The 60,948-nt window shown below is 41.7% G+C and overlaps 1 protein-coding gene across 2 annotated transcripts; it reads left to right on the top strand.

Annotated features, from left to right (window-relative positions):
* Window positions 1-20,114: 20,114 nt before the first annotated feature.
* Window positions 20,115-52,696, top strand: LOC121553381 (gamma-adducin-like). Of its 2 annotated transcripts, none has more exons than XM_041866445.2 (15): window positions 20,115-20,283; window positions 33,107-33,384; window positions 36,559-36,703; window positions 37,635-37,786; window positions 38,110-38,190; window positions 38,786-38,935; window positions 39,506-39,649; window positions 39,945-40,043; window positions 42,296-42,469; window positions 45,302-45,562; window positions 45,884-46,000; window positions 46,398-46,487; window positions 50,730-50,853; window positions 51,060-51,152; window positions 51,407-52,696. In XM_041866445.2, exons 2-15 carry the CDS (start codon window positions 33,184-33,186, stop codon window positions 51,634-51,636), a joined length of 2,061 nt encoding a protein of 686 aa, XP_041722379.1. In that variant the 5' UTR covers window positions 20,115-20,283; window positions 33,107-33,183; the 3' UTR covers window positions 51,637-52,696. The 2 variants fall into 2 exon arrangements, with proteins under 2 accessions (XP_041722379.1, XP_041722378.1); XM_041866444.1 differs by lacking the exon at window positions 20,115-20,283 and adding an exon at window positions 31,653-31,900.
* Window positions 52,697-60,948: the final 8,252 nt, after the last annotated feature.

Raw genomic sequence — 60,948 nt, 5'->3', positions numbered from 1 at the left:
CCCTCTGGCTCACACTGTGTGTTGTGCGTGTTTGTCCATGTTTTGGTTGTCGTATGTGAGTGGGTTTGTTCCTCCCTGCGTGGAGGTATGTTCATTGACATACCTACAAGTAAAGTACGTTTTTCGATCAGCTCTGTGTCCTGCGCCTGACTTCGTCCTTGACACTGTCTGCAGCCTCAGCAGCATGTTGTCCAGTCTCTCCAGCCCCTGTCTGTCCTTGACACCGTCGGGACAACTTTTATTGACTGCCTGGTGCACAGGTGACATTTCTACAGTGTTGTCCTCCTGAGTCCAGCAGTGTCCTACAGGCAGAGAGAGAACATAGACCTAATATACAGTACACAGGCCTAATAGTACACAGCAATAATACATAATTGACAGTTACCAGCTAGACCAGGATGATTTAGGGTAGTTAACAAGCTGACTACCAGCCTGGGCTTTCAAAAGTCATGCTATTAGCTAGCTATCACCATAAGGGTTAGGCTTCAGGCTTAGGCTACATTCAGTCTTGCAATCAACAGTCAGCAGGCTTACTATTTTTAGGAATCATAGATAAACAGATACCTAATGAGATATTGAGCTATGTAGCTAGTTATCTAGCTAGCTAACTAATCATTATATGGGTATCGTATATTTTACTGGTAAAATAGCAATCCTGCAGCAGCCCTCTCTTGTTGTGGCTGGCAAGCTAGCTAATATAGAATCAGACACTAGCCAGTAGAATCAGACACTAACCAGTTCATGAAAAAGACAAGAGAAGAGCTAAATCACTAGCTAACGAGCACCCTTGCCTTGTTTTGGCGGACTGTCTACTCGGCTTGTTATGAGAAGTTAATTTCACAGACTCATCTTATCAATCTGAAAAAATACTATAATTATCAACATAAAAAATAATTGTATACAGTTTCTTACCTTAATATCGTTGTCCTGATCTCAATGACAAAGCTGTCAAAGTTGTGAGAACCCTTTAAGGTCCAGTAGAGGCAAGGCACCTCCCGGTGGCAGCATTCACTTTCAGTCGCCTGGCAAAACTCACAATTTGCTCAATCATGCCAATGATGCATTAGCGTCAGTCGTTACTATGGCAATTCAAGATGGCGCTACCCATACCTCTAATAAACATTGTTCGATATCAAAATCCCCAAAATACAGATGTTTCTATATGTTAAATGTGCATGTTTAGTATTCGTCAATGGAATACATATTTTTGCTTAGCTTAACTTCCTAGAGTGTTTCCATTCGCCTTTAATTCAACAGTAGTTTTGCTTCAACATGAAATGCTTTGTGGGATTCATTCTACATGACACCCTTGAACAGCATACCCTATCAGTGGCATGGTGGCAGAGCTTCCGTCAGTGTCGGCATCGATGTGTGAATGCGCAAGTGTCTGTGTGATGAACAATGGCACATTACAGATAACATCAAATGGAGGGTACACAAAACTCTCTTCTCTGTGACCCTGTCACTAAATGCTGTACAGAGCTGAACACTTCTGTCTCATCTTTCCTATTTGTACTGTGCCATGAATAGCCTCATAAACTGGACACTGAAGACTGCATCAAGGTTAACTTCAAGATCATGTGTAAAGTAAAGCAGAAAACTGCAGATACTGTAACACAGTGTGTGTGTGTGTGCGTGCGTGTGCGTGCGTGTTTCCATGTGGTTGCATATCCTTGGGTTACCATAAAAGCAAGATAGCATGTATCTTAGCATTGGATACATGGTTAAACCTCTTGTGCTGACCACTTTCAATCTAGAGAGGGATTAGTAGAAGAATAGACTAGCAAAACCTTATATCGAAGGAAAGCTGGAGAGCTGTAGAATACAATGGATTTCATTCCTCAATGGCAATTACAGCTTCACTGAATTGTCCGTTGTGGCTGTGTCCTAAATCGTTCAAGATCGGTTAGCAGGTCTGCTGCTATATAAGTCATGCATTCCCAAACAAATTCCCAAACGGACAGCTGTTTAGCCAAGCAGAAATACTAACAATGTAAACCATGTACCCCAATGACCAATAAAATGAATTCCTTTTCTATTTATTAAAATAATTAGCTCTTAAATAGCTATGTAATCAAATAAATAGCTCAGGTGGTCAGGGCGGGTGCCAGGTGTACATCACAATTAGGCTGCCCCACGATGGCATGTGTTTTTTTGGCTAGTGAGGCATGTGGCTGTTCTGCTTGAAAGTTTTGAATGTCCTGGCAAACCTGCATTTCCATCAAGCTACTAGCTCGGTGAGGAGGGGGCACCAGTGGTTGGTCGATAACAAGTTGTCATTTCTGAGGTTGACGTAACACTCATCTCAGTTAGGCACTCCCATCACGTTTGCTGTAGCTGCTGCTATTGCTGCTGGGTTCAGCATAGTAAACAAAGCACATTCTCTTTGTACAAACTCGGTGACTCACTCGGTGACACTCTTCTTGATGCACCAATCTGAGAGAATGCTATACACATTGGCGCTCAATACACACCGGTGTAGGCCTTCACTGACTGTCGCTCAAACATGCTTTTATGTCTCAGAGCAGAGGTCCCCTCAGTCCCACAGTTCTCGTCCAAATGCCCTCAACAGCCATGCTCATGGCCCTATAAAAATGGGAACTTCTCTAGTGAACTCGTTGCCAATAACACAGCTATAATCTGTCGTAAACTCATCCCACTAAGTATGGACCGACACCGATGTCTTTTGGACGTCTTTCTCTTATTTTTTTGTTCGGTCCGGATCGGCCTTGATTTTAACTTACATGGATGTTTAATTTTGGTCTGGTCCGGACCAAACCTGAACCAATCATAGACGTTTTTGTTTTGTTCAGATTTGGTCCTGACCGGCCTCTTTTTCAACATCCACAGATGTCCGGACCGGCCTATATTTGGCCCAAACATAGATGCCTATAATTGGTTCAGATTTGGTCCGGTCCAGACCGGCCTTGATTTGGCCCAAAACATAGACATCTATGATTGGTTCAGATTTGAACCAATCATAGAAATCTATATTTCACAAGTTTGGACAACACAGTACAGCACAGTACAGTACAGTACAGTAGAGCACAGCAGAGTACAGCACATTACAGGACAGTACAGTGCAGGAAAGAAAAGTAGAGTAGAGTAGAGTACAATACAGTAGAGTACAGAACAGTAAAGTTTAGTTCAGTACATCGAGTATAGTACAGCACAGTAGAGTATAGTACAGTATAATGTGCTGTACTTTACTCTAATGTACTATACTATACTGTACTGTACTCTACTGTACTCTACTCTACTGAATATAACTACTCTACTTTACTCTACTTTGCTCTACTGTACTGAAATGTGCCGTACTGTGCTGTTCAAACATGTAAAACATAGCCCAGACGTCCATGATTTGTTCAGATTTGGTCTGGTCTGGTCCGGACCGACCAAATTTGTACTTGTTTGGGGTAGAACTCATTAGCTCAACATGCTTTGCAAGTGTTTGTTTTTAAATTAACATTTTGGTCATTCAGAAGACGCTCTTATCCAGAGCGACTTACAGTCAGTGCATTCAACTAAGGTAGACAAACAACAACATATCACAGTCATAGCAAGAAAAAAATATTTCTGTAACCGTTACTGAGAATGTTATTGTAGTTGAAGTGGCCTGTTGGTTTATTCTGTAGGTTGGGCTATTTTGAACATCATCGCTGTCAGCTTTAAAGCTTTTGAAAAAGCTAACATAAGTGTATGTGACAGCAATACTAAATATTCTATGTTGCAATCTTCAGTTGGCTCTTCTTTCCTATTCAGTGGTTTAAAAAATAATTGTTGTGATATAATGCTTACTTAATTGAGAATGTACAGTATGTGCAGTTGAAATTTGGTCATAGAAGCAATTACCAAAAAATACATATGTTCAGCATCTGTAAATTACATATTTTCAACTTTAATTCAGAACCGAAAAATAACCTGATTTCAACGTCCGGAAAATACGTATTTTCAACGTCCGGAAAATTCGTATTTTCAAGACATATGGGGGTGTATTGAGATACCCAATGGGCTGGACAATTCTCTTAACACTCATCTTGAAAAAACATATACTAAAAACTTGGAAATCAATCCGCCATCATTAACACAATGGAAAAATCTAATGATTTATTATTCAGAACCTAAAATGAACCTAACTTCAACGTCTGGAAAATACGTATTTTAGACCTTTTGTTTACTGGGTTATGTCTCTGAGGTGCCCATGCAGGTGGCTCTCACGTAACATGTCTGAACTTATTTATTATTAAAAGATTGCTGAATTTTGGCCTGTATCCAGTCTTACTCTAAACTTAACTCTAAACCAAACACTTGGCAGAAGTTGCAATTGCATCCTTCGGAAAGTTTGAGGTTTGACTGCCTGTGATATCCATGAAGTTCTCATCTGTTCATAGAGTAATTAAGGTATTGAGTCACCTCAGGAGAAATCAGTTCGTCTGAACTAGCTTTGGCAATCTGTGAAACAGGGAGGGAACTATAGGCTCTCCTGTCGACATGAGAGGTTCTAGTAAAGAGCCCTTGATGTGGTGAATTATGAAATGAGGAGCTTTTACAGAGTTCAAAGACTGGCTAGGCTGGAGTGTGTAGAAGTGTCTTATGTCTTCTTGAGTGAGCATGTCTGGGCTAATTCATATTGTTTGGAATGACGTCTTCGTAAGTGTCTGAAATGTCAGCCTATTTCTGTCAAGGTCATAGTGCTGTGGAACAAATACACCAGATCCCCAGTGGTTATATGGCTAGGTCATCTCAGGACCTCATTTAATTTAAGGCCGGGCACCACAGGCTGAAATGACATTTTTGCATCTACCTATTAATTTTGAGATTTGTTGGTATTTTGGTCCATTAATATTAGTATTTACAAAAAAGTTAACATAAAAATGTCAAAAACGTCATTAAAATGTGTATTTTTTTTGGTTTACCATACTACCGTCATTAACATTTTAATGACTTATAACCACTTTAAAATGGACATACACTACTGGTCAATGGTCAAAAGTTTTAGAACATCTACTCATTCTAGGGTTTTTCTTTATTTTTTACTGTTTTCTACATTGTAGAATAATAGTGAAGACATCAAAACTATGAAATAACACATATGGAATCATGTAGTAACCAAAAAAGTGTTAAACAAATCAAACTATATTTTATATTTGAGGTTCTTCAAATAGCCAACCTTTGCCTTGATGACAGCTTTGCAGACTTTTGGCATTCTCTCAACCAGCCTCACCTGGAATGCTTTTCCAACAGTCTTGAAGGAGTTCCCACATATGCTGAGCACTTGTTGGCTGCTTTTCCTTCACTCTGCGGTCCGACTCAACCCAAACCATCTCAATTTGGTTGAGGTCGGGGGATTGTGGAGGCCAGGTCATCTGATGCAGCACTCCATCACTCTCCTTCTTGGTAAAATAGCTCTTACACAGCCTGGAGGTGTGTTGGGTCATTGTCCTGTTGAAAAACAAATGATAGTCCCACTAAGCCCAAACCAGATGGGATGGCGTATTGCTGCAGAATACTGTGGTAGCCATGCTGGTTAAGTGTGCCTTGAATTCAAAATAAATCACAGACAGTGTCACCAGCAAAGCACCCCCACACCATAACACCTCTTCCTCCATGCTTTACAGTGGGAAATAAATAAATAATTAAATAAATACAATTTATAAATAAATAATAAATGTATTTATACATTTTATTTAAATAGATTAAACTGGCTCTCATGAGGACCACGACAGGAATGGAAGACCAAGAGTTACCTCTGCTGCAGAGGATAAGTTCATTAGAGTTATCAGCCTCAGAAATAGCAGCCCAAATAAATGCTTCACAGAGTTCAAGTAACAGACACATCTCAACATCAACTGTTCAGAGGGGACTGTGTAAATCAGGCCTTCATGGTCGAATTGCTGCAAAGAAACCACTACTAAAGGACACCAATAAGAAAAGGAGACCGGCTTGGGCCAAGAAACTTGGAGATTAGAGATTTTTGGTTCCAATCGCTGTCTTTGTGAGACGCGGTGTGGGTGAACGGATGATCTCCGCATGTGTATTTCCCACCGTAAAGCATGGAGGAGGAGGTGTTATGGTGTGGGGGTGCTTTGCTGCTGACACTGTCTGAGATTTATTTACAATTCAAGGCACACTTAACCAGCATGGCTACCACAGCATTCTACAGCGTTACACCATCCCATCTGGTTTGGGCTTAGTTTGACTACCATTTGTTTTTCAACAGGACAATGACCCAACACACCTCCAGGCTGTGTAAGAGCTATTTTACCAAGAAGGAGAGTGATGGAGTGCTGCATCAGATGACCTGGCCTCCACAATCCCCCGACCTCAACCCAATTGAGATGGTTTGGAATGAGTCGGATGGCAGAGTGAAGGAAAAGCAGCCAACAAGTGCTCAGCATATATGGGAACTCCTTCAAGACTGTTGGAAAAGCATTCCAGGTGAAGCTGGTTGAGAGAATGCCAAGAGTGTGCATAGCTGTCATCAAGGCAAAGGGTGGCTATTTGAAGATTCTCAAATATAAAATATATTTTGATTTGTTTAACACTTTTGTTTTACTACATGATTCCATATGTGTTATTTCTTAGTTTTTATGTCTTCACTATTAAAAAATAGTAAAAAATAGTAAAAAATTAAGAAAAACCCTTGAATGAGTAAGTGTGTCCAAACTTTTCACTGGTAGTGTATGTTATTTATCTTTGTGCAGCAGAAGATTAATCAACCAATCAATGCACATGTAAAAACCAAGATATTGAAACAAACAATTCTGAAAATCAACCTGCAATAGAGCATGCTGGAAAATATGATAATGAGTTTTGAGTGTTTTACTCTACACAGAGTAAAAATGACACAATCACACTCAACTCTGGTTATTAATACACCAACACTGGGGTTCTTGTACACCAATGAGTGTTAATTTTCAGGACTTCGTTGAAGACAAAATTAGTTTAACACCCCTGCTAAACCATTCCTGTTCAAGAGAGTGTCAAAATGATTAAAGCATGAATATGGTTGTTTCTTATCTTTTAGTTTCAAAGCCAAGCAAAACACTTGGCATAAGTTGTAATTGCCTCCTTTGGAAAGTCTAAGGGAATGCAGTGAGACTCCTGAGGTGATATCCATGAAGTTCTCATCTGTTCAAAGGGTAATTAAGGTATCGAGTCACCTCAGGAGAAATCGGTTCATCTGAACTAGCTTTGGCAATCTGTGAAACAGGGAGGGAACTATAGGCTCTCCTGTCGACATGAGAGGTTCTAGTAAAGTGCTCTGGAGGTGGTGAATGATGGAATGAGGAGCTTTTACAGAGTTCAAAGACAGGCTGGAGTGTGTAGAAGTGTCTTATGTCTTCTTGAGTGAGCTTGTCTGGGCTAATTCATATTGTTTGGAATGACGTCTTCGTAAGTGTCTGAAAATGTCTGCCTATTTCTGTCTAGGTCATCGTGCTGTGGAACAAATACACCAGATCCCAAGTGGTTATATGGCTAGGTCATCTCAGGATTATCCATATTGAAACACATCATAAACTGACAACCAATATACAGTATTTGAGGATTTTTAAATCATATTGCAGCAGGAGTAGAAAAAACAACTTTAAAGCACTGTGAGAATCAAATGTGTCTCAAACTTAAGGAGCACAATTGTCAGGAGTTTAAGCCCAGCCTATAAAAGGCAGCAACCAGGTAATGTCTGTGTGCAGGTTCCTATAGGGACATGGAGGAAGTCTCCTGGCTGTATATTGTCCCCTTTACTGAGTGCCTGACCCATAGTCCCATTAGATGAACACAGGATGCAGTAAAAGCTTTTGCAGAGAGAGAGAGAAAAAGAGAGAGCGAGACGGATAGAGAGAGGGAGGGAGAGAGAAGGGGGAGCAGAGAGAGTTTTAAGCTCTAAAAATATGTATTTCAATAGCTGTATTTACCTTAGCTTGCCCTGAATGATATTGACTTTGAATCTTTCATTGTCACAAACTCCCTGATTTGAGCATATATTGATTAATCTTATAGGCCTATTGATCTTGAAGTACACAGAGTTCTTTGATTGATTTAATTGTTGGCTTCTATAGGTCTTTTCCAGGCTGAATAGAAATGGTCTTGGCATTGACCAGTCTCAAATAGCCAATTTTACTCTGGCCCATCTACAAATGTGTTCATCCTATGGAATGTTTGATCCATCATCTTTTTTTCCAAGAGCTCTAATAATAAAAATGCTAAATATATGATGGGTTTTATATACATTCATTTTATATGTCTTTCTTTTTTGTAATAATTGTAGAAAAAAAGGAGAGAGGTAAAACTGAAAAATTTACATATTATTAGGTCTATAGCCCTTTCACTATTGTATATTTTTTTCACTAGATGGCAGTGTAAGCAAGCATTGGAGTTGTTACAGATATTTCCAATTATGGTAATAGACCTACACTAAATCCAAAACGTTATGAGTGTTGTATTATTTAGTTTTTAGACTCCTCCGATGAGCAAGTGTTGCTTACATTTCCATGCATGTATTGCAGAGATCTTAGCCGTTGACATGGGCTTGTGTGGTTTACTGATTGGAAAATGTTCAGGAAATTAACGTTTTATCAGCCTATTAAAAACAACAACAACATGGTGGGTGGGAGAAGCTGCAGCCAATCTAAATAAGGGTGGATTTACATTAGTAAAATATATCTAGTGAGATCTATCTCCCTTCAACATCCGATTTACAACTTTTCTGTTTACACTAGCCTTGGATGTGGTGCAGCCAAAGCCACATTCCTGCTTCATGTGTGAGTACAGCTATTAGTATACCACACAGGAGCTTCTCATCTAAACCATATTGCACATGGTGTTGCACACTTGATTAATGCAATGATTCACAAATGTGTGGATATGTTAAAAGCATTTACTTTTCTATTCGGCTAACAGAGCAAAAATGCTGTCTACTGTTAAGGTAATTAAGGTAATTATTGCAGGGACATGTGGTATCGGAGAAAAGTGGTTCCCACCAAATGCGTACTACGTCACATACAGTGCCTTCAGAAAATATTCATACCCCTTTGACTTATTCCACATTTTGTTGTGTTACAGCCTACATTTAAAATGAATTAAATATTAATTTTGTTCACCCATCTACACAAAATACCCCATAATGACAAAGTGAAAACATGTTTTTAGAAATGTTTGCAAATGTATTGAAAATGAAATACAGAAATATCTCATTTACATAAGTATTCACACCCCTGAGCAATACATGTTAGAATCACCTTTGGCAGAGATTACAGCTGTGAGTCTTTCTGGGTAAGTCTCCAAGAGCTTTGCACACTTGGATTGTACAATATTTGCACATTATTCTTTTAAATAAATGTCAAGCTCTGTGAAGTTCATTGTTGATCATTGCTAGACAGACATTGTCAAGTCTTGCCATAGATTTGCAAGCCGATTTAAGTCAAAACTGTAACTAGGCAACTCAGGAACATTCAAGGTTGTCTTGGTAAGCAACTCTAGTTCATATTTGGCCTTGTGTTTTAGGTTATTGTCCTGCTGAAAGGCGAATTTGTCTCCCAGTGTCTGTTGGAAAGCAGACTGAACCAGGTTTTCCTCTAGGATTTTGCCTGTGCTTATTTTTTTCCAAAAAGCTGCATAGTCCTTGTCAATGAAAAGCATACCCATAACAGCCACCACCATGCTTGAACATGTGAAGAGTGGTACTCAGTGATGTGTTGTGTTGGATTTGCACCAAATATAACGCTTTTTGTTCAGGACATAAAGTTAATTTTTTTGACACATTTTTTTCAGTTTTACTTGAGTGCCTTATTGCAAACAGGATGCATGTTTTGGAATGTTTTTATTCTGTACAGGCTTCCTTATTTTCTCTTTGTAATTTAGGTTAGTATTGTGGAGTAACAAGAATGTTGTTGATTGATCCTCATTTTTCTCCTATTATAGCCATTCAACTCTGTAACTGTTTTAAAGTCACAATTGGCCTCATGGTGAAATCCCTGAGCGGTTTTCTTCCTCTCCGGCTACTGAGTTAGGAAGGACGCCTGTATCTTTGTAGTGACTGGGTGTATTGATGCACCATTCAAAGTCCAATTAAGGGATGCCCAAAGGGATATTCAATGTCTGCTTTTTTTGTATTCTTACCCATCTACCAATAGGTGTACTTCTTTACGATGCGTTGGAAAACCTCCCTGGTCTTTGTGATTGAATCTGTGTTTAGAATTCACTGCTTGACTGAGGGAACTTTCAGATCATTTTATGTGTGGGGTACAGAGATGAGGTAGTCATTTAAAAATCATGTTAAACACTATTATTGCACACAGAGTGAGTCCATGCAACCTAATATGTGACTTGTTAAGCAAATGTTGTATCCTTAATTTATTTAGGCTTACCATAATAAGACATTTCAGATTTTCATTTTTTATTAATTTGTTTAAAAAAATCTCTAAAATCATAATTCTACTTTGACATTATGGGGTATTGTATGTAGGCCAGTGAAACAAAATCTCAATTTAATTCATTTTAAATTCAGGCTGTAACACAACAAAATATGGAAAAAATGAAGGGGTGTGAATACTTTCTGAAGGCACTGTATGTGCAAGATATGTGCACCACGTCATTGCTCTCTCTCTTTTTCTGCTGTGTGTGCGTCTTACTAGCCTTCACTCAAAAGGCAAGGGGCTGAAACTCATTGGCTAAAACTCGAATTGTGCAGATTGACATAAAGTGTAGTCAACATTGTTCTAAGTGCAGAAATAATTGGATTGGTTTAGGGCAGAACAAATCCGATTGGTGTCTAAAAGGTCAATGGGCGGAGTTTACAAGATTCACAACTTTTGAAAACATGGTGGAGGTTTGAACCAATTATTTGTATATGCACTAGATGACTGATAGGGGTACTGTGTTGAAGCCACCGTGCCTCTATCTTGGCACTCACCCACCATTTTCTAAAATATTTTTGCAAGCTATATAAATGCATTTATTGATGTGTACCTTTGTTTTTAGAGATTACTAATCTTACTGTCCCCACTACAGCAAAACAATACTTAAATACATATAATTTTGTCCTTGAAACATTTAATTGAAATACTGTAAAATTACATTCATTCCTATGGAGGACTGCTCCTACTGGGGAGTGCCAATATGGCCGACTGGTGGCTTCAAAGCCTCTCAATGGCCAATACATAGCATCATTGGCAATCCAGGGTTTGTATACACCATTGGTTTGAACTGAGAATCTTGTAAATAAAACATTGAGTTAAAAGTTGTAGCTAAAATTTTGAAATCATTATTGTGTTACAGTAGTCAGACAAATGTGAGTCAGTGAAGGGAAAGGGTGTACCTAGTCATTTGCACAACTGAATGCATTCAACTGGAATGTGTCTTCTACATTTAACCCAACCCCTCTGATTTAGAGAGGTGCAGGGGCTGCCTTAATCGATGTCCACGTCATCAGTGCCTGGGGAGCAGTTGTTGTTGGGTGTTAACTGCCTTGCTCAAGGCCAGAACAGCAGATTTTTCCACCTTGCCGGCTCGGGAAGCTCTTAACCGCTAGGCAAACTGCTGCCCCGGCAGGTAGCTTTTGCTTCAAGACTCCTGATTTGAAGCAAAGAGTAAAATGTAGCAAGATAGCAGCAACATGCTAAGTTAATCAGAGTTGCTAGCTAGCTAAGCATTTAGCAACCTCTTAGCTACTCATCTTGAATTAATAATACAAGTAAGTCAGCAAACATTTGCTTTATTGAAATGTTAATCAGAATAAGCTATATGAACTTTTAAAAAAACAGGAATGGACAGTTATGCTGCCCCAGGTGCAGCAATGTAAAATGCTAAGCTGACCAGAGCTAGTTGGCTAGCAGATAGCTATCTCTTTCTAATGTTGAATCATAGAACATAGGTAGCTAGCTAGGTCTCAAATATACCAGTACGTCATCTCCCACTTACTTTATAAAAATATGTTGAATAAGCTGTATAAACTTAATAATTGGAATAGAATGGTATACTTCAATGGGGGCAGAAACGTAACATGCTAAGCTAAATGTAGCTTAGCTGAGCAGAGCGCTACCTCCTACTAATGTTGAATTATAAAATAGAATAGCTAGCAAGCTAGGTCTCAAATCTGCCAGTAGGTCAGTTAACATTTGTTTAATAAAAAGTTTAGTTGAATAAGCGATTGTTAGGCCTACTGCTGCTAGGTAGCTCTCTCTCTGCTCTCCCCCTCCCCTCTGTCTGTCCTTGATTGCAGGAGTGAAGTCTGGTGTGCGGGAGTCAGGGTTCCAGCTGCAGCTCATTCACCATAATCACCTCAGCCTTTAAGACCCGGTCAAACTTTCCACTCATCGTCAGATCATAGTCAAGACAACCATATATTTGGAACCTGACTCCTGCCTCCGCTTCACTCCTGCCACCACCATCCTGCTCTCCACTATCGGGCCTCTCCTTTGGACTCACCACGGACACTAGGACATTACGGTACCACACCTGCCCTGACCTGGATCTGTACCCTCCCTGTAACCTGGACTTGCTCTTCCCCATTTATTGGAAACCTGGACTATTGAACATTATAATAAACCTGTTAAAACTTCTCTGGCTTGAGTGTACTTGTCTGCATTTGGGTTCTATCCAGTTAAATCATAACAGTATGATCTGACCAACATGAACCCAGCAGACAGTAGCTCGGATACCACCCCAGAGTGCACTCAAATTTGGACTGCCATAGCCAATCAGGGCATTCTACTTGGCCAACATGATACCCTGTTTAAGACGATTGCTGAGGACAGTCAGGTGCTGCTTAATCAGGTTCAATTACTCACCAATCAAGTGTCTGCCCTTACTACCCCTTCAGCCCAGATCAGAGAGCCTTTTGTTCCTGCTCCAGAGCGCTATGACGGGAACATGGGAACCTGTGGCGATTTTTTGACTCAATGCTCGGTTAGTGTTTGAACAACAGCCCCTCACCTACGCCTCAGAAAGAGCCCGTATTGCCTACCTTATCAACTCTACTAGCGGTTCCGCTCGTGCCTGGGGATCCGCGGTCTGGGAGAGTCAGTCGGACATTTGCAACGCTTACGTGGCCTTCACCACGGAGATGAGGAAGGTTTTTGACCACCCCGCACGAGGCAAGGAGGCTGCGAAACGGTTGTTTTCTTCGGCAGGGGGCCTCGTAGTGTGGCGGAGATGGCAGTGGAGTTTCGGACTTTAGCAGCAGTGAGTGGTTGGAATGACGAGGCATTACAAGGAGTGTTCATCAATGCTTTGTCTGAGATTTTAAAAGATGAATTGGTGTCATATGATGAATCGCCTACGCTGGATAATCTTATTTCACTCACTATCAGGTTGGATAATCGGATTCGGGAGCGCCGCCGGGAGAGGAGTGTCTGTCATCAACAAACTCCTCCCTGCATCTTCCCCTACGGAGAAAGCCGTGTCTTCCCGAAGTCGATACGAGGAGCACTGAACCCGAAGCCATGGAGGTGGGTCGTCACGGTTGTCCTCAGAGGAGCGTGCACGTCGTATTCAGGCTCGGGTCTGCCTGTATTGTGGAGAAGCTGGTCATTTCGTTCCTTCCTGTCCAGTTCGTCCCGGGAAAAGGCCCGGCTCATCATTAATGGGAGAAGTTTTGGTGAGCCGAGCAGCGGATTCTTCCTCTTCTCCCCGCATTCTGCTCCAGGCATCCCTCCAGTGGCAGTTCCAGAATTTCTCGGTTAGTGCGCTGATTGACTCTGGTGCCGACGAAAGCTTTTTGGATAGAGAGTGGGCTCAACAGATGGATTTGGAGACTGTTCCTATGGACTGTCCGCTGCAGGCTAAGGGTCTAAATGGACAATTGTTGACCCGTGTTACCCATCAGACTGTTCCTGTGTGTCTTAGAGTGTCGGGAAATCATCAGGAGAACATTCAATTCCATATTATCGACTGCCCACAGACCCCCTGGTCCTTGGTATCCCCTGGCTCATAAGACACAATCCACACATTGATTGGGTGACAGGTAGCATTGTTTCATGGAGCACTTATTGTCATGTGAATTGTTTGTGTTCTGCTCAGACTCCTGCCAGTACTGTGCCTCAACCTCCACTGGAGTCCATGGATCTTTCTGCTGTTCCTGACGTGTATCATGACCTGGCATCCGTTTTCTGCAAACACAGAGCTACTTCTCTTCCTCCTCACCGGCCTTATGACTGCGCCATTGACCTCCAGCCAGGAGCCCCGCTCCCCAGCAGTCGCCTGTACAATCTCTCCCGGCCGGAGACGGAGGCTATGGAGAACTACATTCGGGACTCCTTGGCGGCAGGTATTATGCGTCCTTCCTCGTCACCTGTAGGAGCGGGATTCTTTTTGTTGCTAAGAAGGATAAGACCCTCAGACCCTGTATTGATTACCGTGGACTTAACAACATCACCATTAAGAACAAGTATTCTCTGCCTTTGATTAATTCTGCTTTTCCCCTCCTTCATGGTGCTACCATCTTTACGAAACTTGATCTACGAAATGCGTATCACCTGGTGCGCATTCGTAAGGGTGATGAATGGAAAACTGCCTTCAACACACCCTTGGGACATTTTGAGTATCTTGTTATGCCTTTTGGGTTGTCCAATGCCCCTGCTGTTTTTCAGGCACTAGTCAATGATGTCCTTCGGGACATGTTGAATCGGTTTGTTTTTGTCTATCTGGATGATATCTTGATTTTCTCAGAGTCCTCCCAGGAACATGAACTGCATGTGCGCCAGGTGTTGCAAAGGTTGTTGGAGAACAAACTGTTTGTGAAGATGGAGAAATGTGAATTTCATGTGTCTGAGACCTCTTTTTGGGTTACATCATAGCTCAGGGGGAGTTGCGGATGGACCCAGCTAAGATCTCTGCTGTCACGGACTGGCCAGCCCCCTCTACCCGCAAAACAACTTCAACGATTCCTGGGGTTTGCGAACTTCTATAGGAGGTTCATCAAGGACTACAGCCGCATTGCGGCGCCACTCACCGCTCTCACCTCCATCGCACGACCGTTCGCTTGGAATGAAGGGGCCGAATCAGCGTTCAAGAACTGAAACATCGCTTCGCCTCGTCTCCCATTCTGATGCAGCCGACCCCGACCGCCAGTTTGTCGTGGAGGTGGATGCATCCGACACTGGGGTAGGTGCGGTGTTGTCTCAACGTTCTCCTGAAGATAACAAACTGCATCCCCTGTGCTTTTCTCTCAAGGAAACTTTCTCAGGCAGAGAGGAATTATGATGTTGGCAATCGTGAACTGCTCGCCGTTAAGCTGGCTCTCGAGGAGTGGCGAGCATTGGTTGGAGGGGGCGGAACAACCCTTCATCGTTTGGACGGATCATAAGAATCTGGCTTACCTCCAGTCAGCGAAGCAGCTCAACCCCCGTCAAGCCAGGTGGGCACTATTTTTTGGGGAGATTCAATTTTTTCTCTGTCTTACCGTCCTGGGTCACGCAACGCCAAGCCTGACGCCCTGTCTCGTGTTCATTCGGCTGTTGATACTGGTAGTAACCCTGAACCCATTTTGCCTCCTACCTGCAGTATTGCGGTCATCACATGTGACATCGAGGGGATTGTTAGACAGGCTCAACATCATCAAGCTGACCCTGGGAGGGGTCCTCCTAACCGGATGTTTGTCCCTGAGTCTGCTCGCTCCCAGGTACTTCAGTGGGCTCACTCGTCTCCCCTTACCTGTCACCCTGGAGTTTCGCCGGACCCTTGACTTTGTGCGACGGAAGTTCTGGTGGGCCACGATGGAGGCGGACACTCGAGCCTTCATTGCTGCTTGCACGGTATGTGCACGAAGTAAAAACTCCACCCAGGCCAGCGCTGGTCATCTACGACCTCTCTACCTATACCCAGCCGGCCCTGGTCGCATATCGCTATGGATTTTGTCACTGGACTTCCCCCTCGTCTGGAAAGACTGTCATTCTTACGGTGATTGATCGTTTTTCTAAGTTCGCTCATTTTTTGGCCCTACCTAAACTGCCCACTGCCAGAGAGACGGCTGATATTTTGGTTGAACATGTGTTCCGCTCTCATGGTCTACCCACGGATATTGTCTCTGACAGGGGTCCCCAGTTTGTCTCCCCAGGTGTGGAAAGCTTTCTGTAAAGCTTTGGGCATTACATCCAGCCTGTCTTCTGGATATCACCCCCAGACCAACGGGCAAGCCGAGAGAGCGAACCAGGAGATGGAGACCGCTCTTCGCTGTGTCACTGGGTCTAACCCTGGGTCATGGAGCTCCATGCCCCCTGGGTGGAATATGCTCATAACACCTTGACTAACGCTTCCTCTGGTTTGTCTCCTTTTCTGTGTGCTCTGGGTTATCAACCTCCCCTGTTCCCTTCCCAAGAGAGGGAACTGGCGGTACCCTCGGTGCAGTCCCACATGCGCCGCTGCTTCAAGGTCTGGAGGAAGGCCAGGGTAGCTCTGTCCCGAGCTTCGCGCACATGCAGAGGCAAGCCAACCGTCACCGGTCCCAGGCTCCCGGTTACTCTCCTGGTCAAGAGGTATGGCTGAAGTCACGGGACCTTCCATTGAAGGTGGAGTCTAAGAAGATGGCGCCTCGTTTTATAGGACCGTTCAAGATACTGTCTATTGTTAATCCCTGCGCGGTTAAGCTACAGCTTCCTGCCTCCTACGGGTTCATTCCACCTTTCATGTTTCCCAGATTAAGCCTGTGTCGGTTAGCCCTCTGTGCCCGCCTCTCCGTCCCCTCCTCCGCCCAGGATCGGGTGGGGGTCCGGTCTACACTGTCCGGCGACTTCTGGATGTTCGCCGCCGGGGTCGTGGTTTCCAGTACCTGGTGGATTGGGAGGGTTATGGTCCTGAGGAACGTTCCTGGGTGCCCAGGAGCTTCATTGTGGATCCTGCTCTGGTTCGTGAGTTTCATAGGTTACATCCTGATAAACCCTGTCGAGCCGCCAGGTGGCGTCCGTAGAGGGGGGTACTGTTAGGCCTACTGCTGCTAGGTAGCTCTCTCTCTGCTCTCCCCCTCCCCCTCTGTCTGTCCTTGATTGCAGGAGTGAAGTCTGGTGTGCGGGAGTCAGGGTTCCAGCTGCAGCTCATTCACCATAATCACCTCAGCCTTTAAGACCCGGTCAAACTTTCCACTCATCGTCAGATCATAGTCAAGACAACCATATATTTGGAACCTGACTCCTGCCTCCGCTTCACTCCTGCCACCACCATCCTGCTCTCCACTATCGGGCCTCTCCTTTGGACTCACCACGGACACTAGGACATTACGGTACCACACCTGCCCTGACCTGGATCTGTACCCTCCCTGTAACCTGGACTTGCTCTTCCCCATTTATTGGAAACCTGGACTATTGAACATTATAATAAACCTGTTAAAACTTCTCTGGCTTGGTGTACTTGTCTGCATTTGGGTTCTATCCAGTTAAATCATAACAGCGATATAAGCAAAACACATTGGAACAGACTGTTTACGCTGCCCTGGGGGCAGAAATGTTAATTTTGATCAAGATCACTTGAGGCCATAAGGGCAGACTTCAAGCACAACAGGTAATTTAACCCTCCCGTTGTCCTAGGGTCAAAATGACCCACCACTGTGTTGAACCAACTTTATTTAATTTTTATATTTTTGGGATCATTTGTGAGAAGGAGGCAGTGAGACTTTAAAGAAAGTATCACTGCCTCCTTCTCACAAATGATCCAAAATATATAAAAATTAAATAAAGTTGGTTCAACACAGTGGCGGGTCATTTTGACCCTAGGACAACGGGAGGGTTAAGAAAGTCTTAACTGCCTTCGGCGCAGCAATTTCAATGCACTGTTTAAATACTTCCCCAGGGGCAGTAACGTTAGTTTGGGTTAAGATAACTTGGTGCCCTATGGGCAGACTTAAAGAGCAAAAAGTAATGTAAAAAGGTATTTACTGCCCTAGGGGCAGCCATGGACTTATTTAAATTATATAATATGGTTATCTTCACCCAAACTAACATTACTGCCCCTGGAGCAGCATTTAAACAGTGTATTTCAATTTATAGTTTATTAAGCTTAATCTTACCAATAATCTTTGCTTATCATTTTCTCATTTACTGGCATATTTGAAAGCTAGCTAGCTAGCTCTGTTTTTTTTTTATTCAACATTAGTAAGAGGTAGCTATCTGCTTAGCTAGCTAGTTCAGTTTAGTGTAGCATTTTACGTTTCTGACCCTAGGGAAGCATAACAATCCATTCCAATTTTTTGTTTAAATAGCTTATTCAACTAAATAGTTTGATAAAGTAAGTGGGAGATGACTTACTGGTATATTTGAGACTGAGCTAGCTAGCTCTATTCTATGACTCAACATTAGTAAGAGATAGCTATCTGCTAGCCAACTAGCTCTGCTTAGCTTAGCATTTTACATTGCTGCCCCTGGGGCAGCATAACTGTTCATCCCCATTAACATTTCAATAAAGCAAATGTTAGCTGACTTTCTTGTATATATGACATCTAGCTAGCTAGCTAGATAGCTCTATTTATTAATTCAACATTGGTAGCTAAGAGGTTGCTAAATGCTTAGCTCGTTTGCTTGCTCTGATTAGTTTAGCATGTTGTTGCTAGCTTGCTACATTTTACTCTTTGCTGTATTTTACCAGTTGTATCTTAGAGATATTGCCACTTTTGTCTGACTACTGTAACACAATAATGATTTCAAAATGTTACAACTTGTAACTCAAAGTTTTATTTACAAGATTCAAACCTCCGCCATGTTTCTAAAAGTTATACATCTGTTAAACTCCACCCATTGACTTTTTAGAAACCAATTGGATTTGTTCTGCCCTAAACCAATCAGATTATTGTGGCGGAAAGTGTAGGGAAAATGGCACACAGTACAGCACAGCTTCACTTTCAAACTAGGGATTTCATGGCTAATTTAGGTAAAATAGTAATTCTGCTCATAGATTATGCATGTATGAACTACACATTGACACATCCAGCCCAAAGCCGGAGGTTTCAAAAATACTTAGTAGTTGCCAAAGTTCCAGAGCATGTATTCAAAGAGAGATTTTGATCTAGATCCGGCTCTTTGCATTACACAAGTATCTCTCCTGAACCTACTTTGTGTTGTGAAAGTAGTGTAGTGTAAAGAGGCCCTAAAATCCCTACTGATACTCTTCCTGTTTTCTTTCCTTAAAGATTATGATTCATTATCAATGTTGATTCTTTGTGTTACAGTTATATTGTCTATACTTGTGTATTCTATGTGTATATTCTATTGTTGTCTAATCAAATGTGTAATAGACACATAAAGGAACAACGTGTTAATCGGACCCACACAATATCTACAGTACTGGGTTTCCCAATAACATTGTGAGAATACCCAGTACCCCCTACGATAGGTGTTCATATCTCCTATATCAAAAATCACATTCCAGTCTCCATTTCTCTGTTTCCTCCCACACTAACACTCTTTGACCCTCTCTCTCGCTCTCTCTCTCTCTCTCTCTCTCTCTCTCTCTCTCTCTCTCTCTCGCTTTCACACACACACACTTTCTCTCTTTCTTTCTCTCTCATGTTGTATTTCTCTCATTTATTTTTGTTAGCATCTTTGTATTGCTTTACTCATTCTTTATGCAAATGCTTGGCTCTAGGCCACAATGTACTGAATAAAATGTACTATATGTCATGTATTCAGGCAGGCAGCACAGTGGAGAAGGGAATCAGTGTTATTTTACTCATCCACTCTGTGTGGGAGGATGAGGTGATAGTGGGCAAGCATTCTCTGCATTGTCCTCCGAGCTGCACAATTTACAACATGTAGCCTAGCTGCACGCAGAAAACAGGTTGAAAATATCTAATCTAGACAACTGAAAGTGAAAATAGCTATAACGTATGAATTGATGAAATGATTTATTCAATTGGTAATCCCTGATTCATCATTGTAATGCCACAGATATTTATGTGTAACACTCCATTACTACCATTTCTCTAATTCGATATGGACTATTTAGTCATTAAAACCACTCTCTCGAAACGTTGAATATTCCTTTTCTAGTCATCTTTGCCAGAACAAATCTGGTGAGTGTGTGACTTTATTGCTCCTCCCTCTTTTGCACAATACAGTCCCATACAACAGATTGGTGTCTCTACCACCTCCTCTGACAAGTTTGGAGGTTTTTCTCAGCAAGCTGTGAGAATGTGCAGCACATGTCAGTGAGGAACTGAGGGAGTAGGAGATGAGGCAAAGCAGCAGTCCTTCATCCTAGTTGGAGCTAGATGATTACCCTTCCTATTGTGATAATGTAAACAGCAGACTGACAACTGGCAGAACTGTGGGTGTTTGAGGTGACAAATTCCCCCACAGAGAGGTAAGTGGAACAGCATTCAAGTTTTTGCATTGGTGGATGTTGAGACAAGTGAATTGAACTATAATAGTAGTTTGTAACTGCAAACAGGGCAATATATTTGATATTTTATGTTGTATCAGTGAATCAGGAAATGTTTTGAAAGTAGCTCCTCATTTTAAGATGATTACTTTATATAGACTTCATAAGGATTTGCTCAATGACTGATCAGAATGACAATCCATATCATGGGTGAATGGAATGAATCACCTGTGAGTCTGTTTAGGAGGAAACGTTGGACTGATAAGGCTTTCACTTACCAGATGTGTTATCTTATTCAGTACTCTTTTTTAAATTGTAATCCTTTTTAACCAATTCCAAATAGAACAATAATAGAAAGATAATAACACAAGGAATAAATACACAATGAGTAACGATAACTTGACTATATACACGGGGTACCAGTACCGAGTCGATGTGCAGGGGTACGAGGTTATTGAGGTAGTGTCACGACTTCCTCCGAAGCTGCCTCCTCTCCTGGTTCAGGCAGGCTTCGGTGTTCGTCGTCACCGGCCTTCTAGCCACTGCCGCTCCTCATCTCATCATTCCATTTGTTTTGTCTTGTCTATTACACACACCTGGTTCATATCCCCTCATTAGTAGTGTCTAAGTGTTCCCTCTGCCCCCTTGTCCATGTGGGTGATTGTTTAGTGTGAGGAGAGTGGAGCTCGGTTGAGCTCTGTGTATTTTGTATTGCCGGGGTATATTTTCCCTGTGTGCCTGTTTGGTTCCAGTGCGCCTGTTTGACGCATTTCTGTGTAACATTGTAATCCGGAATAAACTCTGTATTCTGTGATTTACCCTCCTGTGCCTGACTCCTTCAAATCACCCATCACAGGTAGAGATGTACAGTTGAAGTCGGAAGTTTACATACACTTAGGTTTGAGTCATTAAAACTTGTTTTTCAACCACTCCACAAATGTCTTGTTAACAAGCTATTGTTTTGGCAAGTCGGTTAGGAAATCTACTTTGTGCATGACACGTAATTTTTCCAACAATTGTTTACAGACTGATTATTTCACTTATAATTCACTGTATCACAATTCCAGTGGGTCAGACATTTACATACACGAAGTTGACTGTGCCTTTAAACAGCTTGGAAAATTCCAGAAAATGATGTCATGGCTTTAGAAGCTTCTGATAGGCTAATTGACATAATTTGAGTCAATTGGAGGTGTACCTGTGGATGTATTTCAAGGCCTACCTTCAAACTCAGTGCCTCTTTGCTTGACATCATGGGAAAATCAAAAGAAATCAGCCAAGACCTCAGATTTTATTTTTGTAGACCTCCACAAGTCTGGTTCATCCTTGGGAGCAATTTCCAAACGCCTGAAGGTACCACGTTCATCTGTACAAACAATAGTACGCAAGTATAAACACCATGGGACCACGCAGCCATCATACTGCTCAGGAAGGAGACACGTTCTGTCTCCTAGAGATGAACGTACTTTGGTGCGAAAAGTGCAAATAAATCCCAGAACAACAGCAAAGGACCTTGTGAAGATGCTGGAGGAAACAGGTACAAAAGTATCTATATCCACAGTAAAACGAGTCCTATATCGACATAACCTGAAAGGCCGCTCAGCAAGGAAGAAGCCACTGCTCCAAACCTGCCATAAAAAAGCCAGACTACAGTTTGCAACTGCACATGGGGACAAAGATCGTCCTTTTTGGAGAAATGTCCTCTGGTCTGATAAAACAAAAATAGAACCGTTTGCCCATAATGACCATCGTTATGTTTGGAGGAAAAGGTTCTTGCAAGCCGAATAACACCATCCCAAACGTGAAGCACGGGGGTGGCAGCATCATGCTGTGGGGGTGCTTTGCTGCAGGAGGTACTGGTGCACTTCACAAAATAGATGATGTGGATATATTGAAGCAACATCTCAAGACATCAGTCAGGAAGTTAAAGCTTGGTCGCAAATGGGTCTTCCAAATGGACAATGACCCCAAGCATACTTCCCAAATTGTGTCAAAATGGCTTAAGGACAACAAAGTCAAGGTATTGGAGTGGCCATCACAAAGCCCTGACCTCAATTCTATAGAACATTTGTGGGCAGAACTGAAAAAGCGTGTGCGAGCAAGGAGGCCTACAAACCTGACTCAGTTATATCAGCTTTGTCAGGAGGAATGGGCCAAAATTCACCCAACTTATTGTGGGAAGCTTGTGGAAGGTTACCCGAAACGTTTGACCCAAGTTAAACAATTTAAAGGCAATGCTACCAAATACTAATTGAGTGTATGTAAACTTCTGACCCACTGGGAATGTGATGAAAGAAATAAAAGCTGAAATAAATAATTATCTCTACTATTATTCTGACATTTCACATTCTTAAAATAAAGTGGTATTCCTAACTGACCTAAGACAGGGAATTTTTACTAGGATTAAATGTCAGGAATTGTGAAAAACTGAGTTTAAATGTATTTGGCTAAGGTGTATGTAAACTTCCGACTTCAACTGTACATATAGGTAGCGGTAAAGTGACTAGGCAATAGGATAGATAATAAGCAGTAGCAGCAGCGTATGTGATGAGTCAAAAGAGTTAGCGCAAAGGGGGGCAATGCAAATAGTCCAGGTAGCTATTTGGTTAACTATTTAGCAGTCTTATGGCTTGGGTGTAGAAGCTGTTTAGGGTCCTGTTGGTTCCAGACTTGGTGCACTGGTACCGCTTGCTGTGCGGTAGCAGAGAGAACAGTCTACGACCTTCAAACTCAACTCTGGACCTCGAAGCCAGTTCCACTGCATTTATTTCATTGTTCCCCTCTAATCAGGGACTGATTTAGACCTGGGACACCAGGTTTTCTGCAATTAATTATCAGGTAGAACAGAAAACCAGCAGGCTCCGGACCTCGTAGGGTAAGAGTTGAATACCCCTGGTCTATGACTTGGGTGGCTGGAGTCTTTGACCATTTTTAGGGCCTTCCTCTGACACCACCTGGTATAGAGATCCTGGATGGCAGGGAGCGCAGCCCTGTGATGTACTGGGCTGTACACACTACCCTCTGTAGCGCCTTGCGGTCAGATGCCAAGCAGTTGCCATACGAAGCGGTGATGCAGCCAGTCAAGATGCTCTCAATTGTGCAGCTGTATAACTTTTTGAGGATCTGAGGGCATATGCCAAATCTTTTCAGCCTCCTGTGGGGGAAGAGGTGTTGTTGTTTCTTCTTCATGACTGTGTTTATGTGTGTATGGACCATCTTAATTCCTTAGTGATGTGGACACCGATGTACTTGAAGCTCTTGACCCGCTCCATTACAGCCCCGTCGATGTGAGGGCGTGCTCGGCCCTCTGTTTCCTGTAGTCCAAGATCAGCTCCTTTGTCTTGCTGACGTTGAGGGAAAGGTTGTTGTCCTGGCACCTCACTACCAGGTCACTGACCTCATCCTTATAGGCTTGTCTTATCGTCGTCTGTGATCAGGCCTACCACCATCGTGTCGTCAGCAAACTTAATGATGGTGTTGGAGTCATGCGCGGCCACACAATCATGGGTGAACAGTGAGTACAGGAGGGAACTAAAAACGCACCCCTGAGGGACCCCCATGTTGAGGGTCAGCATTGCCTATGTGTTGTTGCCTACCCTCACCACCTGGGGGTGGCCCTTCAGGAAGTCCATGATCCAGTTGTAGAGGGAGGTGTTCAGTCCCAGGGTCCTGAACTTAATGATGAGCTTGGAGTTCACTATTGTGTTGAACGCTGAGCTCTAGTCAATGAACAACATTCTCACATAGGTATTCCTCTTATCCAGGTGGGAGAGGGCAGTGTGGAGTGCAATAGAGATTGCATCATATGAGAATTGGAGTGGGTTTAGGGTGTCTGGAATGTGAGTGCTACGTGGCGATAGTCATTTAGACAGGTTACCTTGGCGTTCTTGGGCACAGAGACTATGGTGGTCTGCTTGAAACATGTAGGTATTACAGACAGGGTCAGGGAGAGGTTGAAAATGTCAGTGAAGACACTTGCCAGCTGATCAGTGCATGCTCTGAGTACTCATCCTGGTAATCCATTTGGCCCCGCGGCCTTGTGAATGTTAACCTGTTTAAAGGTCTTACTCACATCGGCTACGGAGAGCGAGATCACTCAGTCGTACGGAACAGCTTGTGCTCTCATGCATTGTTGAATGTTGCTTGCCTCGAAGCGAGCATAGAAGCTTGTCTGGTAGGCTGGTCACTGGGCAACTCGCGGCTGGGTTTCCCTTTGTAATCCGTGATAGTTTGCAAGCCCTGCCACATCTGATGATCGTCAGAGCCAGTGTAGTAGGATTCGATCTTAGTCCTATATTGACTCTTTGCCTGTTTGATGGCTCGTCGGCGGTCATAGCGGGATTTCTTATAAGTGTCCGGATTAGTGTCCTGATCCTTGAAAAAGGCAGCTCTAGCCATTAGCTCAGTGTGGATCTTGCCTGTAATCCATGGCTTCTAGTTGGGATATATACGTACAGTCACTGTCGGGACGACGTCGTTGATGCACTTATTAATGAAGCTGGTGACTGATGTTATCGGATGAATGTCTGTGCTAGCAAAACAGTCCTGTAGCTTAGCATCCACTTCATCGCACTAGTTCCGTATTGAGCGCGTCACTGGTACTTCCTGTTTTAGTTTTTGCCTGTAATCAGGAATCAGGAGGATAGAGTTATGGTCAGATTTGCCAAAGAGACACTATAGTATCCCTTCTTAGGTAAGAACCATCTAGATGTTATTTTTTTGCTGATGTACTCTATAGTTAAAGCTGTTTTTACAATCTTGTCGAGATATACAGTATTTTTTATTGTTTGGCTGGTCTTTCTGTGACCAGAACCACATCAGTTCCAGATGCTGAGTTAAGTGACCAACAGCTGCTTTCAATTAATGTCTCTCTCTCTAGAAATATTATACACTGGGTAGAATTGAAACATATAAGATTTCATAGCTAATTGTGTCCTTTAATCTAGGTTTTCAGACACCCATCAAGTTCACATGCATTGGGTCGTTACCCAAACCATTTAAACCATGTAATTGAGCATTAGCAATTAATTTGTCAAGTTTAAGCGATGTATCTACAAAATAGGGGGAGTGACAGATGCAGGATATCATAATGAGAAAGACATCACTTGGGACATATCGAATATTTTCTACACAAAACAAGTCTCTTTTAGCCATGAATTTTACTCAGTTCTTGACACAAACCGATGCACCTGGCACCTACTACCATACCCCGTTCAAAGGTACTTACATTTATTGTCTTGCCCATTCACCCTCTAAATGGCACACATATACAATCCATGTCTCAATTGTCTCAAGGCTTAAAAATTATTCTTTAGCCTTTAATCATCTACACTGATTGAAGTGGATTTAGCAAGTGACATCAATAAGGGATCATAGCTTTCACCTGCATTCACCTGGTCAGTCTATGTCATGGAAAGAGCAGGTGTCCTTAATGTTTTGTACACTCAGTGTATTTCGTTTCACTTTCAACTTTGTCTTCCCATGGTCTAGGTTTATATGATAAACCCACCAGGAGTTAAACTTGGCCAGACCCTTACTCCAGCACCATAGTCAGCCGCACCCTTGACCACATCTTAGGATGGAGGCAATGGAGGCCAATCCAGTCTCCGCCAGGTCCTCCATGTACTGTAAATAAACAAAGTTTGGCCGTCTCCTCATTCTCCCCCATCCAGCTCAGTCCTCTCTCCTAGTCGTTATTTATGTGTTATATCTGTTTCACATTCTATATAAAGCTGTGAAAATACTGTTCTGACTGCAGCAATGTAAATTGCTCCAGGTCTCTAGTTGCCTGTTCATGTATTGCTGCTTACCGCCCACACTGCTAAAGTGAATAGCAGAACCATGTTCAAGTGTAATGGAGAGTACAATGCATATTCATAAGTAGTGAGATTGTATTGAAAAGATACAAACATTCGTCCACTGTGGACTTGCAGTCAGAGGGTTTATCATTTAGAATTCCATATGATTATGTTCCCCTATAGCATGTTCTTCATATTATAGAAAGTTTAGCATATATGTAACTGTTTGTAACAGTAGTTCTCTTGTTTGTGCATTTGACAGTAAACTTAGAACACTGCAAGGGGGAACAATAGCTCAGACCAAAGGCAGAGGGAGTAGCCTTCAGTTAAGCTATGCAGTGTTCAAATCCTGAAATAGGGTTTCAGAAATAGACAGTTCTCAGGCCTTTGACACTGACTTGGTTATTACATAAGGCTCTCTGGGGACATTATCTAAATGTCCATGATATGAGAAAGCTGTGCACCAACCATTTACAGTGAGGTATCAATTTAATCACCATTACAGAGGCTTAATCCTATTTCATTACTTACAAAAAGCCTTGAAGTGGGTAACACATTCAGCGGCTAAGACACTCTCAAAGCAAATGTGTAAAGGTTAAGAATGTTCATGTTTATGCATACTGTATCTAGGGAGTTGTGAAGTTGTTCAACATTAGTCCATGGTGGTATTCTCTTGAGAGAACTGTTGTTGATGGATATTTTTTCTCACTGGAACTGACTTGAAGGCGCTGTTGGTGAAATTCGATGAGGTATCGATTTCCTCAAACTCTGAAACTATGTGGTGGGATATTTTACTGTATCAAATGAACTCATAAACAACACATGTTTTTTTCTCCCAAGAGGACTGTTGGGTTTGTTGGTTCTCAACAGTTGGTATCAATAAGTTGGGTTAGGGTCAAAGGTCCTTTTGTTGATAATAAAATATGGTGTTCCCCATCACAGAGGCCAAAGGATAATTACCAGAAATGGAGGCATGGGAGGGGACAGACATGGACGTAAAAGTCTCTGACAATATTTCATAGACCCTAGAGAGAAAAGTTGCCCTTTCAATCTTTAAATAGTCATTAACTGGACACAAGAAAATGAACAGATATGATGTAGAGCGAATGCGAATGGCTGATGAGGGGATATGACCTTTAACATTTTGCTCTGACGGCAGGAATAATCAGTCAAGAAGGCAACATGACCTGTAATTTTGACTGATGAGAATAGGATGTTTCCACCTCCTAGACACCCCCTGAAAAGGACTTTGTGACAACTGCTGATGTAAAAAGGGCTTTATATAGTAAATGTGATTGATTGATTGAAAGAATGAACTTTAGGGGAAGATAGGGCTGGTCTACATTATTATGATTCTCTCTCTCTCTTCTCCCTTTCTCTGAGATGACAAACAGATGATTTTCTGGCTGGAAGCCCGGAGTTCACCATGTGGCTTCCTGTGAAGAGATGTCGTTTTTCTCCTTATCCCCTCACTTAAGTTGACAGCCACCATGACGTAGAAATTACTTCCTCTGTTTGAGCAACAGACGTAATAATGATGCCTATAAACTCTAATGGCCTCCAACGAACCAGAAGTCTTGTCAGCTAGAAACATTTGGCGGAGTACGTGAAGGAGATTCCATGATTAGATTCATTGATAACTAATGTTGTGTTACATTTCAGATTAGTACAGTAATAACTATTAGCATAGCTTGAGAAATAAAAGTAAAATCTGTTAGAAAATGATATGTGAACACTTAAAGAAAACCAATATTTTCATCAAGAATTCTTGTGACAATCAAACAATTAATTAAAAAACAAACGACAACAAAAACACTGGCCAAAACATTTCTGTTTGACCTATGCTGTGTTGATTTAGATGCTCTAATGGGAAAAACAGCTAAGGAAAACAAAAAGCAAAATGAACACATGGTGACGAGAACCAAATGGAGAGAAAGGTATAAATTCATGATTTTATTTGCCATTACAGTCAGTTTATCAGGATATAGTTTAACTACTGTATGTCTTGCCTGCCAGAGCTCTGGGCCAGTGATTCATTAAAGCTGAAATCTAATTGAATTCCTGCCAAACTTTCTCTTTCACAATTACTTTGTGAGTCGTAAAATACATTAGTGGGAAGTTATTATACACATTTTGACAATGAAAACAGAAAAAAGCAAACCACATAACTGATCCAAAAGACATGCAGCATATTGCATCTTCTGGAGTGGATATGTGCCATTCACATGTTACCAATCTAAAAGCCTAAGCCGTTTGGGGGGGACGGGGGACGGGGGGTTTACTAAGCTAACATATGGAATTGTTTTAAGATGGTCATACTATACATCATTTAGCTATTTCATTTGAATTTTAGGATCCCTTTAGGTATCCCCCGCAAATAAATATAACATTATTTGATAAAATATTGAATTTGAAATGTACTACTATAGCATTGAATAACACATTCATAAATGGCAAAAAAGACAGTCAACAGATAAATCATAAGGTATAAGGTTTTGAAGTGTCTGTCCTATATCTAGGAGATATAAGAAAGATCAGGAAATATTTGTGGTTTTTTGGACACATATTTAACCCCTTATTTTTGTTGGCACAAAACATACTTTCATTTGTTTGTATGGGTTACCTTCAAACGAGTCCCGTGACACTTGTGGGAGCAAAACATAGAACACTGTCGTGTTTGTGAGTCTCCCCTTTCCATAGAGTGGTCATAATAGTTTGTAGGCCAAACCGTTCGGATGCTACAGACGTTTTCGTGAGAAGACCGATTTTCGGGATGTCTCATGGTCTGACAAACACCGCTGTAGCTCCGCCACCTTCCACAACATTTCATTTACGTTTCAGTCATTTAGCAGACGCTCTTATCCAGAGCGACTTACAGTTAGTGAGTGCATACATTTTCATACTGGCCCCCCGTGGGAAACGAACCCACAACCCTGGCGTTGCAAGCGCCATGCTCTACCAACTGAGCTACGGAAAGCCGACATAGTCGGATGCAGTGAATTGAGACGCAACCCATGCAAAAAAATGGATATATCTAGCTTAAACGGACAGATTTTGATGCAGATTTTTTAAATGATGTTACTTAGATTGAGGCACAGGTTTTAATCAGTGGTTCTGTATGTAAATGCATAACTTTGCGATGAGTCTAGAGTCTACTTGTTAATAATGTTAGAGTGGACATCTTGGAAGGTCATTGGAAGCCTTTGGAAGAGCAGCGAAGACTTGTTACTGTAAACTCATTTTATTCTATAAATCAGCCTTTTATATGGTTCCCTCTGCCAAGGAGTGAGGTCAAGTTCATGTCAGGGATGACGTAGGATCTCATAAACACTTTTGTGCTGTTATCTCTCTAGTTGTTATCATAAGATAGTGTGGGTTTCCTCAGTTCTTCATGTCTTGCATTTTGCATCATATGATGCAAAATGCATCATAGGAGAATGATTTCTGTATTTTGAAAGTTACATATCTTGAAAACTTGATTGCTGACAAGCAAAATGTTTTGGGACTATGTCAACAATGGACTAATGAAACAAATAACAATATATCGTTTTGGGGTGGAATTTTCCTTTAAGTGTTTTGGGGAATTGTATTTAGGCCCTTAGTAATCAATCATAATAAAGATGTATGCTTGTGTTTCTGATATATATTTCTTACTGTTTATGAATGAGATCTCTAGTAATAACACAAGACATCTGGTCAATGCTACACAAGAAGGACTGACATGTTTAAAAAGTCAAAATAGAGTTACAGAGAATGTAGGGGTTCAGTGGGAGGATGCTGAGTATGTGTGTGTATGTGCACTACATGTTTAGTGTATGGTTTCTATAGGAACTCTGCCAGTGCAGGCAGGGTTGAAACCATGCTAGCCTTTGGGAGTTGAAGGGTCACACAGCTCTGCAGTGAGAATGTTCTGCTTTTCATTACATCAACCCATTTGTCCCCGTATCTGCCTCGCCGTGGAGCCTCTACTCTGCTTCCTCTCTCCAAGTGTGTGTGTGCGTGTGTCACCTTTTGAACCGATAGGTTAGAGGTCCTTGGTGCAGCAAGAAATGTTTACGTTTGGTGCATTGGGAGACCAAATTCTACTATAAACTTTCTGTGTGTGTGTGTTTGCGTGGGAGTGAGTGCATTTGTGTTCGTATAGTAAGTCAATGTTATTAACTGCTCCTAAAAGTTTGCAGAGCACATCAATGCTTTGCTGTAATTTGTGTGTCTTTGTGTTTGTGCTCTGCCAACTTTTGTGTCGATTTTATCTATATTTTCTGCAATAAAGTCAATTTAATTCCTCAGAACAAAAACATTTTGCGAGTGCTTTGTACACAACCCAGAGTGGGAGTTCATTAACAGAGTTAACAGAGTTAAATAGTAATATTTCCTGAATGGACTAGCAAACCACATTCCCAAGGGACCAAAACAGGGGACAAAGTCACAAATTTTTCAACAATATAGTTTTAAAAGGATGCGAGAATTTTTACATCAATCTGAAGAGGTAATGAACTGTAATTTCTAGTTTTTAATTGTTCTTAATTCATTCAACACTTGACTAGAACTGGAATACATTTGACTGTGTCTGTATGCTAATCAAGATAATATGTGCACAATCCCACCAGTGCTTGAGGGGCATATCACTATGTTGCTGTTTGAAATGTGATGTCTATGTGTGCTCTCTATGGCACAGGAAATATCCTTTTGTCCATTTGATACATACTTTTTCAATCTAAAGTTCTGAGAGTTGTAACTGACTGAAAATACCCTTGAGAGTTAGACTTGGTGTAGATGGTGTTTATAGAATAGTTAGATTATTCAAGAAACAGATCAAGTGCACCTATGATGTCTAGACCCTAGAGCTCTCTCAGTAAGGGATGCAATTGTATGAAATGCATTGCCCTTCAAAGTGCATTGTAGGTTTAGTCATATTCTGACAACCCCAAGATTGTGGAAATGGGATTATTTCAGTGTGACACATACACAATACTCCAGTTCCTAAAAGGATGTCTGATCCCTGTGAATTGAAGAGGGGAGCAATCCTGCAGTGTGTATTGAGTCATGCATATGCGAACATCTGTGTTGCATTGCTTCCACTGAGCCACAGAGCAAACAACCTATGTTTTAGAATAGCCTACTACTTACTGCCTGCATTCACTTTTTGACTGTATTCGTCAGGGGAGATACACAGCACATTGAGGCTTTGAAGTTTTCTTTTTTGGTAATGTTGGGTCAAATATTTGACGTCAACCTCTGCTCCAAAGCCAATGGAAAGGCAGATTTCTCAATTATTCATGAAATTAAGTAGTGATGTTTATTTTCAAGATCGTCATACACATACTGACTTCTACACACGCACGCACTTCCACTTCACTTTATATGTGAGATAATTAGCTTACTTTTACTGAAGTCAGTCAATTGATCATGAGTTGGATTTGGTTGGAATGGGGGGGATACGAATTGCGATTTTTTTTGTCCCGTCAAATTTCCCAGTTAGTAGGCGGATATGAGAAGTCACATGGTCTCTCTTTCCCTTTTTCCCACACAAACACACCCACACCAAAGACAGTACAGTATGCCCACACACAACACTCGGACGTTCTCGCATCGTGCACACACAGCTGTTTAGATATTCACTAGCTGCAATGCCATAGGGCGCGCACATACGGACTAACTTTTTACACCGTTGCAGTCAGAATGCATCGAAATCTGGAATACATTTGACACTTTTCCCTCTCGATCTTTGAATTCTGTCCAGGACAGTGTGAGTCTTCTGCCGTTAGATAGCCTACGAAGATACGGCCACTGCCAAAAAGGTTTGATGTTTCAAATAGTTACTGTAAACTATGTTGCCTGTTTCCTGTGGACTGGTTATGTGCAAAGTGTTGTAGCATTCTGCGTGTTGATAATACTAATGGAAGGTGAAAGTCACTAGTCGATTATAAATTCAATGATAGTATGTATTTTAAACTTTTTGTCGTAATGCTCTCCTCAATGGAGTAGCCTTTTTCGCGTTTGCTGAGTATACTCGACTACGTCCATAATATACATCAACTCTATTTCCATTGAGTTGAGTATCTTTGTTAAACTTTTGATTGATCTCATGCATGCAATTTTCTCTATTAGTCTGCTCTTCCATCACATCACATTGTTGGATGTGATTTTAAAGCGTTAACTCTATTGAGTGCCTCTCTGTATGCTGCTTGCCAGTACGCATTAGCAGAACATGGTATTTTTTTGTCTCTTTGGCTTTTCATTGCAGTAAAAGTACATTGAATAGCCCACGTTTGACACTGTAAAATTAGTAAAATATTTGTTGCTATAATTTCTTTGTCCGGCCTTCATCACATGTAGACTAATTTCTAGTGTTAATAAGAACCTGCTGACGACCCTGACTTTGAACAGGCGTAGTAGAGCAAAAATAAAAGTATGTTGCCCACCACCCCCATAGGTGTTACTTTAACACCCGAGGTGCTAGCTGCCCTCCAAAACTAGTTGATTTACATTAGGTGGTAACACAAAGCCCCCCTATGATGTTCTATTGACATGCTTTACGGCTGTTGGCATGACAGTAGACACAGGTGGTTGTGGTTTCCATCCCCCACTCCACAGATTACAGTTGACGCAGGGGACTCTCTGTCTGCCTGCAGAGATCGTGGTGGTTAGAGATTATGTGGCAAACATTTTCTTTCTGTGTGTGTGTGTGTGCAACATGTTGCAAGCCTCCTATTAGATTACCTCAGCAATAAAATGAACTGATTTAGTATGAATCAAGTTTCCAGTGAAATAAAAATCTAATTTCCAACATCTTGCCCTACTTGTTTACATTTTAGTCATTTAGCAGACGCTTTTATCCAGAGCGATTTACAGTTAGTGAGTGCATACATTTTTCATACTGGCCCCCGTGGGAAACGAACCCACAACCCTTGCGTTGCAAGCGCCATGCTCTACCAACTGAGCTACAGGAGGGCCAGAGCCTCTAGCTCTGGTGAGAAACTGAAGTTTTGGTCTGTCCCCAACAGATTCCCAGAGCCAGCTGTCCTGCAGTGTAGCAGGTGAGGACCAGAGAGAGTGAGGCGATCCTGAAGATTTGGACAGTATGAGTTTGGTGGAGATCAGACAGGCTGTTGGGTCCATGACCCTGTCCCTATCCAGCACAGACTCCAAGGAGAGGTACTTTGACCGGGTGGATGAGAGCGACCCTGAGTACCTCCGCAGCAGGAACATGTCACCTGAAATACGGCAGGACTTCAACATGATGGAGCAGAAGAAGAGGGTCACTCAGATTCTACAGAGTCCAGTATGTCGCTTGTTCTATATGTCTATGTTGATGTGTGTTCACAGTAATGTCACTTTCATTATCTGGTTGTAGACCATCAAATGGCCTGAAAAGTTTTGCTCTTCGAGATCCAGGCCTATGTCATTGGCTCTTGTAGAGACTCTATACCATTGATGTTTTCATTCTGATGGCAAAACATTTAATCAACCGGCACAATGTTTGTACAGTGTTAATCTTTGTTGCAATGCAGTAAAATGTGCTACTGTCAGAGGAAGCAATATTAAATATTAACCAGTCCAAAAATACATTTAAGCTTTATAATACATTCCCCGACCAAGTTCACAGCTTAGCATTATTAAAGGTCCAATGCAGCCGTTTTTATTTAAATATCAAATCATTTCTGGGTAACAGTTAAGTACCTTACCGTGATTGTTTTCAATTAAAATGGTCAGAAAGCAACAAAAAATTGCTTCTTAGCAAAGAGCTATTTTCTCAAGCAAGAATTTTGCTAGGACTGTCGGGGAGTGGTCTGAGTGGGGAGGAGAAGAATGAAAACTAGCTGTTATTGGCAGAGAGGTTTGGAACCATAGAAATAAAATGAAAATAATGGGCTTAGAACCTCTAACCCTGGCATTTTGTGGGGGAAACAACCTGTGGTTACCTAGGTTACCCCATTGGCTCACAGCAAAAAACTTGACCTGCTTGTGTTAGTCAATTACAAAACTACATTTAAGAAAAGTACAACATGTCCAAAGATTACTTTTCAACATTGCCTGCTCTCGAGCGTTCTCACTACTTAGAATAACGTAATATTGTAGGGCTTCCTTCATGGCGGTGCTAGCAGCCATGTGAGTGCTAGCTAGCTAGCCAACACAAACAAACTGACTATACATCTACAAGTGAGTGGAGTTACAAACAGACTATACTAAACAAGTTAAATGTCTTACCTGTGAGGAAATGTTTTCCACACACATAGCTACGTGTAGCCTACTTGGACACCGGGTCCCCACATTTTCCACTCTTCCATGCCGAATAGCCCTGAAGCCACTGGGCTCTTCTCGCAGGCTCCATTTCCCTACATGAGAGCATTGCGAACCTTAGATCAGGATTTTTTACCTGGTTACATGTACATTGAACAAGACAGCAGTTTTTCGGCATGTTTTGTTATTTCTGTATAACAAAAAATCTACGACGAAGTTGTCTCTTTTACAATGGGGGTCAATAGGGTTTTTGGGGGGTTTTCCCCAATTTGTGGTCGTGGTCGATGGGGAATTAGTAATTATCACGTGAATATCAACTGAGTATGGCTGCCTGGTATTGTGATGCAATAAATTCCATGGTAATGTGGACTTTTCATTCAAACTGATGTGGCTCATGTAATGGAATGTATTTTTTGTAATGTCAGTTGAGCTGATTCAACAAATCACAGAACAGATTTATGGGTTCAGTTCCTGCTTTGCTCCAATGGGTACACTTGCAATGGCCGCCAGTCCACCCATTATACCATCAATGACTTGAATGGGGACGCCCGTTCTATTCAATCTATTTCTATGTTTCTTATTGGGCTACTAATTTACAACCTGGTGATGTCACCAGGCAGGCCAAAACGCCATCCCACCAAAACAGGCTGAAATTTCAGGTCGGTCTTTTTAAACAGCTCTTACACTAAAAGGGCATTATCCTCCTTTTCACAATTTCACAGTATTATTTCAACGTCATAGTGTGGAAATATATATATATATATATATATATATATATATATAAAACACAGGACAATCACATTTCTGACTGCACTGGGCCTTTAATTAAAAAAATGGAGAGACAACAACATGTAGGCATGAACAGAAAAGGTATTGGCATCCACTGTATGTATGCCTATTTGATTCAAACCCTTGAGGATAAGCAGAAAATGTTGCCTACATGCGCCCATGTTAAATGCATCATATATGCCATTGTGAATCAGAGGGACAGATTATCACGCAGTAAAATGTGGTTAGAGATGCTGCTAGGAGGTGCAACAAACACATGCCCATAAAAAATGAGATGAGCCCACGCTCATCTGTGATTGCATAACAGACCCCAACAAGTGGAACTTAGCTCATCACCATGGGAACCGCTTTGAGATGGTGCGGAATGTTGGCTTTCCACCAAAGAGGCTTGCAGAATAGTTGTATTTTTTGGGGAAGGATACCCAAGATTCACAACGACACTCTGTGAGCATAAATTAATAGGCTGGCTTAATGGGAGGGCTACCTCCCAGTCACCACTATTCACATGGACATAAAGAGGGGTTTAGAAACCTCTAATGTGATTTGTGTAAACTTGTAATAAGGAGGGCCTCGTTAGGCCTGAAAGTACACTGTGCACCCTGTCCTAATGTGAACGGCTGAATAGACATGGAATTGGGTCAAGGTGAAAAGTATTGCATAAATACACATAGAACATCCCAGCAGTTGAATTATTTATTTCTCTATGTAATTTAGCCTAACAGGGTGGAAATGTATGAGTGGGACATACAGACTAACAACATGAAACATGGACAAATAGATAAAACTGAGTGTTTATATTTATTTAGCTTTGCACCATAGTTTCCCACCAAATAAAGTATAACACTTCCTGAATGTGGGGTCATTGAAGGAAGGGGTTGTTTTCTTAAATGGAGAATAACAACAAACTAACAGGGTGGAAAGTGGTATCAGGGACACACAGAACATCTTAAATAAAATAATAATAAATACAATAATCATGAAAAAAAATTATTGATGAAAGAGACTTTAACTAGGACTATAAAATAATGAAGAAAGATTGTAATTATTTTATGGCTTTTTTCTTGTGGAAGTTGATAAATAACGCCTACATCCACTGACAAAAAGTGTTTAAAATGCATAAAATTCCCTTTCAGGATCCATATTTTGGTGTTTTTAAGATAAAGGACACCTGACCTTATTTAAAGCCTTTTGAAATCCACATTTTACACAAAATAAGAAATAATATTTTCTAGGGACAGAAAAGGCACCGCAAAGTAGGAATGACCCAGCTAACGTCCTTTCCTCATCTCATTTCCTTTGTGACCAGTGACCACTATCCTGGAGTGGTAAGCATTGATAGATGTAAGCCAGTGGTCATTGGGACTATTTTCACTGAGTCATGGGTTCCAAGGGGTGTCATTTTAATATGTCACTGTTTGGTTTCCAGGTGTTTAAGGATGAGCTGGAAGGACTGATCCAGGATCAGATGACGAAGGGCAATAATCCAACAGGGCTGCTGGCTCTGAGGCAGATAGCTGATCTTATCATGGCCAGTTCTATGGGAGGGACAGGCTCCTTCACATCTCCTCTCAGTAAGTAGCTGTGTGCGTGTGAGAGAGTGCATGTGGGTCTTTCAGTGATGCATCCTGATTCTCTCTGCATTGTCAACGTTTAGGGACACAGAATTCACAAAAATGTGTGACATTGAGAGCCCTTATGCAGCAAAATTCTGCTCAATTACTTGTTGACAACATTCCACATTCCGAATGTTTCTAAGTCGGCCACATGTTCCCGACTTTATTATGATTGACAGCTGTCTGGAGCGTCAATTATGTTGCCCTCCGTCTTTCAATGGAGGTCACTATGAACCCCAGGGCTAAAAAGTTCAATTTTAAAAACACTAGGAATGTTTACTGAAACTGTTAGGAAATGTAAACATAACCGTGGTCTCCTATGGCTTTGAGGTAGTGGAGGGACTGTCTCTTTATAAATCAACAGTCCCTCCTAAAGTGCTTGTAAAAGGATAGGGTTCCGGTTTGTCCAATGCCCTTATACAGTAGGAAAAATATATACTACTCAGAGCTCTTATGAGAAGTTCTGAGAACAGCTGCTTTTATGATCCAAAAGTTAAGCAAGGGATGCTGAGATGTAGTGAGTTTATGAGAAATAAAAATTTTATAGCAATCATTTGAGCTAAATGTTGTTAGAGGAACTTGCAAGAGAGAGGCAGAACCCTTTAAGAGCTGCTCGAGTTGAACATGTAAGCATAGATGTTGCTTGTAAGCTCAAACCAAAGAGAAAGCAAATTCCGTTGACTGTCATAATGCAACTTGAACATGAAGAAAGTTATTGTTTCATGAACATTCATAAATGTTCTAACTCTGGAGTAGTATGAATGGTTTAACTTGTTTAGACACACAAAGAAGGCTGTAATTTGTGGTGCTTGTCACGAAGGCTGTAGGGTGTTAGTGACTATGCTCTCGTCTCATCAGTTCACCATGAATGCATGTGTTTTCTCTCCAGGCCTAGGGATGGTCACCCCGGTCAATGACCTCTATGGGGTAGAGTCTCCATCCTTTACCAAAGGGGAGAAACAGTGTCGCTGTAAGCTAGCCAGTGTCTACAGACTGGTGGACCTCTTCAGCTGGGCCCATTTCACCAGCTCATACATTACTGTGAGTATTACCCTCATAAAAAAACCTTATTAGACCTCTCTACTTACATGTAAAAGCAACTTAATGTAGCATTATAAGCACAGTATGAATTGTGATTACTGTAGGCATGTCAAAACGACACATGGAGTTCTCAGTCACCCAATACGCATTCTGTTTTTGCCATTTTCAACCATTGTTGAAATGCAAATAAATAGTGTAGACATTTCTATCTTGAGAATAGTCTACATCCTGTACCGGTTTACTGTATGTAGCTGGTACAATGTTGCTCTTGGCAATGCCTTTTGACACTTAGGCTTTTTTAAATTTTCCTTTTCCTTGTACAGGTCCGGGTTAGCAAAGAACAAGACCATGTTCTTATCATCCCACAAGGACTCTCTTTCACTGAAGTGACAGCTGGCAATCTGGTAGGTATAATGGTGCATGCATTTTCATATTCCAGATTGCTTAGAACTACCATAGAAAATAACAGTTTGTGCTTTTCTCCAGTGGGTGAACAACACTATCATTATCAACAGTATCAAAACAACCCCATTGAGATGTGTGAATCATGCAGAATATGTGTTCAGACTATTGACGTGGCCACATAATCAATAACCAGCCACCCAGACAGCCTCTGGGTGTGCTGAGACACGCCTTACTCTATTTCACCAAGGGGTCAAGGAGAAATGACAATTGTGTTGATTGGATGTTTTTCAGCTTGTTGTCAGCATGTAGTTGCCTATAGTTACAGTAGTGATGGAGCGCTAAGTCCCAATAGAATGATAACTAGATTACTTGTAATCCTCTTGCAATATCATCATAATAACAACTGAATACAGTTAAACTAATAATTCAAATAAGAAAACCAACAGTGGAATAATTAATCTATTTTAATAGTGCAGCAATATTGTAGCACAGTGAGTTGGAACAATGCCCAATACAGTTGTGCGACTTTGCATCCGACTCAGTATCTGGCTGCCATGGTAGCCCTACTGATATTGTGTCCTGGTCTGTTTCCAGGTGAAAGTGAACATGATTGGTGACGTTGTCGACCAGGGATCCACCTACCTGGAGGTGGATCACTTTGGCTTCAGCCCTCACTCTGCTATCTATTCCATGCGCCCTGATATCAGGTGTATCATACACATCCACACCTCTGCCACTGCTGCTGTGAGTACACTCTCAACTAAAGCTCAATGAGTGGCCATGTCACCTGGCCATGATACTCAATGACTGAATTAAGCAATAAGGCCCGAGGGTGTGTGGTATATGGCCAATATACCACGGCTAAGGGCTGTTCTTAAGCATGACGCAACGCGGAGTGCCTGGACACAGCCTTTAGCCGTGGTATATTGGCCATATATCACAAACCCTGAGGTGCCTTATTGCTATTATAAACTGGTTACCAACATAATTAGAGCAGTAAAAATAAATAGTTTGTCATACCCATGGTATACGGTCTGATATACCACGGCTGTCAGACTATCAGCATTCAGGGCTCGAACAACCCAGTTTATTATTAAGAGTAACCTCTGGAAGTGTATTTACCTCATCTTGGTTTCATTATTGTTTTTACAGTAAGTACACCTAATGTACTGGTACTGTTGCCTTTTGCGGTCGTCTCTTATAGTTCATGCTATTTGTCTGATGTTTTACTAGCCGAAAATAACATAAAAGGTGCCTTTAGGTAGTTGTTGTTGACACAGCATAGTCACGGTTGCTTTTATCCTGAATTCACAGGTGTCCTCGATGAAATGTGGCATCTTGCCCATTTCCCAAGAGGCTCTGGTTCTGGGCGATGTTGCCTATTTCAGTTACCAAGGCTTTTTGGATGATCAAGACGAGAAGGTGGAGTTCCAGAAAGCCCTAGGGCCCTCTGCCAAGGTGACAATGGGTTTCCTTAACAACACCAACAGGCTCACTGTAGTGTGTGCCATACATAGAAACAGAACACACAGAATTGCATCACCGTCGAGATTAGACCGCCTGCCATTTAATCAAACTGTTTTGTTGCTGTAGTAATTGGTGTTTTTACACAGGTATAAGAGCATTTGAAAAATAAATGTGTTACCGGAAGTTGTTTTCACTAGCAAATATTTTTTGCCTTTCATGTATTTTTATTTACTTATTAATTTCACCTTTTTAACTTGTTGTTATCCCGCGATTCATCTTTTTGCAGGTGCTTGTTCTGAGGAACCATGGCCTGGTTGCTCTGGGGGAGACTATAGAGGAAGCTTTCCACTACATTTACCACTCACAGCAGGCTTGTGAAATCCAGGTAACACTTTAATTCATCAGCCACACTTGTTCTACCACATCATTGTATAGGTCATGGAATTGTTAGATCACTGCTATTTCTGTGTTCTTACCAGGTAAATAGGATGTGGGCGAGGGCGTCTTGCAATCCAAGATACTGTATATGTGTGTTATTTTGCTTCACTTAACCTGTGTGGTCTAAACACATCAGTATGTATTAAATTAATAACTACTTGTACACTATATGACCAAAAGTATGTGGACACATGCTCGTCGAACATCTCATTCCAAAATCATGGGCAGTAATATGGAGTTGGTCCCCCCTTTGCTGTTATAACAGCCTCCACTCTTATGGGAAGGCTTTCCACTAGATGTTGGAACATTGCTGCGGGGACTTACATTTAAATTTACGTCATTTAGCAGACGCTCTTATCCACTTGCTTCCATTCAGCCACAAGAGCATTAGTGAGATCGGGCACTGATGTTGGGTGATTAGGCCTGGCTCGCAGTCGGCCTTCCAATTCATCCCCAAGGTGTTTGATGGGGTTGAGGTCAGGGCTCTGTGCAGGCCAGTCAAGTTCTTCCACACAGATCTCGACAAACCATTTCTGTATGGACCTCACTTTGTGCACGGGGGCATTGTCATGCTGAAACAGGAAAGGGCCTTCCCCAAACTGTGCCACAAAGTTGGAAGCACAGAATCATCTAGAATGTCATTGTATGCTGTAGCGTTAAGATTTCCCTTCACTGGAACTAAGGGGCCTAGGCCGAACCATGAAAAACAGCCCAAGACCATTATTCCTCCTCCACCAAACTTGACTGTTGGCACTATGCATTCGGGCAGGTCGCGTTCTCCTGGTATCCGCCAAACCCAGATTTGTCCGTCGGACTGCTAGATGGTGAAGTGTGACTCATCCAGAGTCCAATGGCGGCAAGCTTTACACCACTCCAGCCGACGCTTGGCATTGCGCATGGTGATCTTAGGCTTGTGTGTGGCTGCTCAGTCATGGAAACCCATTTCATGAAGCTCTCGACAAACAGTTCTTATGCTGACGTTGCTTCCAGAGGCAGTTTGCAACCAAGGACAGACCATTTTTACGCGCTTCAGCACTTGACGGTCCAGTTCTGCGAGCTTGTGTGGCCTACTACTTCGCGGCTGAGCCATTGTTCCTCCTAGATGTTTCCACTTCACAATAACAGCATTTACAGTTGACGGGGGCAGCTCGAGCAGGGCAGATATTTGACGAACTGACTTGTTGGAAAGGTGGCATCCTATGACGGTGCCACGTTGAAAGTCACTGAGCTCTTCAGTAAGGCCATTCTACTGTCAATGTTTGTCTATGGAGATTGCATGGCTGTGTGCTCAATTTTATACACCTGTCCGCAACGGGTGTGGCTGAAATAGCTGAATCCACTAATTTGAAGGGGTGTCCACATACTTTTGTATATATAGTGTATATATAAATCCCAGGTTTATACTTGTAGAATGGTTTCCCCCCTGGTTTTGGACAGGAATCAAACTTGGTGTTGGTTGTTTTCCAATTGAATGGTGTAACATTCTCTGCGTGAGAGAAAAATGAGTGATAAGTCAAACATCTGTTAAAACAAAGCTAAATCAAGTACTCTATGTGTGATTTGAAACCACTGTTCTCAAAGAGCACCAGGTGGAGTTTAGTGTTCTAGGACTTGGTTGAGTCTGATAGTAGCTCATAGCTCTATGTGGAGCAGACAGATAGTATTCTCTTATCATCATATGTGTCTGGGATAGTGTTGGTTTTTCCATTGAGCAGGTCATTCCATGTGTGGTCAGTCTGGGATTCCTGTGTTTGCTTCACTAGACTCTACTGATTCCTTGTGACACACATTTTTACCTCATATTTTCAATATAATAGCTACAGATGTCGGATCTTAATTTGATTACCCTGTTGCAGGATAACTTTCCTGCATTGCAGGAAATGTAAAACTTGGAGTGTAGTTGAGGTTTAAAAAGGCTTCTGAAGTTTGTAATTTCCACTTTGAAATTTGAATTGATTTACCCGTACAAAAAAATGTATCAACCCCTACAAAGATGTCCATAAATTATAATCCACATAATAATTCACATTTCCTGTTGCTGCAGGATAACTTTTCCTGCTGTAGCAAACTGACTCAAATTAAGATCCTACATCTGTAGTTTTAGACTTTAGTCATTATTCGCCAGACCTGGTCTTTTCACATGGTCAGAACAAACTCCTGGTCTTAAGTATGATATGTGTTTTTGATGTGGTCTTTCAGGTCAGTGCTCTGCAGTGCTCTGCAGGAGTGGAGAACCTGGTGCTCCTGGATAGGGAGAGGTTCAAGCCCCTGACCCACGGAGTGGCTGCTGCTGGGGTCACCGTGGACAGCGAGGTCAAGTGGAAAGTGGGCGAGGCAGAGTTCGAGTCACTCATGAGGATGCTGGACAACCTGGTAAGTGACCTCACTATTTTATCTGACTTTTCCCACAATGCTTTGCGTTTCCTCTCCCATGCACATCCTGAGGATGTGTGGGAATACATTGACATCATAATCCCAACCAGAAAGTTGTGTTTTTAACTCAAACATGGGAGATCATGGATGCCAGCTGTAGCTCCTTGAACTAATGCACGATTATTGTCCCAGTATAACCTATTAAAGAGTGCCACGCAGTTAGGTGTTTATCAAAGATGAGCATCTAATCTTAGCCTTTGGCTAGCTGACTGTTCGTTAATGCTGGGTCTGTTTAGCATCCCCTGTAGATAACGGTGTGATGTTCAGAGGGCTTCTCCCCTTTAAACACTACTATCTCAACAACACTACTAATGATAAGGGACAGACACATTCTCTGGGCACAGCAGACCCTACTCCGAGAAAGCCTCTATTGAAACTACTAATGACATGCCACTTCCTGGGTAGGCTACAGCTGTGTTAGCTTGTACAGCTCTGTGTCATCATAGCCCGCCTCCCCATCATGGATTCCAGATGGCAGGCCATGCTGTGTGGAGTTAAGAGCACAGACCACACAATCCTTCAGAGTCGATTGACTGGAAAACTCAACACACTCCCTGGGTTCCACTCAACATGGTTGAGTTTGGGGTTTGCGGTCCCCCACCCCCCTTATCTTTGATGTGTTCCACACAACAGTTCCCCTGCCAACTGCACTGTGTGGCCAGACTTTATCTATTCCCTTTGAAATCAGGAACTTTTGAAAGCGTTGTTTATATGTATTGTACAAAGTGTTCCAACAATGTACAAATGTCTTCACTGGAGAGGCTGAACATTGGGTGTTCTAGGAACCACTTAAACCACATGCTTTAGTCACTGATATGGAGTGTAATGTTTCACATGGTTAAAGATGGAAATAATCTTACAAACTTTGTGATGGAAAACTGCAAACGTCTGAAAACGTGTCTTTGGGAGATTGTTTTTATATGCTGCCAAGGTGCAATTCTGAGATTGTTTTTATATGTTGCTAAAGTGCAATTCAATTAACAGAGAACAAACACATTGTGGTACTGAGCATAATTATGTTGCACAAACCTTTTCATTGAAAATCTAATTTCCTAATTAACATGCATGTACAGTGAGGGAAACAAGTATTTGATCCCCTGCTGATTTTGTACGTTTGCCCACTGACAAAGAAATGATCAGTCTATCATTTTAATGGTAGGTTTATTTGAACAGTGAGAGACAGAATAACAACAAAAAAATCCAGAAAAACGCATGTCAAAAATGTTATAAATTGATTTGCATTTTAATGAGGGAAATAAGTATTTGACCCCCTCTCAATCAGAAAGATTTCTGGCTCCCAGGTGTCTTTTATACAGGTAACGAGCTGAGATTAGGAGCACACTCTTAAAGGGAGTGCTCATAATCTCAGTTTGTTACCTGTATAAAAGACACCTGTCCACAGAAGCAATCAATCAATCAGATTCCAAACTCTCAACCATGGCCAAGACCAAAGAGCTCTCCAAGGATGTCAGGGACAAGATTGTAGACCTACACAAGGCTGGAATAGGCTACAAGACCATCGCAAAGCAGCTTGGTGAGAAGGTGACAACAGTTGGTGCGATTATTCGCAAATGGAAGAAACACAAAAGAACTGTCAATCTCCCTCGGCCTGTGGCTCCATGCAAGATCTCACCTCGTGGAGTTGCAATGATCATGAGAACGGTGAGGAATCAGCCCAGAACTACACGGGAGGATTTTGTCAATGATCTCAAGGCAGCTGGGACCATAGTCACCAAGAAAACAATTGGTAACACACTACGCCGTGAAGGACTGAAATCCTGCAGCGCCCGCAAGGTCCCCCTGCTCAAGAAAGCACGTATACATGCCCATCTGAAGTTTGCCATTGAACATCTGAATGATTCAGATGAGAACTGGGTGAAAGTGTTGTGGTCAGATGAGACCAAAATGGAGCTCTTTGGCATCAACTCAACTCGCCGTGTTTGGAGAAGGAGTAATGCTGCCTATGATCCCAAGAACACCATCCCCACCGTCAAACATGGAGGTGGAAATATTATGCTTTGGGTGTGTTTTTCTGCTAAGGGGACAGGACAACTTCACCGCATCAAAGGGACGATGGATGGGGCCATGTACAGTCAAATCTTGGGTGACAACCTCCTTCCCGCAACCAGGGCATTGAAAATGGGTCGTGGATGGGTATTCCAGCATGACAATGACCCAAAACACACGGCCAAGGCAACAAAGGAGTGGCTCAAGAAGAAGCACATTAAGGTCCTGGAGTGGCCTAGCCAGTCTCCAGACCTTAATCCCATAGAAAATCTTTGGAGGGAGCTGAAGGTTCGAGTTGCCAAACGTCAGCCTCGAAACCTTAATGACTTGGAGAAGATCTGCAAAGAGGAGTGGAACAAAATCCCTCCTGAGATGTGTGCAAACCTGGTGGCCAACTACAAGAAACGTCTGACCTCTGTGATTGCCAACAAGGGTTTTGCCACCAAGTACTAAGTCATGTTTTGCAGAGGGGTCAAATACTTATTTCCCTCATTAAAATGCAAATCAATTTATAACATTTTTGACATGCGTTTTTCTGGATTTTTTGTTGTTGTTATTCTGTCTCTCACTGTTCAAATAAACCTACCATTAAAATTATAGACTGATTATTTCTTTGTCAGTGGGCAAACGTAAAAAATCAGCAGGGGATCAAATACTTTTTTCCCTCACTGTATAAAGGCTTTACAGTTGATGGATAACAGGCGGCAGAGTTTTCATGGAGTCCATTTTGACAGGTGGACTGAAACAATGTCTCTGTGTTGCTAGGGTTACCGGACAGGCTACACGTACCACCACCCCATAGTGAGGGAAAAGATCCGGACCAAAAACGATGTGGAGATTCCTGCCACGGTCTACACTGTCCCGTTGGCGGACAGTGATCTGGGTCAGAGAAAACCCTTTAACGTCCTGGTACAGAAACAGCAGAGGGAGAGGACCCGCTGGCTCAACTCTCCCAACAGTTACCTGAAGGTCAATGTGCCTGAACGTTCACCCAGCGGAGAGTGCAGCCCCAGGACCAAGACCATGGTGAGCTGCTATAAACCAGTGTACTTCAATCTACCTTGTGTACCAGTAGACATGCAGTAGTACCTCTATTACTTCAACCTGACAATCTTTGTTCCTATAGCAGAGCTAAAATATTTGCTCAAACATCAGGCTTTTATGTAGGTTGCCAGAGCAGTTTTAAATTCGTTGGTTAGCCTGCCCTCTTGTGGAATCTTGTGTAACTGTATGTATGAAACACCAATATTTCTCTACATAAAATCTAGCATACCCAATGCACTTATCAAATGTGTTAATGAGCTCCAGTCTGAAATGTCTTTATTAAACCAGTATCTTTCCTTTTAGTGGATGAAATCTGAAGAGACCAGCAATGGCACTGGCACCCCCATAAAGATTGAGGACCCCAACCAGTTTGTTCCCCTTAACACAAACCCCACTGATGTTCTGGAGAAGAGGAACCGGGTGAGCTAGAACATTGTGTTCTCTAATCATGTTCCTGATAGAAAGTTCAGACATCCTGACCATTTGCTGCACACATTGTAAAGGAGGTACTATTGAACTCTCCTCCCAAGCAAATTAGTATTGATTGCAGTGACCTATAGGGTGCAACCTGTCTCCCTCTGGCATGACAGCTGGGTGGACCAGAGAATCAATCAGTCATAAAGCCTTTCTATTCATTTTAATGGAGACCTCTGTGGTGTCACTGAATCATTTCAGAACCAAAAATAGGCTAGCTTTGTACTCCCCTTAGTCTAGGGACTAATTTGGGTGTAGTAGATAGTGCTAATTGCCCAGAGAGTTATGCCAAGGTCTTGAAAACAGAAGTTAGAATAATTTGTAATGGAAATCTGTTTATTAGATAAGGCAACAGAACACTGTTGATCACATGACTCCAGGACCAAAGTCCCATCTTCTAGCTGGCATCGTTGTGGACACCATACCAGGACCAGTAAGTACTTGGATCAACTTCACACCACACAACCCTAACATTATATAGGTCGTTCCACGGAATTAGTGCCTTTTGCGTCCCTTTGATATTTTAAGTAGAAATTGTGCACCAATAAAATAAATGTAAAAGCCTGTTATATTAAATTAAGTGCCCTCTAATATAGACCACATGGAGAATTCAATAAATCAGATTTATGTTATGACAAAAGACTTGCTAAAGTGCCAAAATTCAGCATTTTGACATGTCCATTTTGATATGTCCGTCAACCCTGTGTCACCTCTAGGAAGATTTTAACCCCGTAATTTCTCCCAAGTTTTCACCATCATTGTAAAGCCCTAGTTATGTTGTTGCTTTGACAAGGTCATTTCTGAAGATTATTATTTATTTCATGTGATCAGTGATTCATTTACATCTGTCCCTCATTATAAAGTCAACCCTGTTACGTGATCAAAATTATCTTTTTAATATGGTGAAACTATTCCTTTTTTAAATATTTTTTTTCAAAAGAAACATTGAACATCAAATAGTCAATTCATAGTGTAAAAGCAGATGAGCTGGTTCTACTCTTTTTTGTGGTGGAAAACTGAGTGGGTCAAGCATAACACGTCAACCTTGTCATCCATAGATAGACAGGCTAGAAATGTTTTTTTGTTGTGAAGCTTGCATTCAATTGCCCCTCCCTGTTGGTTTTATGGCTGATTTAAGATGAAATCGTAAACCCTGTTACATTATTTGGCACTTACTACAGTCGTGGTCAAAACTTTTGAGAATGGCACAAGTTATTGGTCTTCACAAAGTTTGCTGTTTCAGTGTTTTTAGATATTTTTGTCAGATGTTACTATGGTATACTGAAGTATAATTACAAGCATTCCATAAGTGTCAAAGGCTTTTATTGACAATTACATTAAGTTTATGCAAAGAGTCAATATTTGCAGTGTTGACCCTTCTTTTTCAAGACCTCTGTAATCTGCCCTGGCATGCTGTCAATTAACTTCTGGGCCACATCCTGACTGATGGCAGCCCATTCTTGCATAATCAATGCTTGGAATTTGTCAGAAATTGTGGGGTTTTGTTTGTCCACCCACCTCTTGAGGATTGACCACAAGTTCTCAATGGGATTAAGGTCTGGGGAGTTTCCTGGCCATGGACCCAAAATGTCGATGTTTTGTTCCCCGAGCCACTTAGTTATCACTTTTGCCTTATGGCAAGGTGCTCCATCATGCTGGAAAAGGCATTGTTCATCGCCAAACTGTTCTTGGATGGTTGGGAGAAGTTGCTCTCGGAGGATGTGTTGGTACCATTCTTTATTCATGGCTGTGTTCTTAGGCAAAATTGTGAGTGAGCCCACTCCCTTGGCTGAGAAGCAACCCCACACATGAATGGTCTCAGGATGCTTTACTGTTGGCATGACACAGGACTGATGGTAGCGCTCACCTTGTCTTCTCCGGACAAGGTGTTTTCCGGATTGCCCCAAACAATCGGAAACGGGATTCATCAGAGAAAATGACTTTACCCCAGTCCTCAGCAGTCCAATCCCTGTACCTTTTGCAGAATATCAGTCTGTCCCTGATGTTTTTCCTGGAGAGAAGTGGCTTCCTCGTTGTCCTTCTTGACACCAGGCCATCCTCCAAAAGTCTTCGCCTCACTGTGCGTGCAGATGCACTCACACCTGCCTGCTGCCATTCCTGAGCAAGCTCTGCACTGGTGGTGCCCCAATACCTGCAGCTGAATCAACTTTAGGAGACGGTCCTGGCGCTTGCTGGACGTTCTTGGGCACCCTGAAGCCTTCTTCACAACAATTTAACCTCTCTCCTTGACGTTCTTGATGCAATCTTACTAGCAGCAATTTCCTTGCCTGTGAAGCCCTTTTTGTGCAAAGCAATGATGACGGCACGTGTTTCCTTGCAGGTACAGTGGGGGGGGAAAGTATTTAGTCAGCCACCAATTGTGCAAGTTCTCCCACTTAAGAAGATGAGAGAGGCCTGTAATTTTCATCATAGGTACACGTCAACTATGACAGACAAATTGAGAAAAGAAAATCCAGAAAATCACATTGTAGGATTTTTTATGAATTTATTTGCAAATTATGGTGGAAAATAAGTATTTGGTCACCTACAAACAAGCAAGATATCTGGCTCTCACAGACCTGTAACTTCTTCTTTAAGAGGCTCCTCTGTCCTCCACTCATTACCTGTATTAATGGCACCTGTTTGAACTTGTCATCAGTATAAAAGACACCTGTCCACAACCTCAAACAGTCACACTCCAAACTCCACTATGGCCAAGACCAAAGAGCTGTCAAAGGACACCAGAAACAAAATTGTAGACCTGCACCAGGCTGGGAAGACTGAATCTGCAATAGGTAAGCAGCTTGGTTTGAAGAAATCAACTGTGGGAGCAATTATTAGGAAATGGAAGACATACAAGACCACTGATAATCTCCCTCGATCTGGGGCTCCACGCAAGATCTCACCCCGTGGGGTCAAAATGATCACAAGAACGGTGAGCAAAAATCCCAGAACCACACGGGGGGACCTAGTGAATGACCTGCAGAGAGCTGGGACCAAAGTAACAAAGCCTACCATCAGTAACACACTACGCCGCCAGGGACTCAAATCCTGCAGTGCCAGACGTGTCCCCCTGCTTAAGCCAGTACATGTCCAGGCGTGTCTGAAGTTTGCTAGAGTGCATTTGGATTATCCAGAAGAGGATTGGGAGAATGTAATATGGTCAGATGAAACCAAAATATAACTCTTTGGTAAAAACTCAACTCGTCGTGTTTGGAGGACAAAGAATGCTGAGTTGCATCCAAAGAACACCATACCTACTGTGAAGCATGGGGGTGGAAACATCATGCTTTGGGGCTGTTTTTCTGCAAAGGGACCAGGACGACTGATCCGTGTAAAGGAAAGAATGAATGGGGCAATGTATCGTGAGATTTTGAGTGAAAACCTCCTTCCATCAGCAAGGGCATTGAAGATGAAACGTGGCTGGGTCTTTCAGCATGACAATGATCCCAAACACACCGCCTGGGCAACGAAGGAGTGGCTTCGTAAGAAGCATTTCAAGGTCCTGGAGTGGCCTAGCCAGTCTCCAGATCTCAACCCCATAGAAAATCTTTGGAGGGAGTTGAAAGTCCGTGTTGCCCAGCGACAGCCCCAAAACATCACTGCTCTAGAGGAGATCTGCATGGAGGAATGGGCCAAAATACCAGCAACAGTGTGTGAAAACCTTGTGAAGACTTACAGAAAACGTTTGACCTGTGTCATTGCCAACAAAGGGTATATAACAAAGTATTGAGAAACTTTTGTTATTGACCAAATACTTATTTTCCACCATAATTTGCAAATAAATTCATTACAAATCCTACAATCTGATTTTCTGGATTTTCTTTTCTCATTTTGTCTGTCATAGTTGACGTGTACCTATGATGAAAATGACAGGCCTCTCTCATCTTTTTAAGTGGGAGAACTTGCACAATTGGTGGCTGACTAAATACTTTTTCCCCCCACTGTAGCCATGGTTAACAGAGGAAGAACAATGATTTCAAGCACCACCCTCCTTTTAAAACTTCCAGTCTGTTATTCTAACTCAATCACCATGACAGAGTGATCTCCAGCCTTGTCCTCGTCAACACTCTCTCATGTGTTAACGAGAGAATCACTGACATGATGTCAGCTGGTCCTTTTGTGGCAGGGCTGAAATGCAGTGGAAATATTTTTGGGGGACTAAGTTCATTTTCATGGCAAAGAGGGACTTTGCAATTAATTGCAATTCATCTGATCACTCTTCATAACATTCTGGAGTATATTCAAATTGCCATCATAAAAACTGAGGCAGCAGACTTTGTGAAAATTTATATTTGTGTCATTCTCAAAACTTTTGACCATGACTGTATAGTCCGTTTTTATATAACCTGTTCAGATGGGAAAACTTGTTTTTTATAAAGTTGAACATGTGCTCTTTATGACATAATGTTAAAATTAGGTGAAATCTATTTTTTTACACTTCTCACCTAATTGGTGGAACGACCCTAATGTGATCAGAAGACTAATATGGGTCTTCATTGGTCCATCCTTATATTATGTGTTCAGTGAAGTAGTTGGGTTGGAGCTCACTGGTATGTATGGGCCTTACCAATGGTTGTAGGTTTAACTGCATTTGTGGAGCTCATTGGTCACTAAGCAGTATGTCTAGCAGTTAAAAGTTTAACCCCATTGTTATTTACCTCTCTCCCCTCAGGCCTTTATCATTGAGGATGAGGAGCTGACACGCTCTCTTCCTCCCAACCCCTTCAGTGAGCTGACAGAGAAGGTTCTAGAAGAGTATAAGAGTGTTTTGGAGCGAAGGCAGCTGGGCCAGGATGGTATGATTCTCCCCTATCTCATTACAAATATCAACACTGTCATGATGAAGATAATTTAATTCCCACCTCTGTTATCTACAGTAGTGCTGCTGTATTTGTGTTGCTGAATCTGTGATGACTAGGGCCCAAAGTTCTACCTGGCCAGGTCACATGGTCAGGATAAAACTCCAGGCCCTATTGATAACCCTTGAACTTTGAACTTGCAGATGCTGATGATGTCACAGACGCAGATGAGATGACAACTTTTGACGAGTCCACCATCTCACTGTCCCTGTCTCCACTCATGTCTCCAGTCAAAGGTATAGTCTATTTTATAAGAAAGGAGCAAGACCATTGTGTCCAATAAAGTTTCCATGAGAAGCTTAATTCCTAAATCAGGGCATTCCTTCTCTTAAACATTGAATTGGTTATAATCCATTGAGTTTTGGAAAGGGTGCACTACAGACAAACTTGTCATCTTCATACTTCCAGTAAAGGAGTATTGTTTTTTGAAGTGTAATAGTGCTTCATGCACCAACTCTTCCTCACTGACTTGGATTCTTCCTGTTAACAGAGATCATATCCAATGGGAAAGACTATATGGAAGAACTGGAGGAGAAACTGAACATCAAGGTATCCAAGATCAGTGTCAGTGCTACAGAAACGGTTGAAATCTCCATAACAGAGAAATCAGGGGGAGACAAGACCCCTGAGAGCCAAACCAAGTCCCCCAAGAAGAAGAAAAAGTTTCGCACTCCCTCCTTCCTAAAAATGAATAAAAAGAAGGAGAAGGCTGAGGCCTAGAGGGAGAGACGCAGGAGAAAGACAGGTCAGCTTGTTTGGTATGAGATGAGATCATAGGATGAGATGCGTTCCTTAGAGAGGAAATGTATGAGTCACTAAGATCTTAATAGATCTCCAGCTTTTGGGAGGGAGCAACTGTGACAATAAGCCTGTTATTACAATCTTCTTATTACTCAATCACTTCCTCTGAGGGCTCGACACATGAATAGTAGGCATGGTGTTGAACATGTAGTGTATCAGCTTTATTGTTCTCAGTATCTACTATAGCCAATTCGCCATCGTGTAATCAAAACACATGATAATATATAGCTACAGAAACTCATTTTTTAAAATATGAAACACTGAAATACCACATTTAACCTGCTATGTATTTGTGGTCAGATACGTTTTCCAGTCGGCTCATCATTGAATGTACAGTAGCCCATAGTTGAAGGTAAGACATGTAAATGTCATGAGGCAGTGTTAAGTGAATGTTGTATCCTGGTGCCTGGACGTATTGGAATGTATATGAGGTCAAGCCTTAAGAAGTGTGGTTGGTTTGTATCTGGACCTAGTCATAATAACGCTGTCTTAGTTTTGGTAGATTTTTATGAGTAGGATAAAGTATGGGTTGTAGTAGTGTTTATGATTATTCAGTATTCGGGTAACATTTTGATATACACTACAGTACATATTTGTGTTCTTAATAATCATTTTGTTATACATAATACTTTTAACAATGCAAGACAGAGAAGGCTATTTTAGTTAGGCATGTTTTGCAGAAAGTTTTATTTATGCCAGTGATATTATTTTAGTGGTTGCTGCTTCATTATTGTGACTAAATGGACTGAAAGTATGATGATTAGTAAAATCTCCAATCTCTATTAGCTCAATATTGCTGAATACGTTTTATCACATTCACAGATATTTAGGCATGGATATCATATGACTGAAAGCTAAATTACAAATGTAATGATATGAGATAGCTGGGCCTAGAGTGTATTCGAAAGTATTTAGACCCCTTGACTTTTTCCACATTTTGTTACATTACAGCCTTATTCTAAAATGGATAAAATACATATTGTTCCTCATCAATCTACACACAATACCCCATAATGACGAAGCAAAAACAGGTTTGTAGAAATTGTTGCAAATGTATAAAAAATACAAAACTGAAATATCACATTTACATAAGTATTCAGACCCTTTACTCAGTACTTTGTTGAAGCACCTTTGGCAGCGATTACAGCCTACAGACTTCTTGGGTATGACGCTACAAGCTTGGCACACCTGTATTTGGGGAGTTTCTCCCATTCTTCTCTGCAGATCCTCTCAAGCTCTGTCAGGTTGGATGGGGAGTGTCGCTGCACAACTATTTTCAGGTCTCTCCAGAAACGTTCGATTGGGTTCAAGTCCGGGCTCTGGCTGGGCCACTCAAGGACATTCAGAGACCTGTCCCGAAGCCACTCCTGTGTTGTCTTGGCTGTGTGCTTAGGGTCGTTGTCCTGTTGGAAGGTGAACCTTCGCCCCAGTCTGAGGTCCTGAGTGCTCTGGAGCAGGTTTTCATCAAGGATCCCTCTGTACTTTGTTCCGTTCATCTTTCCGTCGATCCTGACTAGTCTCCCAGTCTCTGCCACTGAAAAACATCCCCACAGCATGATGCTGCCACCACCATGCTTCACTGTAGGGATGGTGCCAGGTTTCCTCCAGACGTGATGCTTGGCATTCAGGCCAAAGAGTTCAATCTTGGTTTCATCAGACCAGAGAATCTTGTTTCTCATGGTCTGAGAGTCCTTTAGGTGCCTTTTGGCAAACTCCAAGCTGGCTGTCATGTGCCTTTTACTGAGGAGTGGCTTCCGTCTGGCCACTCTGCTATAAAGGCCTGATTGGTGGAGTGCTGTAGAAATTGTTGTCCTTCTGGAAGGTTCTCCCATCTCCAAAGAGGAACTGGAGCTCTGTCAGAGTGACCATCGGGTTCTTGGTCACCTCCCTGACCAAGGCCCTTCTCCCCCGATTGCTCAGTTTGGCCGGGTGGCCAGCTCTTGGTGGTTCCAAACCTCTTCCATTTAAGAGTGATGCAGGCCACTGTGTTCTTGGGGACCTTCAATGCTGCAGCATTGTTTGGTACCCTTCCCCAGATCTGTGCCTCGACACAATCCTGTCTCTGAGCTTTACAGACAATTCCTTCGACCTCTTGGCTTGGTTTTTGCTCTGACATGCAGTGTCAACTGTGGGACCTTATATAGACAGGTGTGTGCCTTTCCAAGTCATGTCCAATCAATTGCATTTACCACAGGTGGACTCCAATCAAGACTCGAAACATCTCAAAGTTTTTCAATGGAAATAGGATGCACCTAAGCTCAATTTCGAGTCTCATAGCAAAGGGTCTGAATACTTATGTAAATACGTTTTTTCTGTTTTTTATTTTAAATAAATTTGCAAAAATTTCTAAAAACCTGTTTTCGCTTTGTCATTATTGGGGTATTGTGTGTAGATTAATTTGATCAATTTTAGAATAAGGCTGTAACGTAACAAAATGTGGAAAAAGTCAAGGGGTCTGAATACTTTCCGAATATACTGTATATAAGGCTATGAAATGTTACATGAATGTTTTGTGTATGTGAAAGATTTGTTGAGACAGTATTTTGATAGATCATTTGAAGGTTGATTAGGCCATACAAATGTAATAAAATGTTTAACAGATGCCCCTCTTCACATTTCTCAAAAATTAAATAGAAATCTGACAAATTGAATAAAGAAATGAAACACTATAGCAAAAAACAATGTCCTGAAGATTCCAGTAAAGAGATACACAACTTCCTCTCGGATTATGTCTGAACTATGCCTCTTTTTGCCTCCCCAAGATGCTAAAATCTCTTGAATAGGTCGCCAGGTGTTAAACTAAGGTCACTATAGAATTTTAACAAGAGGGAGTCCACTTTTCAAAAACATTTAATTACATTTGTATGGCAGTATGTTATAAAAAGCTGTTCTCTGGACGCAAGTTAAACCTAAAGACAAAGTCAAACATGCAGAGATGGTATAAATCAAGGATTGGATTTATCCCAGTAAGCAATGTGAATGGTTTGCTTCGATCCAAAAGGAGAAACATGGTTTTCCTTTGTAAATACTATGTTTTGTGAAGCTGTTTTAAATGCAATACTGAAATTAAGGTTGATCAATTTGCAACGGTCGCTTTAACATTTATTTAGTATCAGTTTATGGTCTGTTGAAGTATTACAAGCTTAGATGCATATACCCAGTATATGGTGTTCACATTCCCAGTTTGTAACTTGCATTACTAATGCTTATATTGTCCTCGTCATCGTTTGTTTGAATTGCTTTTCTATTGACTGAGCTTTTGTAATATAACTTGTGCTCTGTATCGCAGCTTCATAGAATTTCATTACATTCCTTAGGAAATTACATTTCACAAGATGTAATAAAAACAGCTTGCGTTTACGTGACTGTTTTATTTTACCATGGTCCATTGTTGATTGAAACATACAGTATTGCTTGCATTCTTTTAAATATTTTTGCATTCTTATGTCATTAAATAATGCAACAAACATTGACATACACTGAGTGTGGAAAACATTATGAACACCTGCTCTTTCCATGACATAGACTGACCAGGTGAATCCAGGTGAAAGCTATGATCCCTTATTGATGTCACTTGTTAAATCCACTTAAATCAGTGTAGATGAAGGGGATGAGATGTGTTAAAGAAGGATTTTTAAGCCTTGAGACAATTGAGACATGATTGTGTATGTGTGCCATTCAGAGGGTGAATAGGCAAGACAAAATATTTAAGTGCCTTTGAACGGGGTATGGTAGGTAGTAGGTGCCAGGTGCACCGGTTTGTGTCAAGTACTGCAACTGCAATGCCGTTTCCCATGTGTATCAAGAATGGTCCACCACCCAAAGGACATCCAGCCAACTTGACACAACTGTGGGAAGCATTGGAGTCAACATGGGCCAGCATCCCTGTGGAACACTTTTGATACCTTGTATAGTCCATGGCCCGACGAATTGAAGCTGTTCTGAGGGCAAAAGGGGGTGCAACTCAATATTAAGAACGTGTTCTTAATGTTTTGTCCACTCAGTGTATATCTGGCTGTATGAGACCCTCTCCAAACCCAAATGGGAGCACCAACCAGGGGTGTATTCTGTGATGTTAGATGTCAGAATATTGCAGATGGAAATGTAATGAATAGAGCTGCCTATTATTTGTAGATACTTTACAGTCAATCATGTTGGTTCTATTTAACACTTTTCGATCTGAACATTCTATAATGTTGCATCCTCCTATCAACAGGCTCCAGGTAGAATACTCCTGGCAACACCCACACGCATACAATACCCCAGGTAATAAGGCTTTCATTTCCTAGAAGACACAGCAGTGTGCTAGAAAATGGTGGTATCACCCAAAAAAACAATGCATCTTCCTGATTGATAATTGTCTGTGAAGACCTTTCTATATTCATTCGGTCTATTGCTTTAGTGCCTGAATAGAGGTTGCCATGGTAATCTAATGAGAGGGGCCATGGAGACAAAGAGGGGATTTGCCGTCCGACAGGTGTTCCTGTAAGGGGTGTGAGACAGGATCATACCACCACCCTCATCTCAGGATGTGACAGACTGACTATAATTGGGAGCGAGATGCCCCTGCGTTAAGCAGTATCTTAAATTATTCTTAAAGTAGTCAAAAAAACATTTGTAATCCCGTTTTATTTGGAATTGATATAAGACGCATATTTGTATGCTCTAGTGAACCACACAATAAGTGACAGGCAAACATGGAGGATTAAATCATTCAGAATGTAATGCAGAAAAAGTAGGTGACAAGATTTCTAAAGTTTTCTGAACAACAACCCCCGCTTTGTCTGGAGTACAACGCTTTGTGTTCAGCAGCTCTTCCAGCTCCTGCCTGAGTTAATGAGTGTTAATGGGAGGAGGAGTCGGTGGTGGCATGCTTTAAGGAACAGGTGACACACTGGCCTGGTGGAGTGACCGTCTGCTGTGACCTCAGGGCAAAGAACAACCATTGTGTTCAGACAACAGGCACAACTGCATAATACCTCACTACAGACAGACATAGATAGCATCTCAGATCAGATGACCACCATGGCATGTAATAACATAGTCATATATAGACAATATGTTCCAATAAGGTCAGATAGGAAATATCTTACTCTTTAAATGTAAAATACAATATCTTAGAATACTTACACAATATTTCACTTTGTGTACCAGTTTTGAGAACAGTCAGTCAGCAGACAGTATGTTAGAAGCAATGCCCTCCAAGGCCCACCCATGGCTGCACCCTTGCCCAGTCATTTGAAATCCATAGATTAGGACCTAATGAATTTATTTATTCATATTTATACTGTATGAACTGTAACTCAGTAAAATATTTTAAATTGTTGCATGTTGCGTTTATATTTTTGTTCAGTATAACTTATTTCTGGTCACTATGTGATGATAGCATTTGTTATTAGTCAGGAGACACAATTCCAATCAAAATGTGACCTGCATTAGAAAAATCTGCCACATTATGTCTGTGCACGCTGAAATAGACAATGTTAGTAATTTGCACATGCTTACTATCTATAGTTTTCCTTCCTCTTTAAGAACACACAGCTTGCTGTTCAGAACATTACATGCAATACACTCCCTACTGAGGGTAACCATAGGGACTGCTGGTTTGACTGACACACACACACACACACACAACGTGTGACTTTGCCTCCTCTGTGACAGCCGAGCCACTGGTGTAATCCTCAGGCTTTTCAGATTACTCCAGTTGGGTTCACATTCTACACCATCCTACAGTGGGTCAGTTTTCTATGTTGTCTGTGTCAAAGCAGAGAGCTGACAGTCTGTCCACTAGCCCAGTCTGTAATATGGACAGGACATTCTCTAGTCTAGATGAAATCCTCACCCTCTCTGCTCTATGAGTGTTCTTTGAATTTGCATATTAATTAATGGTTAGTAAACAAAGTGTATTTCATTCCAATAAGAAACAGACAGCAGAATACACCTGGTTAACCTCACTACACAGCTGACCATCCCTAAGCATGCGTCTCAGCGAGCCAACAAATATAGTTAATAACAATGGATTGCACCGAGCAAGTCCAGGCAAGGGACAGAATGTAGGAAAGGCCTGCTAAAGAGTGCTAGCTGAGATAGTTTTTCTAAAGAATAGCTCAGCCTCAGTGTTTCACACAACGTGTTATACTAAAAGGCCTAGACTATTCGTACCTAAACCCAGTACTCATACACTTTCAACATGAGCATCTGTCTCACTCACTTTCTCTAATTGTGTGTGTGCACGTTCGTGTGTCAGTCCTTGCCAGCCGGCTGAAATAGTCCGTGGGAGGGTGTTCTCTCTCCCAGGCGTCAGCCACAGCCACAGCCACGGCCACCTTCTGCAGTGTGGCAGCCATCTGCGGCACAACACAGGCTCACACGCATGGATGCCCCCCAAAAGCCAGCCCCTCTACCCTCTGTCCTCCTCCTTCCTTCTCTGCCAAGGAAAAAATGACTTCTTAATCAGTCAAAGGCACAATAGTAATAGACCGTCCAACTAGGAATTAATTCAATTTCAAAGTAAGCTTTATTGTAGAGCTCTGGGGCTTTCAATTTTAGATGGTGAAATATAGTCATTTCATGGTATCCTATATACAGTTGAAGTCGGAAGTTTACATACACCTTAGCCAAATACATTTAAACTCAGTTTTTCACAATTCCTGACATTTAATCCTAGTAAAAATTCCCTGTCTTAGGTCAGTTAGGATCACCACTTTAGTTTAAGAATGTGAAATGTCTGAATAATAGTAGAGAGAGATTTATTTCAGCTTTTATTTCTTTCATCACATTCCCAGTGGGTCAGAAGTTTACATACACTCAATTAGTATTTGGTAGCATTGCCTTTAAATTGTTTAACTTTGGTCAAACGTTTCGGGTAGCCTTCCACAAGCTTCCCACAATAAGTTGGCGAATATTGGCCCATTCCTCCTGACAGAGCTGGTGTAACTGAGTCAGGATTGTAGGCCTCCTTGCTCATACACGCTTTTTCAGTTCTGCCCACAAATGTTCTATAGGATTGAGGTCAGAGCTTTGTGATGGCCACTCCAATACCTTGACATTGTTGTCCTTAAGCCATTTTGCCACAACTTTGGAAGTATGCTTGGGGTCATTGTCCATTTGGAAGACCCATTTGCGACCAAGCTTTAACTTCCTGTCTGATGTCTTGAGATGTTGCCATCTATTTTGTGAAGTGCACCAGTCCCTCCTGCAGCAAAGCACCCCCACAGCATGATGCTGCCACCCCCGTGCTTCACGGTTGTGATGGTGTTCTTCGCCTTGCTAGCAACCCCCTTTTTCCTCCAAACATAACGATGGTCATTATGGCCAAACAGTTCTATTTTTGTTTCATCAAACCAGAGGACATTTCTCCAGAAAGTACGATCTTTGTCCCCATGTGCAGTTGCAAACCGTAGTCTGGCTTTTTTATGGCGGTTTTGGAGCAGTGGCTTCTTCCTTGCTGAGCTCCCTTTCAGGTTATGTCGATAAAGGACTTGTTTTACTGTGGATATAGATACTTTTGTACCCGTTTCCTCCAGCATCTTCACAAGGTCCTTTGCTGTTGTTCTGGGATTTATTTGCACTTTTCGCACCAAAGTACGTTCATCTCTAGGAGACAGAACGTGTCAGAACGTTTGGAAATTGCTCCCAAGGATTAACCAGACTTGTGGAGGTCTACAAAAATAAAATCTGAGGTCTTGGCTGATTTCTTTTGATTGTTTCATGATGTCAAGCAAAGAGGCACTGAGTTTGAAGGTAGGCCTTGAAATACATCCACAGGTACACCTCCAATTGACTCAAATGATGTCAATTAGCCTATCAGAAGCTTCTAAAGCCATGACATCATTTTCTGGAATTTTCCAAGCTGTATAAAGGCACAGTCAACTTAGTGTATGTACATTTCTGACCCACTGGAATTGTGATACAGTGAATTATAAGTTAAATAATCTGTCTGGAAACAATTGTTGGAAAATTACTTGTGTCATGCACAAAGTAAATGTCCTAACCAACTTGCCAAAACTATAGTTTGTTAACAAGACATTTGTGGAGTGGTTGAAAAACGAGTTTTAATGACTCCAATCTAAGTGTATGTAAACCTCCGACTTCAACTGTATATGGGCCAATAAATATTATTCTGTAGTTCATTTGAATAAAGCTTGTCTCCAAAATATGTTATGTTTACAGTGCCTTCAGAAAGTATTCACACCGCTTGACTTTTTCCACATTGTGTTGTGTTACAGCCAGAATTTCAATTGAGTTTTCGTGTCACTGGCCTACACACAATACCCCATAATGTAAAAGTGTTTTTTTGAGATTTTTACAAATTAATAAAAAATGAAAAGCTGAAATGTCTTGAGTCAATAAGTATTCAACCCCTTTGTTATGGCAAGCCTAAATACGTTCAGGAGTACAAATTTGCTTAACAAGTCACATAATAAGTTGCATGGACTCACTCTGTGTGCAATAATTGTGTTTAACATGATTTTTTAACGACTACCTCATCTCTGTAACCAACACATCAAGCAGTGAATTTCAAACACAGATTCAACCACAAAGACCAGGGAGGTTTTCCAATGCCTCGCAAATAAGGGCACCTAAAAAATAAAAAAGCAGACATTGAAAATCCCTTTGAGCGTGGTGAAGTTATTAATTACACTTTGGATGGTGTATCAATACACCCAGTCACTACAAAGATACAGGCGTCCTTCCTAACTCAGCTGTTGGAGAGGGAGTAAACCGCTCAGGGATTTCAATGGTGACTTTAAAACAGTTACATAGTTTAATGGCTGTGATAGGAGAAAATTAAAGATGGAGCAAAAACATTGTAGTTACTCCACAATAGTAACCTAAATGACAGAGTGAAAAGAAGGAAGCCTGTACAGAATATTATTCCAAAACGTGCATCCTGTTTGCAATAAGGCACTAGAGTAAAACTGCAAAAAATGTGGCAAAGTAATTAACTTTATGTTGTGAATACAAAGCATTATGTTTGGGGCAAATCCAACACAACACATCACTGAGTAGCACTCTTCATATTTTCAAGCATGGTGGTGGCTGCATTTGCAAAAATGTCTGAAAACATGTTTTCACTTTGTCATTATGGGGTATTGTGTGTAGATGGGTAAAAAAAAAAGAAGGATTTAATCAATTTTGAATTCAGGCTGTAACACAACAAAATGTGGAATAAGTCAAGGGGTATGAATACTTTCTGAAGGCACTGTATGTTTTAAAACTGTCTCAAAG

Source organism: Coregonus clupeaformis, chromosome 37, assembly GCF_020615455.1.
Source record: "Coregonus clupeaformis isolate EN_2021a chromosome 37, ASM2061545v1, whole genome shotgun sequence".
Taxonomy (NCBI): Eukaryota; Metazoa; Chordata; class Actinopteri; order Salmoniformes; family Salmonidae; genus Coregonus; species Coregonus clupeaformis.
The sequence above is the reverse complement of the archived record's forward strand: the minus strand, read 5'-3'. Positions and strand labels throughout refer to the sequence as shown.

Bases quoted from the DNA above. Each gene is read 5' to 3' on its own strand.
- LOC121553381 (XM_041866445.2), top strand. From the start codon at position 33,184: ATGAGTTTGGTGGAGATCAGACAGGCTGTTGGGTCCATGACCCTGTCC. The intron at 38,936-39,505 runs GTGAGTACACTC...CTGAATTCACAG, and splicing joins ACACCTCTGCCACTGCTGCT to GTGTCCTCGATGAAATGTGG. The intron at 42,470-45,301 runs GTAAGTGACCTC...CTGTGTTGCTAG, and splicing joins TGAGGATGCTGGACAACCTG to GGTTACCGGACAGGCTACAC.